The following is a 59,447-nucleotide window of genomic DNA, read 5'->3' as shown; positions in this document are numbered from 1 at the left end:
GGTCAGGTGTCCCACCCGGATGGAGTCCAGCGCCCCCTGGACCTGGCAGGGCAGTTGAGTAACGGGCAGATCTGGTTGACACGACGCTCATCCAAACTATGTTACTGACAATTTTAGCTCTCTCAACTAGTCTCATTGACGAAAAGTGAAACGTGATGAGCGCAGTCTTACTAGCTTTCAGTTTGCTATAAACGATGTTGAGGGCACAAGCCACAGAGGAAACGTTTATCTGCAGCACTACACTAAACAGGAGGATGCTGGCCACGAGGGCGTATTCCTTTCAAGGCGTGTGCGTTGCAAGATAGACACACACACACACACACACACACACGCACACCCTTAGTCTGCACACGCCCACCCTCAGTCTGCGCACACACACGCACACACACACGCACACCCTCCTTAGTCTGCACACACACGCACACACCCCTCCTTATTAGTAGGTGCTCCCCCCCGGGGCAGACCTCTGCATAAGAACACGTTTGGTGGGAGGACGCAGCAGCTGCATCTCCCCGCCCCAGAATTGGTGCGCGGAGCTGCTGCGGCTGCTCCGCCGTCCCTGCCGCGGCCTCAAACGAAAGCTCGTCAGCGGGAGGGGCGGCACCGCAGCCACCGAATTCCCTGCGCTGCGCGGCCGCGGATTGGTCGGGAGGCGGGGGGCGGCGGCAGCCGGGGGCTCGGCGCGCGGGCGCTGCGGGGGCGGCGTCGGGGCGCGCCGGGCGCCGCCGCTTGGGTCGCTCGGCCGAGCGGGCGCGGACATCATGGTGAGTGCTCTCGGCGCCCGGGCCGCGCGTCCCGCCGGCCGGTGGGGCCTGGCCGCCGAGGGGACCGGCCGAGCGCCGCGGACGCGCGGGGGCCCGGGGCAGCCTGGCGGCTCGCCGGCGTCCGGAGCCGGCAGACCGGAACGGCCGGGGTCGCGGCGGGGGCGACCGGTGCCCGGCTTCCCGGAGTCCACACCGCGCGCGGCCTTCCGAGCTCGGGCAGGGTGCGCGCGGCCTTCCGAGCTCGGGCAGGGGGCGCGCGGCCGAGGCGGGGGGCGCCCGTCTCAGGCGGCCGGCGGCCGGGGAGGGGGCGGGCTCGCGCCCCCTCCGGAGGCCCAGCACTTCTCGGCGGCCTGGGGGTGGGGAGCACGGTGACCGAAGGGCTCTGCGCGCGGCCGGCGCCGGGGCCGCCCTTCCCCCGCTCCCGCGCCCCCCGGCCGAGCATCGGCGGAGGAGGCAGAAGCTGGGGGCGGGGTAGCGGGCGCGGCGCCTTGCCCCGCAGCCGGTCCCTGACGCTCGGCTCTCCTTGGCCCCGCAGTACGGGTTCGTGAATCACGCTTTGGAGCTGCTGGTGATCCGCAACTACGGTCCGGAGGTGTGGGAGGACATCAAGTAAGTGCGTGCCCGCCGCCCCGCTTCCTGCCCGGGGCCGCCGCGCTCCCACGCTCGGAGCCGGCCGGGAGGGGCGGGCGGGAAGGAGCCCGGGGTCGCGCGGCCTCCGCCCCGGCGGGCGTGGGAACGCGCTGTCCGCGCCCCGGCGGCTCCCAAGTGGAGAGGCCCCGGGGATGGCGGGGCCTCGCAAGCGGACCGAGACCGGCTCGCGGGCCCTTTGCACACCTCGCAGGCACGCGCGGCAGGGACGCTTTTCCGGGCTGCGGACACTCCCTTCTGAGCAGCTGTGAGCCGAGCGCGTTTTTCCCCCTGAAACGAAGGGACACCTCTCCCGCCCCCCGCCTCTCCCGTACCCCCCCCCCCCGTCTTTTACGTCTGGTTTCTGCTGTGGTGAAGGCTGTCAGCGGTAGGAGGGCACCCTAGTTTCTGTCCAGAGCTGTGAGCCCAGTGCTCTGCACGTGCGCGGAAATACCGCAGCCACTGGGAGTTTAGACCTGCTGCAGCGACCGGGGCATCGTCCCTGTGGACCCCTGAGCGTTGCAGTCCAGCAGAGCTCTCTCCTTTTCTCCCTCTCACTCTGGTGAAATTTGCGTGTAACGTGTATGGATGACCGCAGCCAAGTCGCCACACCGACACCCAGTACTATCTGGATTTGCATCCTGAGACATCAGTGCGACTGCCACAGGCAACCAGAGGGAGAGAGGGTGTTTTCCTCTGTGGGCAGAGAACACCTTACTGTTATTCACTCTCATTGCCTGTGCTCGCGGATTTCTTTCTGTTACGTCAAGTAGGTGATGCTTTATGCTGTATGCTCCTAAATGTATTACAGCTAGTGGCAGTGAATGCCAGCAGGCTCTATCATGCAGTTCCGCGATAGTGATTTCTTCTACAGATCTGTTTCCGAGGAAATGCCCAGGATTAAATATTAAGTAGTAGAATGCAACTTTTCCTCCCCTCGGGTCTGTACCCTTGAGCATTGTTTCAGGTTCCATAAGCCACTTACGTTGCCCACGGAGCACATCTACTTATTATAAAGAGAAGTGGGGATTTGAGAGTTATGTGGTTCAATCAAATGAGAATCTAGGCACTAAAGCTTACTTTGGGATTTGAACTTTCTATCCACCTTATTAATACCATCATAATTTTTATGTTTCTTCGTAGACAGAGTTATAGAGAAAGCAGGCATCAAGAGAAGATGTTAAACAGATGTAATCTCAGTGTAGGATTGTTTTTAAGCCGCTTTCTCTGTGAAGGTATGAAAGCACCATATATATCTCCCACGTGGTAATGTCTCATCCGTAAGCTCGAAGTCCCCACATTTCCCGGTGGATGTGCGATGGCAATGAATATGTTTAGAATTTTGAGAGCACAGGATGGCTATTGTGGTGAAACAGTCGTATGTATGTTTATTGGATTTAGAACGTGTGTCTTACCCATTATCAGTTTCAATCACTGTCAAATACAGAAATGAAAAATAATACCTCATAGGGAAATGTGTCGGAAATTTAAAAATTAAAGTATCGAGTGATTTGTTTATGTTGGCTGTATTTTCCACAGAGAAGGTAAAAAAATATCTAAAAATTTACAAATCCCCTCGATGTGAGAGCTTAACTCTACCAAATCGCGCTAAGAATGTTGTTTCATTTTCCTTTAAAAAATGTATTAATTTTGAATTAAACATCAATATCGTCTAACTCATGAATTTATTTTTAAGTAGCATCAAGCAGTATCCTTCATCTGTTTAAGTGCTAATAATTTAAATCATACAAAACATCTTTTTTTTCTGGTAAAGTGAAGCAAATCATGGATCTTTTTCCTACAAAATGACCTCAAGGATCGTGTGCCCCTGCAAGAGAAATGCCATTGGTTATACTAGTGTTGGCAATCCAGGTGTTAAGTTGGGTTCTCTTTTGTCTCAGCATCCCTCTTGGGGGAGCCCATCTCGTCTTGGATATGCTGTAGTATCTGGACGAGAGAACCTTGCTGAGCTCCCTGCATGGAGGACCTCAGAACAGCTCACTGTCAGGACCCCTGAGGGATCACTGTGTGCTCCCTGGAGGAGTATTTAGAGATTCTCACTGCCGGAGGGCAGGACAGGAGAGGTTGGCAGGGTTTAAGTTTAAAATGCTCCCTGGAGATGCTGAGTCCTCCTCTGACCTCACCATCTGCTCCAGGGAGGGTTGCTGCAGTCACTGGTCCAAGATACTTTCAGGTTTACCTTTTTATGGAAACTGAATATATGAAAGAAAACGTTTTTGTCTCAGTAAATTCCAGTGTCCTCTAGCTTCCGTTTTGCTCTGTGAGAAACTGTCTAAATTGACGTTTATAAAATTTCATAGAATACTGTTTTGGTTTAGGAGGAAGTGGCCATCCATCCTTCTTCAGAAAGTATATGCCAAACATTTAAGGACAAGTAAAATCCTGAGTAACAGATTCCAGACAGAAAATCCTAAGTGGGTTAGAGCCAGAAATGCTTCATTGTAAACTCCCTACCCACTTACACTGTTACCAACAATATAACCATTTCACAACAGTTTTAAATTCCTCTTTGTAAGAAAATGAAAAATGGTCAAGACTGAGGATCAGCAAACTTTCCCTTAAAAGGGCAGAATAGTAAATGTTTTAGGTGCTTCAGGCCACGAGTCAATATTGATGATATTATGCGTACCTGTGTAACCATTGAAGGGTAACCACTTAAAAAATGGAAAAGCCACTCTTAGATCCCCAAAGAGCAGAAACCAGTGTTGGTTGAGATTTGACCCAGAGACTGTAGTTTGCACCTCTGATCTAGACCATAAATACATGTAAAAGAAGTCAAAGAGACCTCTGGACCTCAGATCTTGTTTTGTTGGCGTCCCTTCAGTTTAGACATGGCCCTTTCTGGGAGCCGTGGGTCCTAAGGGATGAGAAATACCAGTCACCATTTCAGGAAGAACATCAAGTCAGGATATACGTATTAGAAAAGCACCTAAATACTGGATTTGATGACCGTCTCTGTCACCCTGCCGTCGGCCCTGGCTGCGCTCGCTTTGCATCAAATTACTGGGTCCAGAATCTTGGTATGTGATTTGCAAGTGGAGTAATGACACTCTTAGTTGATAAATATTGGAGTGTGTTCCTTTAGAAGGCCGCCAGGAAGATGATTACTTCCCTGTGGAAAGAACGCAGACGTGTTTGGTATGTGTTGGGAGATTTATCTATAGCAGGGCAGCGGACTTTTTCATTCAGTGACTCAAACCTGCTTCCATTCTCTAGTTAAGCTTAGTTTTAAGGAGCACAGTCTAGTGTTCGGGCGGTGAGGATGGGAAAATGTTTGACATAATCCTTGCTTTCAGATCGAGTCTAGAGATATCAGGATATTTCTAATCTTATTATATCTTGATTTTTCTGCCTGTAACTCAAACATGGAAGCATTCGGCTGTTGGATAGCATGTTCTGATCTTCCAGTTTTGAAACGAATGCATCTACTTGAATTTGCTAATCACGAATTAATCATCATAGTTCATATAAGCAAATGCGTGGCTGTAAGCTGGTTATGCGACTTTCCCAGTTGCCTAAACTTTCCAAGACTCAACTCTATAAGGAAACAGATAATAACTACTATATAGGGCTGTCATATGTTGAATGATGCCTGTGAAGCGCTCAACACAGTTCTCGATAAGTAACTGTTTAATAAATGGTAGCTGTTAACGATTTTCACTCTAGATCCAGTTTTTCAGCTCGTCCCTTCCCCAGCTCCGCCTACATAAGAGTAATCCGTTGAATCCACATGCCACGTCCCTCTAAGTGTGCTGTTATTTGAAGATGCAGCATATGCTCTTTTAAAAAATCAGTAATTAGTTTGTTTCATTTTTTAGATCCCATATATAAGTGGTAACATACAGTATTTGTCTTTCATTTTCTGTAGTGCATTATTTCACTAAGCGTAATACCCGCCAGGTCCATCCATGTTGTTGCAAGTGGCATTATTCCGTCCTTTTTCGTGGCTGAGTAATATTCCATTGTGTATATCTACCGTATCTTCTTTATCCATTCCTCTGTTAATGGACACTTAGGTTGCTTCCATATGCTCTTAATCATTTTGTCAAAACAAATTAAAACCAAATAGTGGACCACATTTCGCCATGTTTTAATCAGATTTTCCTATTCCTGAGGCAATATAATTCAATTTCTATACCTTCCTATATTCTTGCTTGAGTAGGTCTTAAAATATTAACAGTACTTTTTATTATAAAAGCTGTTTAAAATTTCCAAAGTCCTTTCCTCTTTAATTTCACATGAGTGCCACAATACCCATTTGAAATAAGAAAGGCCTTTCTACCTCAATTTTTTTTCCAGCTTTATTGAGATGTAATTGGCCCATAACATTGTGTAAGGTGTATGATGTATGGATTAGATGTACTTGTAAATTGCAGAATGATTTGTTCCTCTATTGAAAGTCTTTGTGGTCAGTCTTCAGATCACCCAAACGTGGGACCTTTCAGTCCACACGACCCGCTTACTCTCAGCACCCTCATGGGCCGGGGGTCAGTTCCTCAGCCAGGCTGGCCTTTCCCGTCCAGGAGGGAGGACACCTGTGCTCAGTAGGGTCCCTCTCCGCATGCCTCACTCTGTCCTGCAAATGGAAATACTTCCCAGCTTTGAGATGGCAAGACAAATCTTACTTCTTAAGGGAAGACCTCTTTCACCTCCACAGCTGTACTTTTCCTTCATAGAACATGCACAAGTTTATAATTACTTATTTGTAGTATTATGTGATGAACAGCTGTCTTATCTCACTAAAGTCTAGCATCTATAACTAGCAGAAGCCTTCTTTCTCTCTGTATCTATCTATAATATATATATATGAATTATCTTTCATTTTTTAATTTACAGAGAATAGAGCACGTGTATATTCATCACACTCAATATTTTTTTTCTGTAACCAGGATTTATTATGTCAGAATGGTGACATCTTCAACTACTATTTAATAAAATATAAGCTCCGTTGAGATGGGCATTTCTGATATTAACAAAGGCAGAAGATGTAGCAGTAAATTATAACGTCTCTTTTTGGGAGGGTCAGCGTTCACACATGGATATAATAAAAGGATTAAGAACACTGCTGTTGGATTACCAATTTCATAAACCCCAAGACACTATTGGGTTGGATTCAGGGCAAGATTGAATCCTTTAGCAAGTGTCTCAAAGGTGCTGTTTAAAGTCAGTATCATAGACTGTAAGTAGACGTTTGTGATGCTGAAATTAAATTTAAAAACCAGATGAGAATGCTCACCAGGACCTTCAGTGTTGAATGTAACAGCTCATACATGTTGGACACTTACCATATGTTCTGCAGTAGTGGTCCTAAAAGCTTTGTACTTGTTAACTCACCTAATCCTCACATCCACCATAGAAGATAGATTTGTTCATTATTCTTATTTCATAAATAAGGGAACTGAGTCTTCAAGACTTTAAACGCCTGCCTCAAGCCACTCATTTGTCAATCATCAGAGCAGAGATTTGGACCCAGATAGGCTTGTAATGATCATATTATGTGCTTTTCCCCAAACAAGGACTTAAGGAGCTTCTCCTTTCCGATTTTCCAAAGACAGTTTAGCATGGAAACGGGCAACATATATGTGTGTTACTACTACCATCTTTGTTTTTGTTTTCACGTGCTTGCCAGGTGCTTGTGGCATGTTTTTACAGGCGGTGTTATTCAGGAACAGGACCTCTACTAAAGAAAATCAGAGCCTCAGAAATTCTGAGCAGTTTATGTAGTTTTGGAAGCGCTCTGGGCCGCTGTGCTCAGGGTCAAGGACACACAGGGCTGAGGGAGTCATTGGTGTGATGAAGCTGCTGCCGAGAGCTCCTTTGAGATGTTTGTGATTGTGTTTCCAGAGCTGGGGCAGTTTACTTAGGAGGCTGTCTCACGGCAAGCTGGACACAGCCAGAAAAAAAATACCATGATGTATCCAGAGTGGTACTTTGTCTAAATCCGTGTCACTTGTGAGAACGTGACTGTCACCGTTTATAGGGCTTGGATGAGTGAAGACACTGGCTTGAGAGGACTGACCTTCACCAACTGGAAGGGGGTCCAAGCAGGAGGCCTCTCTCCTCCAAACCCCCTAAACTAGTCTCTCCTTTGGGGATGCAGACTTTGGGAACTGGCGATTGTGCTGTTGAAAATGGAGAGGTAGTTAATGCTTCACAGCCGCTCCAAGTAAAGGGATGTAAAATTTTAATTTTCAGGTGTCATACATCGTAATTGCCTTGTTTTGTGGTGGGAGGTTTTAATTTTAATACCAGATGGACACAACCCAGCCTTGAACGTCCTTACCTCTCACTAAAATGGACCGTCCTAGGATTTATCGTCACGACGATATCTGCGTACTGTCTTTAATACAGCATGTGCTGGGATAATGGTTTTTACAGGATCTGCACCCCTGGGAGCTGTCGTTGGTCAGGTTGATCGTTTGACATGTGTTGATCTTTTCTGCCTGAGACCAGACCTTATTTTGAAACTCCCGCGTTCAGCCTGTCCCATCTAAGAATTCCCGTTTTCATACCTCGCTGGGAAGCTTCTTTACCTACTAGCCAGCAGTCTCTGTAGTATCCTAAACTTCCTTGAAAGGTGTATAATAATAGCAGGAGCTCAGTGTCAGAATATGAATTCAGTTTTGTACATTCACAGTTTGAAGATAAGGAATATCTCCGTAGGTATGGAGTTGTGAGAAATGCTGCCTGGATATTTCTGACAACTTTAAGTAAAAAAATTCCCAAGTTTGAAAACAAACTCTGAACTTCTGCCGGTAACGTGTGATTGTTTGATTTTTGGTAGGGAGTTTGGAAACACGTGGAGGGAAATGTATTTAATTCATTCATTCACTTCTTTTCAAACATGCACACATTCACAGAGTGCATGCTCTAATCCAGGTATCTGGGTTAGGCACCAGTGATTAAAAAAACAAAACCATAAAACCCCCACCATAATAAAAATAGCTGCGACCCTTTTGGGGAAAGGTAATTTGTGTAAATAAATGATCAGTTTAAATTCCAACGAATAGCCACCTCTAAAAGTAAGTAGGAAATGAACTGCTACTGGGAACATTTTTTTCACGTATACAGACTCAATTTTCAAATACTTCGTAGGGCTACACATATATAGAAGAGTTATTTCTGGTTTTGTTTCCAGGTGCAGGTTAGAGCTTTATTTTTAAAGCTCTTGGGAGAGGTGGCGCCAGTTTGGGTTTGGCTGTCTGAGGCAAGAAATCCTGTCCGCTAAGCGGCACACTCAGTGCAACTTTAGCTTAACTGCTCGGATGCTGAGTGGAAACCTCTCCCCGCGCTGTCCCCGCTTCTTCCACTCGCCGTTTCCTCGTCCTCCCGCCTTCGTCGTCTTCAGCTACTGACTACTGTCAGTTAGACGTTCGGAACATCGAATGTGGGAGGCCTTCTCCCTAGATTCGTCTGCCACCAGCACGGCCCCAGGTGGCGCGGTTCTGCCTGTGAGAGGCGAGCGCGCCCATCCTCGGGGCGGTGCGTGTGGGGTCCTTCCTCTACGGCGTGTGCAAGGCGAGACTGTGACCTGGGTTGAAAGCACTTGAGCTTCTTTCCATCTGGGTTTACTTGGTGGTCAAGGAAAGCGCCGTTTTACCTCACCCCACCTCACCTAGGCAAACTTAAAACTAAACCTTCTCTAAATATTTATTATTGTCTGCTGACCTCTTTCAGGGAGTGATGCGCCAAGTGGAAAGATCTAATGCTTAACCACCAAACACGGTTGTTAAGTGTACAGGGAAAGATAACACAGACTACGGTCAGTCACACTGTTTGGAAACAGTGGGAGACTGTAGTCGTCTGGGTTTATCCGGGGGGTCGTTACGGTCATAATGGGAAACAACAGAGTGTAATCACACACACAGCAAGATATTTGATGATAGTGTTTCATCGGTGGCCATTTGATAGATGAACAGTGTTGAATACATTTTAATCCAGTTTGCCTATGGCTTGATATGGTCTCTTTTGTCAGCTAAAAATTATTGGGGGGAAAAAAAAACATGTCCAAAGTGTTTCATTTTGGGGAAAATTTTCAATCATGTTTCTCAGAGAAGCCTGTGTTTTCCTCACATGTAAACCGCATGTAATTTAAATAACGGGGAATTATATAATTGTCTTGTGTAACGCAACATTCTAAACAAAATTGCTGCCCCAAAAATATACTCTGAATAATGAATGAGTCTGGAAAATTCGGTCAGTGTGCATGGCTGAATTTGGATAATTTAAGCACGAAAGGAACTCTACATATCAAGAAAATAAATCAAATATTGTTAGAAATGTTGTATGTGTATATTTGAGTCATCCTTTACTTTGCTTTTAAGGAGGAAAAAAAAACTTGAAAGTTATGGGATGACAAAATGAGGGATAGAGAAGTATAAGGGGATGTTACCTGAATTATGTACGGTGTTTATGTAATCCGAATAGTAGCTTACTTCCCAACCTTCCTTTCATTTGTTGGTCACCCTCTGTGATTTCAGGTAGCTGGTGAAAAAACATTTTCTTCCCTCAAAGAACAGGTACAACTGAGAGATTATTGTTATCACGACTGTGCTCTCTGGAGGCCGAAACATTTGACAACAAAGAGTCTGAACGAACCTAAGTTTACCTCCAAGTTAGAAGAAAAGCAGTGTTGGGAATTGAGAGACACTCACTCAGAATGTCTACTGGCTTCAATGGCCGTATTGCCAGAAATTAATTTTGGGGGTATGACTGCTTTGGCTCTGTAAATTCTCCTGTTCAGTGTAATGGAGCAGACCAGTCGTCGGTAAGTGTTTGCAGTATCTCCAGTTAGCTTTTACCCCGAAAAGGGAAGAGTCTGAAGAATGGGCTGCAGAACGACGTGCGTTGGGTCCAGAGAGACGAGGTCCCAGAGGTAAAAGTGTTGCCTCTGGACCCTTCGCTGAGAGGTAGCTTCAGGAAGCCTCTTGTGGTCACTGCTTAACCTTGCATACTGCCCCTCCTCCGCTGCCCTCCCCTCCCCCGTTTATCCTGATCTCCTTTCTTCTGTAGCATTTATCACCTCGTAATAAATTACAAAATGTGCATATATATCATGTAAACATAATATATAAATATGATAATACATGAATATAATGATGCATGCTCGTTGTTTGTTTCCATCTGCTGAAATGTAAAGCTCTTTGAAGGCAGGAATCTTCATCTGTCTCGTTCGTTCATCTATTAAAAGTGCTCAGAAAGGGCTTGGAGCATAATAGTGTTCAGTTATTTGTGGCAAGACTCGTCCCCCAGGGGGAGAAGGACCCAAAGGGCGACCCAGAGTTCCCAAAGATTTCTAAGACAAATGTAAATAAGGAATTCTAATCATTTTGAATAATTTATTGGAATTCAGTGTGAGATTTTTGAGAAGACGATTATTTCCTTTCATGTACTGCTGTTTAATTTATATCTCAGCCTCCCTCCCGGGAGCATGTTGGGCTGATTATTCCAGGAAGTGAAACTTAAAAGATACGGGCGCTTATTTTATTAAAGCAAGAGAAAGAAAAGAGGGAATGCATTGACTCATGGTTAGGGGATTTCTAGGGAAATGGCCATTTCTCTATTTTGTGCAAAAGAACTTTGTATTCTGTTTAACGGTTATGAATTGATGACTGTTTCTGAGAAACTGAGTTCATTACAGAAACTTATATCATTTGATTTATCTCAGTTGGAAGAAAAAGAATAGGGCATAGTGAGAGCATGAGTTAATTTGTCCTCTATTATATATTTAATTAAAATTTATTTATATTTTATTAGAAGGCCCTAAATCAGAGTCTTCAGAATTCCAATCTGTAGACCAATGCTGTTTCATAATAAAATGTTAGTGACAAAATGAGAAAAATTAGACTCTCCGTATCCTACAAATCAGTAATTTCTTTCCTAGGAATTTATTCTAGTATATATTAGAATTTAATTTAACTCTAAATCTAGAATTTTTACATAGAAATATAAATAATGCTACAAAGATATTCATCACAACATTTTGTTTGGACTTGTGAAAAAATAAAAGGAATTTAATATCTACTAAAACTTCAGTGTGCCTAACCAATGCAATTTTATGTAGTCAAGGTACAGAAAGGTATATTTATTGACATGAAAAGATGTCCGTCAAACACTTAAGTCACTAAAGGAGGTTTTAAAGCATTATGATCTGGTGTGTGTTATATACGCAATTATTTTCAAGCATAAGCAACCTGAATATACCAGCGGTGGTTGTCTCAGGATAGTGGAGGATTGTTTTAAGTTTTTCATTTCATATACTTTATATTTTTATACAGTTAGAAATTAGAATGTGTAAGTTACACAATAGCATTTATCAAAAGATAAGTAAGTGTTTTTACATTCTATTTTCATGATTTGGGAATATTTCACTGACTTTTGGTATTAAAAAGACTTGCAGTTTTGAAGATGTGTTCCTTTCACTTAACAGCAGCGTATGTTCGGCCAAGGGGAGAGTTTCACAGCTTGTGTGTAGCTCTTTGATTTTAGGCATGGCAAGCACTGCGGTCATCAGTTATACATATCAGTTATATACGTAAAATGCTTCAGCGGCTTAGAACACACTTTTGCCCTCTTCATCTCACTACAGCTGTGGAAGGTGGGGTACATTATTTCTCCCATTGTAGAAGAGAGGGTTTTAGAAAACAATTTTATTGAAGTATATATAGTTGATTTACAATGTGAATTTCTGCTGTACAGCAAAGAGATTCAGTTCTACACATATATACATTCTTTTTCCTACTCTTTTCCATTACGGTTTATCACAGGATACTGAATATAGTTCCCTGTGCTCTACAGCAGGACCTTGTTGTTTATTCATTCTGTATATAATAGTTTACATCTGCAACCCCAAACTCCCAATCCTTCTTTCCCCCGAGAGAGAGGGGTTTTAATGCTCACATGCTTTATGTGATTTGTCCAAGTTCATTCGACTAGGAAATCCTGGGCTCTGAAATTCACGTCTTCGTGCCCACCAAAATCATGCTCTTCCCCCCACGTGCACTGTTACGCGTAACCGCAGGCAAATAATTGGACTGCTCTGAAGAACACAGGGTGTTTGAAGAAATGTCCATCCTCCCTGGACCCAAGCTGTGCTGCCATTTGGAGCAGACACTGGTGTCACAGCCACGGGCGGCCACTGTGGCAGCCCCACTTCCGAGGGGCAGAAGGCAGGAGGCTGCCAGGCGGTGCGGAGGAGCACCCCCCCGCCCCACGATGTGGTGAAACATCACCCAGTTACGTTCTCCCCGAGCCGCCCGTTTTTGTGCATCTCATGTGGACGGGGTGTCTGGGACCTCGGCTGCGCTCTTCCAGGGCAGGCAGTGTTTTGAACGTGGATTTCTCCTCCCGTTTAGACACTAGTTTAAGAAAAGCTAAATCCCATCAAAATGAATATATAACCATGACCACTATTTAACTGACAACTGTGATTTCCTGTCACTAATCCTGCGTGTATTTTGAGTTACTGCACTTAACACGCTGAGGATGTGGTGGACGATGCTACCTGTCCACCGGGCACCTCAAACTTCACGTGTTTAATACAGAGCTCCGGGCCTTACCCCTTGGTCCACAGCCAGCCGTCTGTCCCAGTTCAGCCTCTGGTGGCAACATCCTTCTGGCTGCTCCGGCCAAAACCTCAGTGTCATCCTTGTGTCCTTCCCTTCTCTCACGTCCTGCGTCCGTTTCATCGGCGAGCCACGTGGAACCTTCTTGTACACCAGGATCTGGGCCACTTCCCTCCCTCCACTGCTTTCACCCCAACTCAGGTCACGGGCCTTTCTCGCCTGAATGTCCCGGTGGCCTCTAACCTGGTCTCCTTGCTGTGGCCTTGCTCTGTCCTTGCTATGACCTTTCTGTCTTTGCTCTGACCTTGCTGTGACCTTGCTGTGACATTGCTCTGTCCTTGCTGTGTCCTCTCTTTGTCCTTGCTGTGACCTTGCTCTGTCCTTGCTGTGGCATTGCTCTGACCTTGCTATGCCTTTGCTGTGTCCTCTCTTTGTCCTTGCTCTGATGTTGCTCTGTCCTTGCTGTGACCTTGCTGTGTCCTCTCTTTGTCCTTGCTCTGACCTTGCTGTCACCTTGCTGTGACCTTGCTCCGCCCTATATGCCTTCCATCCATGCTCAGTGCAGCCCTAGGATCCGTCCCCTCACTGAAGCTTCTGCTCCTCCTCCAAGGCCCTGGGCTGCCCCTGCCAGCGCTCTCACCTACTCTTCCCCCGTCCGGGGCTCCCAGGCTGCTCAGGGCTCCCTGCAGGCATGCTTCGCACTTGACTCCATTGCCAGCTTCTCAGTGATGCTTCCGGCTGTCGTACTTGAGTCCCTTACCCCCTTGCCCGGTTTTACTTTTCTCCAAACTACTTGCCATTAGTGTGTGTGTGTATGTATGTATATCTTAGTTCTATCTTAGTTTTATGCCCTTCTGTCTCCCCTCCTAGAATACATTTGTTCCAAGAGGTTGGTACTCTCTCCTACTAAAGGCTGTATCCCTAGTGCCTCTAACTGTGCCTGGCACATAGAGGGACTCAACACATATTTGCTGCCTATTAATTTCACCAAAAGTTATTTCGTGATCATATTTAATATCAGGCACGGTATTGGGCATTAGAGTACTATACAAATGTTAATCTTGTTAAAACATACTTAAATATATCATTTTTAATTTGGGGAGGGGGGATGTGAAGTAAGATCTTTGCAATCACTAGACTTTTAGGTACCTGTCACTGATTTAACCAAATTTGCCAAAAGTAAATTCTGTTCCAGATATGCAGCCATTTCTTGTATGATCATTGTAGCTGTTCTTTTATTTGTCTGTCTTCTTTTTGTTTTCTAGAAGAGAGGCACAGTTAGATGAAGAAGGGCAGTTTCTTGTCCGAATAATATACGAAGATTCTAAAACATATGATCTGGTTGCTGCCGCAAGCAAAGTCCTCAGTAAGTTAAATGTGACTCGCCACCGTAGACATCCAAAGGCATGCGTGGCCCAAGGTTGCGGTGTGAGCTGCGCAGGACGCGTGCTGCCCAGCCCCCCTGGGGCCCAGTCACGTGTAATGTTAGCCTCAGGCCACACTGAGTCCCACTACTCTTTTTACAGACTCTTTAGAGAAGAGAGGAGCTCTCTGCCCCTCCCCACAAAAAGCCATGTGTTGAGGAAGGAAAAAAAGTATTGATACTTAATGTAATAAGTTAATAACATGATAATAATTTAATGTTGCCATGTCAACAGCACAGTAATTTCAAAAGTGTAGAATAAAGAAAATATTATCTCCAAATCTCTGTTGTAATCACAGGTTTTGCTGGGTATTGGTAAAAGAAACAAGAAACTGAGGTCTGCATCAGGCAAAACTCATGCAAGGAAGGCAAAGTCCAAAAAAAAAAAAACTTCATGGACAGATTATTAAATGAGCTTTTATTTCCGAGAAAAAAAAAAAAAAAAAAAAACTTCATGGGAAAAATGTTGTTCTCAGAGTAGTATCTCGCATCCTCATGGCACTTAATTTACAGCTAGGCTACAGGTCGGATAGACTAGATGGATGGTTTTTGGCTTTGTCAAATACAGCTAGAAGAGCAAGTGCTACCTTTTGCAGGATACAAGAATTACCAAAAAAAAAGTATGGTAAATTGTTAATAATAAGAAGAAAAATATCTTGCCTTATTGGTAATCAGAATTGACACAAATGTGAAATAATTTTTATACAAATTTGGCAATTAAAAAAAATATCTAGTGTAGTCAAGGGTAGAGTTAAAGAGGAAATGGTGCACGTTTAAAATCTGTTGGTAAGATAAGAGTTTTTTCCGAGGATAATTTTGCGTCATCAGTCAAAATCTTTTAAAAAATGTTCAAATCCTTTAGAAATTTTTCTTAAAGAAATGATTAGATTTGTTAACATTAAGATTTATGGGTGTTTTCATTTCAGAGTTACTTACATTATCAAAAATTGGAAAAGCCTACATTTTGAACAAGCAGGCATTGGTGAAATAAATTGTTGCATATCTGTGTTGGATAAAATAGTGATTAAAATTGATATTAAGAAAAAATTTTAAATTTTAGGAAATATTAATAATTGAATATTAAGAAAAACACAGGGTCTTAGGGTACATACTGTATGCAACCAAGTTATTAAATATGGATATTTATATAAAGAAAAATAATTTTGCACCACAATATTATCATGTGCATTCTTGATGATTTTCAAGATCCTTCTGTATTTTTTTGGAAAAAGTAGGTTATACCTTAAGTATAAGTTTAAAAAAGCTCAAAATTTTGTCATGCAAGCTGAGAAACTGCTTTGCTGTAAGTACAGACTTACCCTGTTAACACGTCAATACGCTGTCTTCTCAGATTTCATTGTATTTTCCTGGCCAGATGTTTTTCCTGTGATCTGTTCACTCTGCACAGAAATTGAGGATATTTAACATTTTTTATTATGCACTTGTCTTCATTCCTCCCACTAACAATTTTCCATCTCTAATATATTTTCTTTCTGTTGCCTCTCAAATCTATAAACTAGATCTCAATGCTGGAGAAATCCTCCAAATGTTTGGGAAGATGTTTTTCGTCTTTTGTCAAGAATCTGGTTATGACACAATCCTGCGTGTGCTGGGATCTAATGTCAGAGAATTTCTGCAGGTGAGCAGTTTGAGGTCCTGGTGCTAAAAGTTCTGAGGTTTTGATTTTCCAGTGTAGTCTCTAGAATCCTTTTATTCAGCCAGCTGGATGAGTGTCTAACTGCTGAAATGGAATCATAGTGACATTTTTCCTAATTCACGTAAAATAATAATTATTGGATGGTCTTGAATACATTTTAGCATTTTTCCTTTAATTTTTGGTACTGATGCTGAATACTCAAGTTGTAAAGCAGTGGTCTCTGAAAGACTCAACATGTTGTGATCTTTGCAGCTGCCTTTTTAAAAATAGTTCTTTGTGCTAGTAGCTGTGGTTTTATGTATATAACGTGGGCTTACTTTCTACTTGCAAGTCACTCCGAGTTTGCGTAGCGTAATTAAAGAGTGTATCAGTATCTGTGATGTTCTACCTGAAGCTCGCTGTTTCGGAGAAAGTGCCTGCCACCAAAACAAGTTTGAGAATCATTGCTGCCGGTTACATATTAGTCAGTCTACTCTGGAGAGGAAAATAGGAAATCGTCCAAAGTCAGTCTCAGGTGCAGTCAAAGGTAAATAATGACGTCAAAGGCCTTTGTCTTCTTGTTAAAATTACCTTATTATTATTATTTTTGTATTATACTAGCAAATGACACATTAGGTGGGAGACTATTTTGGGATTGACTATCCTATTTTAAGCACAGGCACTTGTGAGACCCTCTTCTTGAAATGTGTTAACATTGAATGTTATGTAGTTGTTTGTAAAGGATGTTTCTAAACTGGCCGCTGAAAGCAGCCAGGTCTTGCTGGAAAATGATGTCAATGCAGTACTAGCTGAACCGGAGCCCAGTTTGGGGGGAATGTAAACTGCTTGCGATCCGGCTGCATTACTGATTTAACAGCCAAAATAAGGACTGTAGTGTTTAATCAAAATGGTGGTGGTTTACATAGTGACATTTTTCTTATAAACTAAAAACAGCCTTAAATCAAGATGGAAACTGGCTTGTGGTCCCTGCCATGGATTTACGAAACTACTGGTGTCCGAAAAAGCTGCCACTTTCAAACGAAGTAGCTGCCAGGAGATACTTAAATTAACCTTTAACAGGTCGTATCTAAATGGATTACTTCACATGGATTAAAGTTTGAGATGTACAAGTAGTTTGGGATTTGGGGGTTTTGAATACATTTCCATTTTTAATACTTCTGTTGACTGCTGTCACCTCAGCTAAGTTGCAGTTGCAGTTCCTCTCCCTTAATTTTAACATTGTCAGTGGCCACATCTGTGTCCACAAACGGTTTACTTTTTTTTTTTTTTTTTTTTTTTTTTACCCTTTACTCATTGTGACCGACTGCTAGGTGTGTAGTGGGACAGCAGAGGATGGGCAGCTCCGGAGGTTTCTCCTGTTCTAGAGCTGCCCTGCCCGGCAGGATGGTCTCCACGTGAACGCTCAGCCTGTGAAACGTGCTCTGGGTAAAACACACCAGGCTTCGAAAAGAATGCAAATAGCTCGTACCTAGTTTATGTTGATTACATGGTGAAATGGTAAAAGTTTGGAAATGCTGAGTTATATGAAAATGTATCATTGACGTTTATTTCACGCGGCTCTTTTTCCTTTTTTAAACATGGCCACTAGAAAATTTAACATGACCTGAAGACTAATATTTGTGACTTGCCTTAATGGCTGTTAATGCCTTTTATTTTCCCTGGGCAGCATTATTTTAAATAGTCCTGAGTCTGTTTTCCTCAAAGTCAATAGGCAGTTTTAGTTAATATACCTTTAAATTACACACTTTATTTTATTTTTTTCTTTCAGTGCCAGTGTGAACAGTGAGGAAACTGGAAAGTTAGAATACTGTAAAGTTTTCATCAGTATTGTCTATTTTTGATTGAATTTTTTTTTCCTGGTTTTGAAATTAATATCTTAATGGCAAATTGGCTACATTAACATACTGCTTTTCTTAAAAGTAGATATTTGTGTTATGAGTAGGCTAATTACAAACAAATTAAATGGACCGTTTTTCTGTAAAACTGACTATGAAATAAAGCAACTGATTTTCTTAAATTGTTTTAAGATCCTAGCTTGCATTTAAAAATTGACGTTCTTCATTACATAAAATAATAAAACATTCTTCACGGTAGACTTTAAAGAGTTAGATAAACTGGGCTTTATTCTAAGGATAGTTAAAAGATTATTTTTGTCCTTCACCACCTGACTTTACACAGTCACTAAATCCTTAGACTCTACGTCGTAAGTACTGAATTTTCAGAATCCTACCACTTTTCTTCATTTCCCTACCCTTCTGTGGGACAGTCTACCATTATATACAGTGACGGATCGATTTCCGCATCTCTCTGCATGTGACCCCTCCATCTCCTCTCCATTCTATAACTAGTGACTTTTCTGAAATGCACATAAATCTCCTCCCATCAGTTACTTGCTTAAACCCTTCAGTGATTCCCAATTGCTCATTGGAAATGTAAAAAGCAATTAAAATAATTGAAACTACTCACATCCCCGTCTATCTCTCCTCTTAAGCTCCCCCCAGCCCAGCCAAACAGGACTTCTTCCAGAACGGTTTTTTTTTTTTTTTAAACTTGCTCTCTCTGTCCTCTGAGCTTTTGCACCTGCTCTTCCCTTTGTCTGCAGCACTGTTCCTGGTCCTTTTCAGCTGGACCTGTCCTCGTCATCCTGCTGGTCAAATTACTTCTTCCAGGAAGGCTCCCCTCCTCTCTCCTGGCTCTACCCTGTTTGAATCAGGGAACTGACATTTCTCATGTTTTCACAGTACATCTATTTCCTCACCCATAGGAGGTCTCGCACCGTAGATCATTTCCTGTTTGGGGTTGGAATGTAAATGCCATGAGACCAGAGGTCGTGTATAGTCTCTTAATGATGGTATCATCACAGACTTTATCTGGGACTGAAAGAACATTTTTTAAAATGAATATTTGATGTTTATACAAAAATAGGAAGCGAATACCCCAATAACTCAAGATTAATTTTTTATTAAGAATAATAATAACCCATTTTGAGTGAGGCTATATAACTTTGTTTAGAGATTGATTGTAGATTGAAATATAGACGAATAGACACACTCTAGACCAATTTCTTCTTCATGCAGGCGTGGCATATTACTGTTTATTCATTAACATACAAGTGACATTACTTGTATCTGTTGAAACTTTTAAAATGTTTTCCTTTAAAATGTTGTTTTAAAAGAAATTTTAAAAGAAAATGTTTTAAAATTTCTTTTAAAATGTTGTTCTAATATTTCCATCTGAGGCTCTCAGGCAACAAGAAAATAGCTACTGAGACTGTACCACGGGAGACCACTGGCCATGCGTCAGGCTGGGTTCCTTCATCCACTCCCATCCTTCTGAGGAGGGCTTCCTTGGGGGGTGTCTCTCCTGGCCTCTCAGTGGGATACATTATTAACAGCGACTCCCTATTAAATATACATATTTTTGCTTTTCTTGAAATAATTTTTAAGTTTTCTGAGTACCAGGCACAGCATATAACAGGCAATCAATAAAGAGTCTTCAAATGGTAGCATTAGTTAATTCTGAGTTCTATGTGTATACTTTTTATTTGGCCCAGGCTGTATTGTCCAGATAATACCTCTGTTCCTTTATGCACATTTTATACTCAAGGAGACACTGTATAGATAGTATCTGTAGTTTAGTTCCGGAAAAATGTTTGTTTCTCTCATGGATTTTGTCATTTCCTTTGATTAGTGAACTTAAACAATTTAACAATTTACCAGCTTGAATAATGGACAGTTCTCCTTTGAAAGGCTTTGCTGCCAATAGCAAATTCCCGGCTCTGCTTACACACTCTCCCTTGCATTTTCAAAGTCATTTTAAGAATTTTTACATCATGCCTATTTTTAGTCTACCTCAAGACTTTCATGAAAAGAGCTACACATCTTAAATGGATAATGTAATAAAATACAGGTTTTAGAGGAAACTTTTTAGAAACATTATTCTTCCAAAGACATCACACAATTTGGAATTGATTTTTGTTAAATGTCCTATGAAACCATCAGTTTGTGGACTATTGATAAAAGTAGATAGTCCTTGCAATTAATTATTATCCTTTTGCTGATTTAGCAACCGAAAACATGATTTATCAAAAAGAGTTAAACAAGGGACTTCCCTGGCGGTCTAGTGGTTAAGACTCTGTGCTCCCAATGCCGGGGGTACAGGGGGTTCGATCCCTGGTCAGGGAACTAAGATCCCACATGTGGTGTGGCCAATAAAATAAAATAAAATAATAAGTAGAGAAGAAAAAAAAGAGATAAACAAGAATAGGAAGACATTTTGATTTAGATTTTTGGATTTTACACATTTTATCTGGATTTATTGTCTTAAAGGTAAGACTATATTTCAGCAAGAATTTTTTTCCCTATTCTGCCGCTTTCTTATTCTTAATTTAGGAATAAAGTGTGGTTTCATGCTGCTGCTGCAGTAAATTTCTATCTGAAGCTTCTAGTGTATTGATTAAAAGAATGCAGAGAACAGATGGGACTTGAAAGCCCCATAAAACATACAGCTGGTAAGGAATGTCCAGTCTGATGGTATTCCCGGCCTAAGTCACGCTCCCCTTTACTTTCGGATGCCCTGTTGCATTAGTGCAGATTGTCTTTTCCCCAGCTAGCCACACTGATGTCTCCCATCTCACACGCTCTGCTGCAGTGTGGCTGTGCCTCTCCCCCATGAAAGGGTGGAGTCCCCTTCCCCTGGATCTGGGTTGGCTTTAGTGATGATTTGGCCAGTAGAATATGGCAGAAGTAACATTCTGATACTTCCTAGGCTAGTTCATAAGAACTCTTAAAGTTCCCATCTGAGTATCTGGGAGCATTTGCTCTTGGGAGGTTCCCTGTAGGAACCCAGCCCGTGACACGAGATGCCCAAGCCACAGGAGGGGCCTGTGCAGGCCCTCGGACAGCGCTGCTGGCTGCGCTCTCAGCTGTTACGATGAGTCCGTCCCAGCCTGTCTCACTCCAACCCGAGTGGACTTCCCACCTGAGTCCAGACAGCCCACAAAACCATGAGAAATAATATTAGCGTGTTAAGCCAGTAAGTTTGGGGTGCTTTGATATGCAGCGGTGGATAATTGGGAAAGCACTCTGTGCTGTGTTGTTTTTCCTTTTATGTTTTGTGTCTGTGTTAGTGTATGTGTGTACATGTGTACCTGTATTTACGGATGGATGAGTAGAGCTTTGAGTTGTCCATGTTTGAAGAGATAAGATGGTATACGACCTCTGGGTCTGGAACCCAAGTCAGTCCACAGCAGGGCTACTGATTCATTTCCAGTGGTGTCTTGTTATTTATTATGTTATATATTTTTTACTTCCCCAATAATTTTACAGAGGTAAAATGAAACCTAAATGAGCGTGGAAAGCTGACTATTGAAAAATAAAGGAGCAATGGTGCAATCTTAGAGACCAGTCAGGATTTAAATTATGAACCTGCTTAAACATGCATAGGAATCTCAGTGGAATAAGCAAACAAATATTCTGTCATCGGTCACTGGAAACACTGGCTTCTTCCACTACTTTGGGTTTGGTGGCGTTTTCACTTACTTTCCCAGTTCACAGACCTCCGAGTCTTCTGCCAGGGCCTTTGTTCAGCCTGCAACGGGATCTTCTTCAATCTGTGTCGGCTCCAGGGTTTGGCTTCTAAAAGACTACACTGTAATTTGGCCAGCCCGCCAGGAGCAATCTGGGGTTGATGGCTGATCGGAAAGTCTTCAATGTTTGTGCAAAGTGTTATTTCGGGAAATGGGATTTTTCCTGAACAGCTGTGAAATTCTAATATTTCCCTAAATTATTTATAATGTTTCTTAGAAAAAAATGCACCATTCATTTTATTTTTAACTTTTGAATTTCAAGAAGAGCTTTTCTCAAAATCCCAAACACCAATTTCTATAACCTGTGTCTACCTGAAAAAAAAAAACGCACAATGTGAGAACCATGAGCTGATTCAGTGTCTTGCTGAGGACTGTAGCCAGGGACACAGCCTCTCGGGTGACTCTGAGAAACCGTGGCACAGATGGAAGGGGCAGGTCAGTGTGTATGTGGTGTTGGTGAAGGGGTATGTGCAGTCAGGCGCACGTCTCGGTACCAGGTGTCTGCTGGCCACCAGGAGCAGGGATCTTAGTTAATGGCTTTAGTGCTTTTCTGACTGGCGGAAGATGCAAGAATCCAGGCTCATCAGAATTTCCTAACTACCTGAGGGCCTGTGCTAACATTTTTTTCATCCCTGATCTTCACTCTGAATTCTTTCCTGGGTGTATTGAAGGTCAGCAACTGCAGGGGCTCAATGACTAAATTCTTGTAGAACCAGGTGAGGAGTGACATCCCTTAGTTGGCATCTGCAATTTTAAAGTCGACATGCTAGAACTCTTGAAGGAAGATAATATTTTAGAATTCTAAGAACTTTTTCTTTGAATAACTCGTATATATTTTCACAATTTTACAAGATATCGATTGTCAGAAGTTGTATATGAACGAGATTTTTTTAAACATGAATTTAAAGGCAGTATTATAATAAGTGAAATAGCTTACACAGGTAATTCTATGACTCTTTGCCTTTTTTTAAAAAAATTAAATTTTCTCTTGAGAGGATGGTAATGATAACTATAAGTAGTTTTAAAAATATCACCATTTAAATATTTTTAGTGACTCTGGTACAATTTCTTTTTAAATAAGGCCTTACATTATTTCTTTTAAAAAAGATTCCCTGTAGCTTTTCGGTTGGAAGGCTGTTTCTCAAGGAGCAGCTTTAAGTAGAAAAGGCACAAAAGTATCATTAAACGTTGCCCCTTACTTGCTGTGAGCTCGTGCTACTCACGCCCGGACCTGCTGCTTCCCGGTGTGTAGGGGTGACTTTTCCGCTTCATCTGCGTCTTGCTCGTTTCCGTTTTTCACATTCAGATTCTAACATAACATCTTGCTTCTGAAACTTAAAATGCTTTTCAAAGTGCACGACTCTCACAAGTAAGTATTGATGTTGGTCTTGCTTTTCAGAAGTGTGAGGAATAGAAAGAAAGGAAATGCTGTCCCTCATCCTCTTTCCTTAAAAACAGGGAGGTTTGCAGTGACTGAGTTTTAAGATTCTTTCCAGCTCTTGACTGCAGTAATGCTCTCAAGTAACAGAGACAGCTCCCTTCTCCCCATCCCCTAGAATAAGGGTTCTTTTTTTCTTTTAATTAGTTAATTGATTTTTTTGGCCATGCTACTCTGGCTCTGTGTTTGCGGGGTCTCAGCTCCCCGACCACGGACTGAACCCAGGCCACGGCAGTGAAAGCCCGGAATCCTAACCACCAGGCCGCCGGGGACCTCCCTAGAATAAGGGTTCTTGAATGCTGAAAAATCTCTCTCTCTCTCTCTCTCAACACTTTCAAGGCAGGGTCTTACTACACCCATTTATGTGCATCATTTAGGAATTTTTAATTAGATGCCCTGGAAACGGGAATGAGGTCGTTAATTCCCGGAAAACTTTGCCTCTGTAAGTATGTATAAGCTTATTTGTGCCATGCATAGTACAAAGAGAAATTTTGCATTTATTTTGAAGCATTCCAAGATCTTTAAAAATATGGAACTTCAAAGTAATATTTCTCAAAGGATTAATAAAGTCTCTTTTGGTCCTAAATCTGTGGGGTGTACTAAATCCCAGGACGCCAGCACTAGTTTTTTCTTCTGTAAATGATAAAGGCTGGAGGACTTATAAGTAGCAGAATTCCTGAGAAACAGTACATTCATCTTGCTTGTAGAAAAAGCAGTAAAGTGATACCAGGACATTCAGAGAAATGAAATGGAAACCTCAGACCAGCCTTTTGGCATCTTGAGGCAAAATAGATGAATGAACCTGCTCTCTGTTCCTTTCCTGTTTCCTAGTGTCATAAAGCTAAGGAGAATGACGTGAAAGCGTATTTGAGGTTTGCTTTGCTGTTTCCTGGGAATCTACTTGTGCAGAAATACATGCGTTTATATTTTTTTCTTTCTCTTATTTGTGTACTTCTTTGTAACTAGCCATCCAGCTCTTTTCTTTGTATAGCCACCTCCATGGGTATATTTAGAAATAAAACAAAACCAGTTTTAATTGAAACTCTTGTTTTCCAAAATATATTGCTACAACCATGTGGACGAATAATTACCTTTGTATAGATGGTGTTATAAAATGTAGACAGACAAGGTTTTTCTCTTGGCTATTTTGAGTATCTTTGTTGTGGCCTTTGAGGTTCCTGCAAACAATTATCTGTGAAGTCTGTGAAGAAAGTACATTTTTAGCAGTACAGATGTACTCAGTTGAAAATAATTTAATATATAATCATGAATTCCATTTCTCATAATAGGCAGTGGTAATCACTTCAATTTTGAGAGAGTAAGACCCAGTAAGGGAAGCTGTAACTAAAGAAATCCCAGGAGTACTTTTTATGGTTAGATACTACCTAAAGAAAATCAATATTACATTAAGTGGTGTTAAATCTTTTATGCTCCAGGAAAGCACTTTAGTTGTCTAATTAATAGCAAACTCAACAAAACAGTCAATCCCTGGAGAGTTGGTTACCACAGAGACTTATTAAAAGATTGACATGACCTCATGTGTCTTGATTTCCACTTGCTTTGAATTGATAAATTTAAGCAACATTTTATTATTAATACTTTAGTATTAACAATACCTTTAAGGCAGATATTAAATTAAAATGGCATTACTTGATTGAATTATTTAAATTAAAATGTCCCCACATTTAGGGAGCAGTGCATGTCCCTGTGTGACTCCTGGCCCATCTCTCGCTTTCTTTAGCATCAGTGATGCAGAGAAGGTGAATGGTACCATCGGGTACCGCCTCCTGCCATCTGCTTATCTGCGTACAGAAATGTGCTCATATAATATGACACAAGATGAAAACAGATGAGTGTGAAAGTAATCTAGGCATATTGACCTAAGATGTACTGTATGCGAACATTTTATAGAAAAGAAATTGAAAAAAAAAACCCTACATATTTCAAGTTACTGTTTGACTCATTTTTAAATTTTTTCATGAAAATGAGCCGCAACACAGTACCCGGGCCTGACTACATTAGGAAATTATTTTAGGAACAAGGACAGAAATTTAATTTAGCAGCAACAGGCTGAATTTTGACTTTGCGGGAAACACATACAGAACTCTCTTGATGATCTTTTTTCTCACCAGCTTTTCTATGACAGCGCTTTTGCAGCATCAGCAGACGTGTAAGGGGTCTGGCAGGGTTATGAGGTGCAGTCTTCATGTCTCCCTTCCCAGGAAAGGGTTCCCGTGGGAAGACCTCGTCATAGGAAAACCCTCCGTGTTACTTAGCAAGTGAGGTCGTCTTAGGCCTTCAGCTGCTCGAGGTTTCTGTAAACTGTCCGCCCTTAGCATCTGCCGTGTTGGGTTCCTCTTACCTGGCAACGGCAGCCTGTGGAGCAATCAGGACCACTTGGTATTTGAGTTAAGAACTGGCCTGACTTGATTATAACAGGTGGAACTGGGGGGCAGAAAACCAAATTTTAGCCCTAGGCCTGAAGGCATTTCAAAAAGAAGCCGCTTCACCAGTTGAGGGGACTTGAGCCATGTATCCCAATCAGAACGTCAGCCTTTGTGACCTCAGCTCTTACCTGCACTCTGCGTCTTTGGACCCCGTCCTTTAGTCTAACCCTAACCCTTGTAGGCACCCAAAGCCACTCTGCACATTGGTTTGTGAGCTAAACCATGAACCGCTTACAGTCCGGGTCCGTGTGGTGCAGATCTGGGCCGGCCCTGCCCCCTGCCCCTGGCTGCAGCGCACAACCTGCGTGACGCATGCGCAGTGCACATGCTTTTATACGCTGCACAGACAGCGCACGGATGAGTGTTTGGCGACGCAGGGCCGCACGTGCCCTCAGGGCGCCACCTCCTGCCATACTCGCGCCGCGTCCTAACTGACGTCTTACTGGATCCTTGTTTCCCTAAACTGGCCTCTCTGAGACGTCTGGAACGAGAACCGTCCTTCCGTTTTGGCCCCTTTCCACACCTCCTTTTCAGATGTGCTCCTCGAGGCTCAGGGCATCCTGAGATCGTTTTGCTTTTCCCATTCTCTTCAGTAATAATCACCAGTTATTGACAGGTTCCTATTTGGTGAATTAGCTGTTTTACTGCTACCATGACAAATGCCCACAACCATAAGTGCTTAAAACAACACACATTATTATCCTGCATTTGCGTAGGTTGGGAGGCCATAGGGGTCTCCCTGGACGATGGTCAGGGGGCCAGCAGGGCTGCGGACGGGGATGGGGGATGGGGAAGATTTCCTCGGTCGTTCGGGTGTAGGCAGAATTCAGCCCCCGGGGCCAGACGTAGGGCTGTGGACCAGTTTCCTTACCGGCCATAGGGGGGCGGTGGTGGTGGGGCTTGTAAGGCCCCAGGCTCTCGCCAGGCCCTGCGTGCGGTGTCCTGTTCCTCAGACCCTGTTTCCTCCTCAGTTCCCACGTCCCTCCCTGCAACCAGGAAAGGGTCTTGGCACCTAAGGACTCAGTCGCTCATGGGATTAGGCTGGGGCCCAACCGTAATCTTCCCAAGCAAGGTCCGTAAGCTTAGCGCCATTTGCAAAATCCCTCTTGCCGCGTGAGGTAGCATGTTCACAGGGCCGAGGTCTGGAATCTCGGGGACACCGTTATTTTGCCTGCTGCATCTGGGGTGGGCTCATGCTTTGTATACATCACCTCAGTTATTTCCATTTTATCAGAAGAAATCAAGCCTTAGAAAGGTCGGGTAGGTTGGCTACATTATCATGAAATGACAGTGTCATGATTTAAATCCAAGTTTGCTTGATTATTTTTAAGTTATTTTTTAAATAGTTGATTTTTTTTTCATTTTTCTTTTTTTTTTGGCCACACCATTCAGCTTGCGGGATCTTAGTTCCCCAACCAGGGATCTAACCTGGGCCCTCAGCAGTGAAAGCACAGAGTCCTAACCACTGGACCACCAGCAAATTCCCAAAGTCAGCTTGATTTTTTTTTATAATAAGTGATTAATTTTATATTTGGGTTTTTTTAAAAACATCTTTATTGGAGTATAACTGCTTTACAATGGTGTGTTAGTTTCTGCTGTATAACAAAGTGAATTAGCTATACGTATACATATATCCCCATATCTCCTCCCTCTTGCGTCTCCCTCCCTCCCACCCTCCCTATCCCACCCCTCTAGGTGGTCACAAAGCACCGAGCTGATCTCCCTGTGCTGTAAGGCTGCTTCCCACTAGCTATCTAGTTTACATTTGGTAGTGTATGTATGTCCACGACACTCTCTCACTTGGTCCAAGCTTCCCCATACCCGCCGTGTCTTCAAGTACGTTCTCTACGTCTCCGTCTTTATTCCTTCTAGCCACCTTGCTCTTAACTCCTGTACCATGCTATGCTATGTGTGTGCGCTACTATATTTGTGCAACACACACACACACAACACGCATTATGAATTAAGTGTTGGAAAGCCATGTTGCACCCAGTCAGTAGTATAGTTTGTACCATTTCTTCTGGTGATCTTTAAACAAAAATTTTTTTTTAATATTAGAGAGTAATACAAGAAAGTGGGGAATTTGGTACATTCTAAATTAATCAAAAAGAAATTAATCACAAGGCTATCAGAACAGAAAATATTTATTTGCAAATTTATTCGTTTTCCAAGACTTCAGTTCCAAAAGGTTCAGTTTCACAGGTTAGCTATGAGGCTGTACCTTGCTTGGAGACTATAAATGAACATGAAGAAATTATACTGATATAATTTCCAAAATAATTTTAATTACTAAAATATTATTTCACAAAGAGTATGCTTATATTTTCATATGCTTATAACTCTGATGTAGTTTTTGAATTAATAGTCAAGTTTTAGGATTGTAGTGGAAACAAAGTGTAATATGTGATCACTTTGGGCATTCCATGCTGGTTATCATAACATAAATATACAACTGCCCCAAACTCTTGTAAGTATGCATACCTTTGTCTTAGCTCATAACTGTGTTTCTTTTTTCTGCTTCAGGTATCCGTTTTACACCCCCTTGTTTGTTTACCTTCTTTAAAATATTTCCACTGTTAGCAGTCACAGATGTTTTTCTTTTTTTTTAATTTATGGAAATATAGTTGATTTACAGTGCCGTCTTAATTTCTGCTGTACAGCAAAGTGATTCAGTTATCTCATATATACACATTCTTTTTCATATTCTTTTTTTTAACGCAAAGGTTTATTATTTATTTATTTATTTAAATTTTATTTATTTTTGGCTGCGTTGGGTCTTCGTTGCTGCACGCGGGCTTTCTCTAGTTGCGGCGAGCGGGGGCTGCTCTTCGTTGCGGTGCACGGGCTTCTCATTGCGGTGGGTTCTCTTGTTGCAGAGCACGGGCTCTAGGCACGCAGGCTTCAGTAGTTGTGGCACACGGGCCTAGTTGCTCTGTGGCGTGTGGGATCTTCCTGGACCGGGGCTCCAACCCGTGTCCCCTGCAGTGGCAGGCGGATTCTTAACCACTGCGCCACCAGGGAAGTCCTCATATTCTTTTCCACTATGGTTTATCACAGGATATTGAACACAGTTCCCTGTGCTCTACAGTAGGACCTTGTTGTTTATCTGTCCTATACACAGTAGTTTCCATCTGCTGACCCCGAGCTCCCAGTGCATTCCCCCCTGCCCCGCCTTGGCAACCACAAGTCTGTTCTTTATGTCTGTAAGCCTGTTTCTCTTTCGTAGATATGTTCTTTTGTGTCATATTTTAAATTCCACATATAAGTGATGTCATATGGTATTTGTCTTTGATGTACTTCATTTTGTATGATCATCTCTAGGTCCATCCATGTTGCTGCAAATGGCCTTATTTCATGCTTTTTTATATCTGAGTAGTATTCCATTATGTGTGTGTGTGTGTGTGTGTGTGTGTGTACCACATCTTCTTTATCCATTCACACAGATGTTCTTCTTAATTTCATCACCTTAGTTTCAAGTTCTCTGTGGTTCCTGCCTTACCGACGTCTGGATGCAGCAGGGAAGGCTGTGCCCTGTGCATGTTCGCATGGCCCGTGGGCGCCTGAGCTCAGACCTGAGTCTGCTTCCTCAGCCTTCTCTCCCGAGGGCAGCTGCCACATGGGAGCAGGACTTACTCATCACTCTGTCCCCTTCCTTGCAGAACCTCGATGCCCTGCACGACCACCTTGCTACCATCTACCCGGGCATGCGAGCACCTTCCTTTAGGTGCACCGATGCAGAGAAGGGCAAAGGGCTCATCCTGCACTACTACTCAGAGAGAGAAGGCCTGCAGGACATTGTCATCGGGATCATTAAGACGGTAGCTCAGCAGATCCACGACACTGAAATAGACATGAAGGTAATGGTCAGTACCTGGGGCTCTTCTGGGCACAGGTGACATGCGGGGTGTTAGAAAGGTGCTCTGAACGTGCCCCTGGTCAGCGCTGCTACTGGCGCTCAGCAGAGGTAGTACCAGCCGTAACACTGGCAGTCTTCTATATTTGGCTTGGAATGCACACACAGGGTAGTTTTTCCTTGTGGGAACAGATTTTTCTTTCTAATTATATATATTGCTCAAGGCAACGGGAAATTTAATTTGCAGTTCCTGTGAGCTCACACTAGCTGGGAAGCAGGAGGACCTTTGTCTGGCTGAGCTGTGGCCTTCAGAATACAAAAAAAAACCCCTGTAACATGGACACATTCTAAAGTAATATGAGATGAAGTATTATTTTACTGGGTTTTTGTGTGTGTGTGTGTGTGGACTTTTTGGTCTGTCCCTGAAATGTGGTTTGAATATTTCATTTTTGTGGGCTAAAACCTTTGCTTTTTTTTTTTTTTTTTTTTTTTAAATTAGATCACTTGGTAAAAGAAGCTGGTCTCAGACTTTAAAAAATGTGTTGCTGTTGCTAATTCCCCCTGTCAGTTTTGAGTGATAATTTCAAGGTACTGATACAATAGCTGTGCGATAAAGGGAGCTATCATTTTTCCTTATTTCTAATCCAGAGAGTCGCTCCCAGGGAGCTGTGTTTTGTGTGCTCAGCCCCAAGAGACATTTTTCAGTGGCCCTAGGTTTGAGAAAAGTGGGCCGAGGGTACCCTATTTCGGTTTGCTTTCTTTATGGAAAATCTAATAGGCAGTGCTTTCTTAGATCTATAGTTACATTCTAACATGTGTGGGAAGCCCACACTTTAAGTACAGTATTACACAAATAGAAATTGTAACATTTAAATTGATTAATTTAGAAAAGTATGCCGTATATTTAATCTAGTAATGTCACATGAGATTTCACGGGTGTTTTTACTTTCAAGAGTTGGTGTCATTTTTTACGTGATCCCCAGGTGCATCCTTAGTTTCTCTACAACTAGAAAGTGGGAGTATGGATAATGTAGCATTATCAAATCCAGAGACATTTAAAAACTTGGGTCAAGGATTGAAATGCACCTGTGATTAGGAATCTCACTGGAATTCAATTAAAATTGTGTACGCCTTTCATTTCCAGCTCTGGATCCTGACACCGAACTAACACTTCACTTTTAGCACATGAGCCTGTATCATGGGGGTTGTAAACACTGGGTCTGCTCTTGGTTTGTTCGTTACGTAGCCAAGCTGAGCAAGAAGTAAGGGCATAGAAACCTCAGGAAAGCAGCATAAACTGGACACCCTTGGAAACTGCAGTTGCCACGGTTATTAGAGCCTTTGGTATGGGAGGTTGACAGCAGTAGCGCTCTGTATAATTATGGGGTTCACTTTATACATCCCACTTATACAATGTGGGTTGTCTTGTGACCTTCATTTATTCAAGTATTCCAATATAGATGTCTGAAATATTTGCATTTGGTAATTATATTTGGTGTATTTAATGTTTTTCAAAGGCACTGTTTTAATTTCCTGAGGTATTCTTATGTTGAATCCCTAAGTTTAATAGGTCCAGAGCTACCAGACAATTTAACTACTTCAGGAATATTAGACCATGTCATGAAGGTGATACACGAAGGAGAGGTTAAAAACATGATCAGAAAAGCTGTTCATTTCGCTGATTTAACCAAGGCAAAAGGGTATAATTGAGGAATTCATTAGTAAATTTAGGTTGCATATAATTCAGTTCTTCTAGCTGAAATGGAAACACAGCAGAACATCAAAATTTTAAGATTGTTTTGTTTTCTTTATGAGACTTTAGGGAAATTATCTTCATGGGGCAGAATTTTCCAATCATAAATAAGAATACTAATCTTTCAGCAGTGTAGTAGATTAGTGTGACAGTTTTAGTAGTAATATCCTGATTTCACCGTGAAACTACATTTGGGAAAACATATACAATAGCGTCCATATTAATTGAGATTTGTTCTTAAGTGTCAGAGTTGGCTGCAGTGAACTAAGGAAAAAAGTGAAAAAGAGCCATGTTTTGCCTTCATTTAGCTGCAGCTGAAGAAATATTCATTCAGCTATTTCCCAGTTTGATCTGGCCGCAATTTGAGATGTGGTTTTTTCCCTTTATAAGAGGATGTGTCGGTTGAAGTTTCTTAAACTCGAAAGGAAAAATCTTTTTTAAAGCTTAATCATTTATTTGCCTGTGAATAATATTTGGAAATGTAGTTATTCTTTAGAGAGCTTCGCTCATGATCATGATTACTCCCATAGAATAAAGTCCTAGATTTGGAATTAAATCAAAAAAGGTAATTTGGGGAGGGGGGATTTTTATGCATTTTGTCGATCTATTCTTCAGAAAGGTAAGTCAAAATACCCCCATTAGTGGCATGTGAAATGACTCTTCTTCTGTATCCTACCTCATGTGGCACTGTAATTTTTATATACTTGCCGATTGATGGATAAAAAAATGACATGGCATATTAAATACGTATTTCTGTCGTTTCATTTCCCTGTTTGTGCGTGTCATTTTTGATCATAGTAAACATACCACTCTGTATGATGTGTAGGGCGTCTCCTGTACGTGTGCCTGGCTGAGGGGTGCTGAGCCCACCAGGACAAGGGGGTGCTTCCCCCAAATTCTACCAAAGAGGCTGCATGGACCACTAGGGGACTCGTACCAGATTTGCTATCTTTCTGTGAATTTACTTAGTCAGTCTTCAGGTTTCATAAATCAATGTCCAGCAATAGTTTTCTATGTTAGGCGTGTATAGTGTTTGCATATATTGAATTTTTAAAATTAACCTGCTAAGGGAAGTTCTCATCACCAGTTTCTTAGGTATTTAGGTATTGTAACTAAATGCAGACAATTAACACCATTTCCCCTTTTGGCATCCAGGTTATTCAGCAAAGAAACGAAGAATGTGATCATACTCAATTTTTGATTGAAGAAAAAGAGTCAAAAGAAGAGGATTTTTATGAAGATCTTGACAGATTTGAAGAAAATGGTACCCAGGAATCACGCATCAGCCCATATACCTTCTGCAAAGCTTTTCCCTTTCACATCATTTTCAACCGGGATCTCGTGGTCACTCAGTGTGGCAATGCCATCTACAGAGTCCTTCCCCAGGTAAGAGTACATCACACTCCCTTGGGGCCTGAGACAGAAGGCCACAAAGACACTATCGTTACAGGTGACCATTCATACCTTTAACCCTTTGCTTATGTATCAGGTAACGTGGAGCACACGGTACGTCACAGAAGTTCCGTAACTGCACACTAAGTATGTTTCAGCATACTGCAGCTTTGCCTAGGACAGCTACTTATTTTTTTCTGTTTTAATCACAAGGGCAGTGGGAGAATTCTGTGGGAATAGTGTACTCGTTTTAATGAGGAAGTGAGTAACTTTCCAGTAACAATCAGTTTTCACTTAATTTATTCAACATGGAGCAAATAGTCACTGAATATCTACTGTCTGAAAATAACTTTCAAAATCAACCACTGACATTTGCAGGGAAAAGGAAGGAATTTAAAATACACCAAAGAGGAAAGCGATAGAGATTACCATGGGGTTTAGTAGAAAAAGCATCAAAGGACAGCAGTTGGGTGATGCCAGGAATGTACGTTTGACTTGTATTATTATTATTGTTATTATATTATCTTCTTATTCAGACCTGTTGTCAAGTCCTCTCTTCCTACTTTTTCTTTTCTCTCCGTTTCTGACTTTTGGAATAGCACATGACATGTGTCTAGGGATACTTTTTGCTTGTAATTAAGGACTCTTTCAGGATGAACTCCCATGGGATCTGGCATGAACCCGTAAATCTGGAGGCAGAACCATGTGTGGACTGGGCTGTTATGCTGCCTCTGCCTCTCCTCCATTGATGACCTTGACTGTGTCACGTCCCTCTTGGCCTGCTCTCCCCTTGTTATACTGTGAGGCTAGAGGGTGGATGAACATCACTTAGTGTAAGCAGTCACCCACTTTCCCTTTTATTGGTAATTAGCCGTCTCCCGATAAACTATGAGTGTTGTGGGTGGTTTTGCTATTTAAATTTCATTTTAGGCCATGGACATCTAACACCTCATGCTACAATTTAAAAGCTAAGTTCCATTCTTTTTTCTTCAAAAATTCTTCTCTTGTTTAGATTAGCTTATATTTGAATATTAGTCCCCTGATTCCATATTAGGTTTCATGTTCAGGCAACTACTGGATGTTCATTTAGTTGCCAAGCTGCTTAGATGATGCTGTGAGTCCACAGTTGAGGTCACTTTCCTACGAAATAATTACGATTTTCTGTGTTTAAGTGCTGTTGAGCTGGTCTGATCTAATAACTACTATCAGATCATAAGAATTGTTGACTAAGTATCCTTTTGTTTTCATCTGCATTTTAGCTCCAGCCTGGGACCTGCAGCCTCCTGTCTGTCTTCTCCCTGGTCCGTCCTCATATTGACATCAGTTTCCATGGGATCCTCTCACACATCAATACGGTCTTCGTACTGAGAAGCAAGGTAATTGAGATATTATTTCAGTAAGTGTGAGGAAGTAAGGTCTGTTACAGATTAGAAGTGTTCCACAGGGATAATTAGCTGCAAAAACATTCTGTGAGATGCAGAAGGTGTAGAGAGAGAAACACCAGAGCCCGAAGGGAGTCCTATTTCAAAGGCAACGGTGCTGATTTGGGGTTTGCCTGTAGGGAAGTGGGACCCTCTCCTCTGGTTAGAATAAACGCGTGAGAGTTTGGAGAAGGCCTCGCCCAGGCTGCCCGGGTGCACACGATGAAACCAACACCTTTTACTCAATATACAGCTACAGACTCCTATTTTAGAAATCTGGGGAACTAATAAAGATTTTTTAAACTTCACCCAGAGCCGCTGGTTTGTTGTTCCCTAAATTGTCTGTTATTCTTCAGGGCATTTTTGTGGGGAAATACACGTGATAACATTTTCATTCAGTTGATAGTTGGTGGTACCCAGATCTCGTAGTTTCTGTTCTTGGGGCTGATGTAGCCAGTGTTCCAGAGGACAAAGCTCACCCTCCCTTCCACCCTCCACCTACAAAGGTCTTCCCCGCACCTGCTTCCTGTATTTGGAACCAGCTGCTTCCAGCTGCTCTGTGCATGTAGGGGTGGGCATGGGGACACTGGGTCTGGCCTTGGCTAGAGCCTGGGATTACGTGCTGTGGCCATGGTGGAAAATCAGAAATAAGACTCACTGCAGCTTTCCATAAAGATGTGAAAGTAGCACAGCTGCTGTCTTTCTGGGTTCAAAGGAAGCGGTCAGTTGGCTTTTCTGCAGTGATGTAAGGCTGTCTGCTTGTTACCTGGCGGACTCTGGTGAAACGCCTCTCCTGTTCTACCTGGGCCGATGTTCTCCCTTACGGCTTGGTGGGAATGAGGGTCTCTGTGTCCTCCTCGGCTGAGTCGTTAGGTAGAGACAAAGGCATGAGTGGACGGTTGTGTCTTGCCTTTTCCAGGAAGGGTTGTTGGATGTAGAGAAATCAGAGTGTGAGGATGAACTGACGGGCACTGAGATCAGCTGCTTACGGCTCAAGGGCCAGATGATCTACTTACCTGAAGCAGACAGCATACTTTTCCTGTGCTCACCAAGGTAATCACTTCGAGGTGAATTATAATAGATAGAAGTACCCATCTGGCGCTAATGAAGGAGTCCAATATCTTTTTATTCAATTGTTTCTACAAAGTATGCTTAGACTTCACAACTCTTCTTATACGCCTCTCTATAACAAGGATAACTTCATTGAACATTTGCAATAAACTCGGAAGGAGTCATGTCTTCTGTTTTGTTTGCCATATCTTAGTCAAGTTGCTGAGTGTTTATGCCATTAGATCCGGGGATACCTAATCTGAAGGTAGCTAACTCTGTAGCTTTGTACCTTCCAAAGACACATCATATGTCCATAAGCAAACCTATAAAGCATGTAATGCGATGGCAGAAATACATGGTTATATTTGGCACCAAGAAGTTACTTTTCTAATGATTTCTGGATGTAAGCTATTTTATAGTAAAACTGTTTCACTACTTTAACTGAGATATACTATTCAAAATATAGTTTTAAGTTGACATTTATGTAAATAACGTTATTTATAATAAACATAGGGACTTCCCTGGTGGCGCAGTGGTTAAGAATCTGCCTGCCAATGCAGGGGACATGGGTTCGAGCCCTGGTCCGGGAAGATCCCACATGCCGCGGAGCAGCTAAGCGCGTGAGCCACTACTGCTGAGCCTGCGCGCCACAGCTACTGAGCCCACGTGCCACAACTACTGAAGCCCATGCGCCTAGAGCCCATGTTCCACAAGAAGAGAAGCCACCGCAATGAGAAGCCCGCGCACTGCAACGACGAGCAGCCCGTGCTCGCCACAACTAGAGAAAGCCGGTGCGCAGCAACAAAGACCCAACGCGGCCAAAAACAAATTAATTAATTAATTAATTAAAAAAATAGATATAATAAACATTAGAGGGAAGTAAAACTGTAGGTTGGTATTTTCCCAGCGTGACAAGCATTCTACTAAAGATGCGTGGGAATTTAGAATAAGAAACATATATCTAAATTTACTTGAGAGCAGTAGACACAGATAACTGTAGAACTTGTTGTTAGGTGATAGTTTGTGTATTTATAACTTTGTGCAGGCAAAATGTATGCACATTATCTAGTAACACTCAAGAAAGGATGTTTTGGTGGGCTGTTGATTAAAAATTTACTTTAAAGTCCAACTGATCACTTTTCATTTAAAGATATTGTCTTAAAATTTCTGAAAAATCAAATGAATTTTGTAACACCTTCCTTGGAAATTATTAATATGGTATTAAAGACTCCATAAGACTAATGATGGGTTTTTCCCCTGAGAATATATATTACGAAAATAAAAGAGACAAAATTAGGGAATATAAACTCTTTATATTTTTCATTAATAAACTCCATTGATCTCACTATATATCTTCAACTGCTATAAATAAGTGTTCCTCCTTCGGCCTCTTTCCAAGTTGAGCATCGGTAGAATGACAGCTTCTCAATAGGGACAGTTTCTACTCATGGAGAGAAAGGTTTCTTTGGAAATAGAAGCAGGAAGTTTAGAGTCTACTTGCTAATCACCATATGCAGAAATTGGCTACATAGTGACACACTCACCCGTTGTCATATGGGACCTGCTCATGTGTATAGAGAAACCAGTACTCACACGAAATGAGATCAACTGAAAGCAGTTTTACTTACAAAATAAATAACCCCAAGAGGAAAACAGTTACTGGCACAAAAACAGAAATATAGATCAGTGGAACAAGATAGAAAGCCCAGAGATAAACCCACGCACATATGGTCACCTTATCATTGATAAAGGAGGCAGGACTATACAGTGGAGAAAAAACAGCCTCTTCAATAAGTGGTGCTGGGAAACCTGGACAGCTACATGTAAAAGAATGGAATTAGAAGAATCCGGACCACCATACACAAAAGTAAACTCCAACTGGATTACAGACCTAAATGTAGGACCAGACAGTATAAAACTCTGAGAGGAAAACATACGCAGAACACTCTATGACATAAATCACAGCAAGATCCTTTTTGATCCTAGAGAAATGGAAATGGAGACAAAAATAAACAAATGGGACCTAATGAAACTTAAAAGCATTTGCACAGAAAAGGAAACCATAAACAAGACTAAAAGACAACCCTCAGAATGGGAGAAAATATTTGCAAACGAAGCAGCTGACAAGGGATTAACCTCTGCAATTTACAAGCAGCTCATGCAGCTCAATATAAAAAAAACAAACAACCCAATCCAGAAATGGGCAGAAGACCTAAATAGACATTTCTCCAAAGAAGATATACAGATTGCCAACAAACACATGAAAGGATGCTCAACGTCACTAATCATTAGAGAAATGCAAATCAAAACTACAATGAGGTATCACCTCACACCAGTCAGAATGGCCATCATCAAAAAATCTACAAACAAATGCTGGAGAGGGTGTGGAGAAAAGGGAACCCTCCTGTACTGTTAGTGGGAGTGTAAATTGATACAGCCGCTATGGAGAACAGTATTGAGGTTCCTTAAAAAACTAAAAATAGAACTACCATATGCCCCAGCAATCCCACTGCTGGGCATATACCCTGAGAAAACCATAATTCCAAGAGTCATGTACAACAATGTTCATTGCAGCTCTATTTACAATAGCCAGAACATGGAAGCAACTTAAATGTCCATCAGCAAACAAATGGATAAAGAAGATGTGGCACGTATATACAATGGAATATTACTCAGCCATAAAAAGAAATGAAATTGAGTTATTTGTAGTGAGGTGGATGGACCTAGAGTCTGTCATACAGAGTGAAGTAAGTCAGAAAGAGAAAAACAAAATACCGTATGAAAACACATATATGTGGAATCTAAAAAAACCAAAAAAAACCAAATGGTTCTGAAGAACCTAGGGGCAGGACAGGAATAAAGACGCAGACGTAGAGAATGGACTTGAGGACACAGGGAGGGGGAAGGTAAGCTGGAACGAAGTTAGAGAGTGGCATGGACATATATACACTACCAAACGTAAAATAGATAGCTAGTGGGAAGCAGCCACATAGCACAGGGAGATCAGCTCTGTGCTTTGTGACCACCTAGAGGGGTGGGATAGGGCGGGTGGGAGGGGGATGTAAGAGGGAGGGTATATGGGGATATAAGTATACATATAACTGATTCACTTTGTTATACAGCAGAAACTAACACACCATTGTAAAACAATTATATTCCCATAAAGATGTTAAGAAAAAAACAGGAAAAAAAATACTAGCTCATTAAAATAATAATAAATATGTTTTGAGAACGAGACATACTTTGATTAAGTTTTCTCACTCAGTATGAGCATTTTAACCCTTCGTTTTCATTTCACAGTTATAGTCATTTTTCCTCTGCTCACTGGCAGGTCTTGTAGACCATTTGCTGGATGAGCTGGCCTCTTTCCTGAAGGGTGTGTGTCAATAGTAAACTGACCATTTTATTTTTCTTTATTAGCATGCTAATTTTTGCTTTGATGTATGGACATTTCTGCTGAGAATATATTGCAGGGAAACATTTTATTAATCCCAATTTCTTTAGTAAAGTCACAACACAGTTATGTCATTTTAGAGAAATTATTATTATGCACAACTAGAAATAATTACTTTGCATTTAAAGAATTCAAACCAAGAATGTAACCTTCAGACATTTTAACCAAATACTAAATTTTTTTAAAAGTCAACTTTTTACTGGTAGATCTTCACCGAATCAATAAATATCACGTTGTTCTAAGAATGACTTAAGTTACGAAGATGCATCGAATTCAGCAAGAGCAAATACTGTTTCAAATAAATGAGAAAATTTGTCAAAGAAAATAAGAGTAGTAGAAGAAATTAGAGCCAGAAGTAAGAGCAGAATAGAAAGTGCATGTTAGAAAGTCATGAGTACAGAAAAGTCATGTTGAAGATGGGTCATAAATCAGGCTGTAAACCTTTCATCATTGTCTGTGAAAGAGAAGATGCCTAGTTACGTCATAGAACCCCTAAGGCAACAATGAACTAGCTTCTCAGAAGAAACACTGTTATCCTTGTTAAAGAGAGGAAAGATAACTTTTTCTTCATCTCTTCATAATGAGGGAAAACTGTGGCAATAATAAGGAACAGGCTTGTGTTAAAAACCCGAGCGGGTTTCGTAGGGCAGTTTTTCGCATTATCTTTTAATTTAGGCTGATGGCCTTAGTGCCATTTGGCAAAACTGTATGTCAGGTTCACTGCATGTCAGGTTCACTGCATGTCAGGTCACTGCATGTCAGGTTCACTGCTCTTTTGACAGATGTTTAAATATTGAGAAGAATGAAGCACATTCCTCTCGCTTTTCTCCAAATCTTCTTCCGCCTGACCTGCTGAATGGCAGGCGGCGGGATTAGACTCCTGGACAGGAGCTAGGGCAGTGTTACCGTGGGGACCCTGGGGACTGACAGTGCCTCCTTCTCCCTGTGACAGTGTCATGAACCTGGACGACCTGACCCGGCGAGGGCTGTACCTGAGCGACATCCCCCTGCACGATGCCACGCGGGACCTCGTGCTGCTGGGGGAGCAGTTCCGAGAGGAGTACAAGCTGACCCAGGAGCTGGAGATTCTCACGGACAGGCTGCAGCTCACACTGCGTGCCCTGGAAGATGAAAAGAAGAAGACAGACACGTAAGCACGTGCCCTGTGCTTAAAGAGGGCGGGCAGGGCTGGCGGGGCTGGCCTGCGTGGTAGCCGGTGGCCCTGCCGTAGTTAAGACTGACCGTCAGGCTGCTCGCTGCACAGCAGGCCCGTAAATCCAGACACAAGTTGCTGGGGCAAGGAACAGCGATCGTAGTCGGAAAGACGGCAGACCCAGAAGATGGCGGGCTCGTGTCCCAAACGACCATCTGGCCTGAGTTAGAATTCGGGCTCCTTTTGTACTAAAAGGGGCAGGACCAGCCGAAGGGGGTGGGACCAGCCAAAGGGGAGGGGCTAAAGCCAAAGGTGGGTGGGGCCCGCCAAAGGGGCAGGGCTAAAGCTAAGCACTTCCTGGTTCCGGGCAGCGTCTGGGGCTGGGAGGTGTGAATGTCTTCGTTCCTGCGGCCGCTCCCTGGTGAACCTGGTTAGGCTGTTTCCTAGGAGCTAAACAAAGGTATTTAGCTTAAGGCTCGTGACCTGGGGAGCAGGGTTCCCAGAGATGGGCCATCGTGTACAATTTAATCTGATAAGCAACACCCCGTTAGTGATTAGCTTGTAATAGAACACAGAGGTTCTTCCCTATAACAGGACTCCGAGGCGTGGGACCTGCCGTAGGTCTGGAGTCCTAGGTAAACTCTAACACATCACTTCAATAGAAGTTATGCACGCAGAAATCAGTCAGTCCTAATAGTGATTTTACAAGCCAAGCTGGAAGAATATACGCTAAAGCATGTCTCTGGAAATCATTAGAAGAATAATTCAAGTGCATATTTCAAGTCCAACTACCCGTTCATCCAGTTCTTCACACAAGAGGTGTACCTCTAGGTGCCAGGGCTGCCCAGGTGCTGGGGGACACAGAACACTGAACTTAGATTTGGCCATTATATTTTAAAAGCGTTCTGTTCTTGGACTCCAAATTATTTTTGGGTTCAGCAGGTGTGAGTCTGACAGACTGTAGTGTCATCTGTGATGACAGCAATTGCATCTGTAATTTGATACATGAACAAAGGTATCAAAACACAAAACTTATTTTTCTACGAATGGTGGATTAAATTATGAACTACTGGGCAAGTAACATTTAAGGTAATATTTCGTTTTCAAGTAATTCATTTAAACAGATACACATTGTGCATACTGCTTGGCCTTGCTTGAGTATTTTAATTAAAATCAGTTAAAAGCATGAAATCACTGACTTTCGTAAGAGAATTTTTCCGGTGGTCTTGCGTGTTCATTTTTAACGTTTGCATAATAGGAAGCTGTCTTGGAGAACTGACCTCATCTTCCTTCGTGTAGGAACTGTGTCACTCTACTTGACACCATAGGGTTGGTAACAGCACCACTTCCTGTCCTTTTCTTGCATTGATGTGTGTGTGTTGCCTGTGGCTGGATGCTGTGCCCACAGGTAAACACAGCAATTAACTGTTTATTGGCAGCTAGATGGATAGAGAATCCACGTAAATGTCTGTCTTCATCCCTAGCTTCTTCCTGCCCTTCTCCTACTTTGTATAATGTAGCTGAAAACTAGTTTCTTCGACACCACTTTACTTTCCTCACGGCCCTGAAGGGAACCCCTTAAGCGGTCCGGTATTTGGCAAATTTCCAAAAGTACGTGGGATGAGGTGGGCCAGTCAGATTCCTCCTACTGCTCGAGAAACCACTCAAAATGTATATTTATTAGTCTGTGGTACAGCTTCCCCCATGAAAAATAACACATTTTATGGAGCTTGTAAGATAGCACTTAGCACCAAGGCTCACAGTCACCTGGATTTGTAAGTCTGAGTTACTCGGACCCTGCTCGGCTGTTATATTAGAAAACCACCAAGGTTTCCATCTTCGTTGGTGTTTGGTTTTCAAGGTGATTTAATTATAAACAGTTACTATGAATTTTTGTTGAAATGAAGTAGTTGTACTGGTCACATTTAATATTCAAATACAGCTTTAAAATGTTGTATAAAATGTTCTCTGTTTGAAAGTGAAAAGTGAAACACTGAATAAATTCCACTAAAGGTAGCGAAAAACTGAGACCTCAGCACCGTTCTGCACCTTAACCTTGGCACCGGTGCCGTCTGGCTTAGGGGAGGAAGAGGCTCGGAGGTGGTGGCTACTCCTGTGCGCCGTCACGTCAAGAAACCGCAGGTCTGCCTGCTTCCGCTTCTCTGCTCAGCTCTCACCCCTCCTGTGTGCTCACCACTCTCCCTGCTCCCCAGGGCCCCTGGTCCCGTCAGCGTGGTCTCAGGATTGTCGACGGAAATAGGATCTTTTCTTGTCTAGACCAATTTCTACCTGCTTTATCCGTTTCTTCCATGAAGGAGTGAGGCAGGAATGAAACAGAAAAATCTGCCCTTTCTTCCTTCCTTCCTTTCTTTCTTTCTTTCATTGAAGTATAGTTGATTTATAATGTTGTGTTAGTTTCAGGTGCACAGCAAAGTGAATCAGTTATATATACATATATACATATTCATTTTCAGATTCTTTTCTGTTAAAGGTTTTTACAGGATATTGAGTAGAGTTCCCTGAGCTGTACAGTAGGTCCTTGTTGGGGAAATCTGCTTTTCACGTCAGATGACAAACGTTGAGGCAGATGGCTTATCCCTGAGAGGTGAACGCATCCCTGGTTTTGTGGGATCCAAACAGTGCTAAGTGCTTGAATGGCTTCTTTCATCCTGTGAACATCCCAGCAGGAGCGTCGACACACAAGACCACGCAAGACAACTTCGACTTCCCGGTGTCAGTCCTCTGTTTCGTTTGGCTTATTTTGCTTTGAACTGGTTTGGATTTGGGGATGTTCTGTGGGATTAAAACAAACCAATTATTTATATTTTCTCGACTTGACTTACAAAGATGGCTAATAGCGGGTGTCCTGTCAGAACCCAAGCCTGCACAGTGCACATGGCATTGAAGTCTACGAAGCGGGCCGGAGAGGCACTGAAGCTGCTCTCAGCATCTCTCACTGTGGCTTTGTCCTCACCCCTCTGGACAGGTTGCTGTACTCTGTCCTTCCTCCGTCCGTGGCCAACGAGCTGAGGCACAAGCGTCCGGTGCCCGCGAAGAGGTACGACAACGTGACCATCCTCTTCAGCGGCATCGTGGGCTTCAACGCCTTCTGCAGCAAGCATGCGTCTGGGGAAGGGGCCATGAAGATTGTCAACCTCCTCAACGACCTCTATACCAGATTCGACACTCTGACGGATTCCCGGAAAAATCCATTTGTTTATAAGGCAAGTCCAGGTCCTGTCCTAATGCAGTGCCATTCCCTGACTGTAGCCCTGCAGGCTTGGTACGGGCAGCTCTCATGCCTTCGTTATTTACCATTTTCATAAATAATACCTCTCGTTCTAAAACATTCTCTTCCTTGTAACCCAAATGAATGGAACAGACGATTCCCTAGTTAAAATAAAATGTTAAATCAGTGCAGGTGGTTTATCACACGTAATATAAACATGGCATTCGTGTCGTTGGTCTGTAAGCAGCATTTTTACGGAAAGGTAAAAGTGATTTGCACAGTAAAGAAGCCATGGAGCATAAGAAGGGGACTCAGACCTGCTTCTAGATAACATCAGCTTGAAGGGAAATGTTTATAAGGCATTTCTGCCCTTGGTTTCAGTTAGTAACAAATATAATATTGGAAAAATGCAGTCAGTGGAATATTGCTTCGTAAAGGCAAGAATGTGAACTAAACCACACCCAGGCTTCTGGAGTCATAGAAGTGTCACAGGGACTATTTATTTTATAGTCTTTTTCTGAGGAACAGTGTAACACTTGGTGAGCACATCATAAAAATCAGTGGTTAATGACCAGGATAAATCACTGAACTGGGGGCAGTGGAGCTTTGGCCCATCCAACCATCAGTGTTTTAAGGGGAAATAGGGTAGTAAATTGTTCTACTGGGTAGTAAGCATATCTGAGCTGAGAAACTGGGACTTAACTAGAGGAAAAATAATGCCTGTAATCAGACTCCAAGTGCCAGATGTGTACATTCAAATAATGACGTTTCTTCTTGTTGGAGTTGAAGGTATCAGAATTTTAAGAGATTCAGGGGAGGAAAGTTGAAAGTTATTGATAGCAATTGGAAGAACATGTTCTGTGTAAGGGTAGCAAGTGAAACAGTCATGTTTGTACTGACCAATCTGTGCCCTGCTAGGTGGAAACGGTCGGTGATAAGTACATGACGGTGAGTGGGTTACCAGAGCCCTGCATCCACCATGCACGTTCCATTTGCCACCTGGCTTTGGACATGATGGAAATTGCCGGCCAGGTGCAGGTAGATGGTGAATCTGTTCAGGTTAGTAGATAAAACAGATATTATAATGGTAGTAATAGACCTTTTGGACAACTGATTTATATTCTTGACCAGCTAATCATTAATTATGTACAAGGAATAACATCTTGACAACAAAGACTAAGATTTTTAATGTTTTTTTAATTGACGTATAATTTACAATGTTGTGTTTCTACTGTACAGAAAAGTGGTTCAGTTTCACATATATAACGTGTATTCTTTTTCATGTTCTTTTCCATTATGGTAATACAGGATATTGAATATAGTTCCCTGTGCTATACTATAGATCCTTGTTGGTTATTTATTTTATATAGAGTTGTGTGTGTATGTTAATCCCAAACTCCTCCTGATTTATCCTCCCTCTCCCTTTTCCCTTTGGTAACCATATATCTGTTCTCTATGTCTGTGAATCTGTTTGTGTTTCGTAGATATGTTCGTCTGTGTCATATTTTAGATTCCACATATAGGTGATATCACATGATATCTGTCTTTGTCTGACTTCCTTCACTGAGTATGATAATGTGTGGGTTCATCCATGTTGCTGCAGATAGCATTATTTCATTCTTTTTTATGGCTGAGTAATATTCCATTGTATATGCGCACCGTATCTTCTTTATCCATCCTTCAGTGGACACTTAGGTTGCTTCCATGTCTTGGCTATTGTGAATAGTGCTGCAGTGAACACTGGGGTGCGTGTGTCTTTTCAAATTATAGTTTTCTCCAGGTATATGCCCAGGAGTGGGATTGCTGGGTCATATGGCAGCTCTACGTTTAGTTTTTTTAAGGAACCTCCATACTGTTCTCCATGGTGGCTGCACCCGTTTACATTCCCACCACCAGTGTAGGAGGGTTCCCTTCTCTTCACACCCTCTCCGGCATTTGTTATTTGTAGACTTTTTAATGATGGCTGTTCTGACTGGTGTGAGGTGATACCTCGTTGCAATCTTGAGTTGCATTCCTCTAGTAATTAGCGATGTTGAGCATCTTTTCTTGTGCCTTTTGGCCATCTGTATAAACAAAGACTCATATTGTATTGAACCCATTGTATTACATTCTTCCATAGAAATGGGAAACCTGTCCACCTGTTTGAAATCTTCTTTATTGCATGTGCTGAAAGTCATGAGGATGAGATAAAAACCCCTGTCCCTTCTGGTTTATTTTTTAAAATCTCTTTCCTGTGTCTCATGTAAGTTGCCAGATTCACATCTTTGAAAGCTTCAAACTTGACAAAAAGAATGTTTCTCTTGAAAGATTTCTGTGAGGGTTTTTGTCTGTAATATGCTTGGAGTTCTAGAGAATTCTTATGATTTTTATATGATGACTCTGCATTATTCTTTAATATAGAGGAAGCAATAATTCATAGTATTGACTTTATTAAGGCAGAGCTTTGATTTCTGCAGATAACAATAGGGGTTCACACAGGGGAGGTAGTCACCGGTGTCATAGGACAGAGGATGCCTCGCTATTGTCTTTTTGGAAATACTGTCAACCTCACAAGCCGAACAGAAACCACTGGACAAAAAGGAAAAATAAATGTGTCTGAATATACATACAGGTAAGAGACGCATCTAGGTGTTTACTGATTTGAAAAATGTCTCTTTGCATGTGTTTTAATTCCCTGGGTGCTTTTATTGCCTTTAACATTTACCACCTCTGCTCTTAGGATTATTTATTATTTATTTGAGAAGATGGTGTCATTATTTCCAATTTAAGTGATGCTTCACCATCTTAGGAGTTTCTGCTATGATCATTGTTACTAAAACCTCAAGGTACCTTTAAATAGCTTTGATGTGTGTCACTTTCTCTGTGCAGCCATGCTCCACGTTTCTCTCCCTGTTCCCTGTCCCCTTTAGATGTCTCATGACACCAGAAAATTCAGACCCACAATTCCATTTGGAGCACAGAGGCCCAGTGTCCATGAAGGGCAAAAAAGAGCCAATGCAAGTTTGGTTTCTATCCAGAAAAATTACGGGAACAGAGGTATGACTCATCAGAGTGTAATTCCTTTTTTAAGACAGACTATAAACATGGGAGCTAAATCATAATCACTGAAAACACGTTTCATTTGCAAAGAATTCTTGCTTACGCGAACTCTTCAGTAGAGCAGCAGAAATACTGAACCATTAGTGAGCCGGTTAGAAGTATACAGACTTCTTAGCGGAGACTTTATGGTTGCTGGTTTTGTCCTCTCATGAGATTAAAACCAAAGCAGTAGACGGAGGAGACCTGGATTTGGTTGTTCCTCCTCAATCTGGCTCAGACCCAGCTGGAGAGTGGGCGGTGAGGGGCGCCCCCGGGCCCTCCCCAGCGCCCTCAGCTGTCGTGAGGGCGCCATCAGGGCCAAGACAGGGCCGCCTTCGCGGGAGGTTTCCTAACCATGACGCTCCAGCTCCTTGTAAGGGCCACGCTGTCACCTCGGGGGATGTTTGGACATTTTTGGACATCCTGGTCCCTCGTGTGTCTTTCCTGGAGAGAAGAGTGATCTATACTTTTCCGGAATCTAAATGATTCGCAGGGAGGCTATAGGTGCCTGCTCGTGCCCTGGGTGTACTCCAGCCTGAACCCAGGTGCTGGGGGGCCTCAGAACTCTGGGGTTCGCTCGGTGGTCCTGTGACCCAGGGTGGCTCGTGACACCGAGGTCCTGCCAGCTTTCCCCCCTCCCAGTGGGTTGCATCAGAAACAAGTCTGATGCTTTGTTCCCCGCTGATGCGCTGGTTCTTTAGAGGGGGGGAGACTCCTTGACTATATGTCTTTTCCTGGATGTACACATTCGTTATAAATACGTTTAGAGTAGAAGTCCTAAAAGGAATGGAATGCCAAGTTCTGAAATACTTATCTTCATCTTCTCTTCACTGTTTTCACCTCTGGTGCTAGCTTGCTTCCCGATGTTCTGATAAATTAGCTTCCCGCCAGCATTGCTCATTTGACTTGGGTGCTTCTGTCTCATCCAGCGTGATGCTGGGAATGACTTAGAAAAACTGTAGATGTGAATGCAGATCAAATTTTACTTAAAAAGAGAAAGAAGATCTTTTGGGAGTCCTACAAGCTTTATTATCACTGAAAATTAATACCCTATTTTTTCCACTTTGTAAAGGAAACAAAGCAGGATGACAACTGAATCTTGGACCTTGAGGTGAAGAGGACGGGGTGAGGTCCAGTCTTCCCCTAACTCCTGCCAAGCCTGGGAGCAGTCATTCCCTTGGTCCTTTTCCATTTCCCCAAGCCTTTCTCCTGGTTCTCTCTTTCCTTGTTCATTATTCAGCTTGAGCTCTGCTTGTGAGTATTTTCAAGGTTTAGTATATTATCTGAAGTTTGGCTTCGTGTGGGTGATGTGAGCGTCACGTGGCTTAAAATCTACTCCAAGCATCACCTAACATGGTGACTTGCAAGTAGTAGACACCCAATAAATATTTGTTGAATTTAATTAAATGAAACAGAACAGTATTTGGCCATGTCTCTCTGTCTCTCTGTCTCTCTCTCCCTCTCCCTCTCTCTCTCTCTCTCTCTCTCTCTCTCTCTATATATATATATATATATACACACACACACACACCCCCCATGGTTTTCCATATCTGTTCAGTGCTCTATATATATGCATATGTATATTTTAATGATTATAACATATAAAAAAGTTTTGTCATGTTGGTGTATATCATTATAGAAATCATTTTCTAAAGGAGTGAATTCAGAATTTTAGGGAAAAAATGCAATTTATTTTGAGACTCCCCAAATAAGAATTAATATATCATGCTAAGAAAATACTCACTAGTTTGAATTATGCTCACTTTCCTTCAGAAATAGAGAATGCACATTTCTGTTATTAAACTATTGGGTTGTTCACTCAGATCACGTGGCAATTACAATTCCTCTAAAATGCTGTCGTTTGCATTGTGCCCCTTGTGTAATTATAAGTCTCACTACTCCCGTGCAGCTATTAAAGCGGCACTGTTTCACAATGAGCTATTGCGTTAGTTTGGGGTAAACGTTAGGGGCTCTGACCACATCCAAGGAAAAAGCTGGAAGCATGGCTGGGGTGTTCCTGTTCGTCAGAGCCCCTGCTGGCCCTTTATTCCCAGAAATTAGCTCCTTTATCGTAGCTTACAAGAATGTGACTATATCCAGGGCATCGTGTTCAGAAAACTTACTTTAATTCCAACATAGAACGCATTCCTGTTGGACTCGTTAGCCTGTCGTCCTTCAATATCTCTGATAATTTATTAACATCTATCTTTATAAAATATAGTACAATTACTTTTGTGTAAAAATGTTTGTCTTTAAATTTAGCATTTCCTATCAGCACATTGATATTTGTGTAAAATGTTCTGTGTTCATGTGTAAGAGATCCTGCAATAAATTATTTTTTCCACTTGTCTCTAGACAGTTTTTAATTCAATGAAAATGAAATGAATAGTCTTGTCGGTCATTTGATTGATTAGTGCCGTTTTTGGAATACATCTTGTCACTTTGCCTGTTACAGGCTTTCATTCTGATTCCCTGCTGTTAGGATAAAGCTGAATGGTCCCTCTTCATCAGGCCTATTCCCAGATGGTATTTTTCTCCAATGACAGCGGCAAGACCAACCTTGGCAGCGGTGGGGAGGATATTTGCACAGATACGTGTGAAGTGACACTGACGAGCTCCCGGCATTTTAGGGGTGAAAGACACGTACAAATAGCCAAACCGTCTGATATTCATAGTGATGAAATATATTCAAGACACAGAAAGAATACTCAGAGCGTGAGAAACAAGAGGACGGAAGTGGGGTGGGAAGAAGGCGGCGGGAGACCAGCTGGGTTTTGTGATGGTTTTGTCTGAAGGTAAATTAATGCGTCCCTTGGAGAAGCCTACTCTCAGTGCCTCTGGGTCCCATCTGTTCAGCCCTTCTGGGTAGCACCAATAGAACCAAATGTTATGGAAAGGTAAGAGTTTCTCAGCTTGATTTGAGGGTAATACGTCCATGTTTTTAAACTTCTACAGAAGAATAGCAATTTATACCCACGCACAAATATATTTCAGAACCAGTTCGTTATCTCATTTTACTGAAATCTTGATTGAGTCACCAGATGACATGTTCTGTCTCTTCATCATGGAAGGTGTGACACTGTGGTTTGTGCTAAGAGGTGTATACGTTTGGTCTTAGCCCCCGTCCCCTTCTGGCTCGGAGCTCCTACAACTCCAGGAATTTCCTAAGTGATGAAAATGACAAAGGTGTCTTTCATCATGTTAGTGACGTGACTCGGGGCCTGCGCTGGGTTGGGGGGAGCTTGTTGCCAGGTGAACCGACCTGGAGTTCAGAGGGTGGGAACTTTTAGTCCCACCCTGCCCCGCGTCTCCTGGGAAGGGAGAGGGCCTGGAGGTTAAATGCTTGCCAGCAGCCAGTGATCTCGTCAAGCGGGCCTGTGTGATGACGCCTCCAGAAAAGCCCAGAGGTCGGAGAGCTTCCGGGTTGGTGGACACGGGGCGAGGCAGCGGCGGGCCTGCAGCTCTGCGTGTCTCCCATCTGGCTGTTCTGAGTCACAGCCTCTTGTAATTACAAGGCAGCTAGTAAGTAAAATGGGTCCCTCGGTTTGTGTTTCTCTCTAGCAGGGAACCTTGGGTCTGCAGCCGGTTGGTCGCAAGCGCGGGTGACAACCTGGCCTTGCTTTGGTCTCCAAGTGGGTGCGTATTATAGGGCTGAGCCCTGAACTTGAGGAATCGGAGGCGATCTTGGCGTAGATGGTGTCAGGACTGAGCTGCATTGTAGGACACCCGGCCGGAGTCCTGAGAGTTGCTCTGTGGTGGGGAAAACACCCCACACTGTAAATGGGTGCAGATTCTTACAGGGGAAGAAAAGAGTCACGTCTCTGCTCACCATTAAGTAGGTTTCTCTTTGCAGCCTCGCTGCCGGCTCTTAGGACCGCTAGGGGGCAGCAGAGGGGGCCGTGCAGAATCGAAGTGGGGGCGGGCGGAGGGGGGAGGGGAAGGACACGGGGCTCTCGTAGGAAGCGCCGCTGGCGTGTCTCGGCTCCGGACCAAAGGCCGCTCCCTGCGCGCAATCTGGAATTCATCCCTCCCACTGTCCGCTACGGTCAAAGGAACGTCATGAAAGTAATTATTTTTACGCCATTATGACCGTTTGTGTAGCAGGAAATCTACTCCTATGCATCATGTTCAGAAATTTCACCCACATTTTTCCTGCTGATTCTGTAGAAAGGTGTGTAAAAGTGTCAAACAGGCCATTTGTACTAGAAGCTATAATTTCGTCCAGAATCATTATAGGCAAGCTAAGTTGCATGTAACTCATGTTAAAATCTATCAAATACAAATATTGTTTATTGACAAGGAGAAAATTGGAAAACCCCTTATTTTGCATTAAAAAATGCATTTAAATGATTCTCTCTTGCTTCTACCATATTGGAGAGAGGAAATAGTATAGGGTAGATGTAAAAAACCAAACAAAAGCAAAAACCGCTGTCCGGAGAGTCAAGAACCTGAGTCCAGTTCTGGCAAGGCCAACCCTGTGGTCTTGGCATCTTAGATTCCTAATCTGTGAAAGGAGCTGGACAAGATGATGTCTACAGTTAATTCTTGCTCCAAAATTCCAACATTTCTGTGGTGAAAATTTCAGGGCAGGGATGCTGTGACTTTGGCCTGGCCCTCTGGGGAATTCTTAGAAAGACAATCCAGTCTTAACTCTTTTTAAGTCAAGTACCAATGAGCAGATCAACTGGGTGATTTTAAAGCTAATTTCTAAGAAATAAACAACTCTCTGGCAAACACCTGCTGAAGACTTTTGACTCCAAGCTAAAATCAGAATGACTAGGTCATATTAGTGTATACAAGTATTAAAGCATTAAAAACTGGCCCTATAATATTTCCCTAATTATGTTAAGTCCAAATTCTTTAGTAAAGAGCTGGGCTTTTGATTCTCTAAAAATAAGGGGAGAAAATGTACCTCTATTTCAAGCAGTAATCTTTCTGAGTAGAAGATAACCTCTTAAAAATTAAGGACAGGAAGTGTCAGTGAGTGGTACATATAGTTTTTTTAAAAAAAATTATTACCAATAAAATGTATTGCCCGTTTTGTATTAACTTGCAAAATATTTCCTGTTGAAAAAAGAAAGCCCAGAGATGGAAACCACTTAAATATCCATGAGTGGGACATGGATAAAGAAAATGCGGTCCGTATATACAGTAGAATATTGTCCAGTTTTTAAAGAGAAGGAAATCCTGCCGTTTGCAGCAACATGGACGAACCTTGAGGACATTATGTTAAGTGAGATCAAGCCAGACACAGAAAGAGAAATACTGCATCATCTCGCTTATGTGTGGAATCTAAGAAGGGCGAACTCATAGAAGCAGACATGTGCTCAGATGCATGTGCTCAGATCTTCTATGAAAAGCAAATAGTCCCTTTAGATACTTGATCGTTTGCTCCTTGTCAGTACACTGAGTCATACCTTGTTATTTATAAAAACAAAACAAGAAGAGTAGATGAATAGTTGAAAGTGGTCATTAAGTAAAGAAAAAAGTATATGCATGCTCATACTTTTTCATTTATAATATGCAGTTTTGAATAGAGCATTTCTTTTGAACGTAAACACTATGTACTATGACACAGTAGAAACGGTGATAAGAACTGTAATAAAGAAAAATGAGTTCTGAGAGATTTTTAGAAAAATATTTAAGGAAAAAGAAATTGGACCTTTTTATAAGTTGCTGACATTTAGCAACTTAGCGTTTTCAGATGATAAAGGACCTTCCATTTTCACGTGATGATTCTTTTGCAATGTTTTTGCATAAGAAGCAATTATGAAACACTATTATCTTTTGACAAAGCTAAGACTCTTTATAAAGATTTAGTTCATCACTCAGGTACCACCCACACTCCATTCTCCCGTTCATTTGTATTCCTGTTAAAGATTGTTCTTTCCCTGTCGACCCAACCTGCTATTTTTGCATTTGACAGGAATATTACCCAGGTATTAACTAAAAATTAATTATGCAAAAGGCAGCTGCTAGAAGTTTTGCACATGTATATACATGAACAGTTTTTACTTTGCTTGTGCTCAACAAAATGTCCCAAAACTTTAGGGACTCTTCAGACTTTAGTGGGAGCAAATGTCCCTACCACACTGACCACAAGCTCTTCTATGTGATCTTACCAAAAAGTTGCTCCTGATATATGTATTTTTGCGATTCATAACTCTTTAAATACAGCTCTTTGTATTCCTTAACAGGTAAATCCCTTTTAAAAAGAGTTCTTGTAAAAATAGTGTTAACGCTATAATAAAAGTTACACACTCCTTTTAAAAATGTGCATTTCTTTAAGTGTTTTCTGTATTGAAACTACTAATTGAACTTCGAAGACAAGAACAAGCTAAGGGGTGATCAGATCCCCTGCTGTCCCTACATCACCAGGTGGCAATCAGGGGGCAATACTACAGTCACTACAGAATGCCCTTGTCCCCAACATTGTTTGGAACATTTTGTGTGTGTTGAATCCTTGTAGCAAGCCATTGAGTAAATATCCTTATTGTCACCTCCATTTTACTTAGAAGGAAACTGGGGCACATAAAGTTTGGGTTCCTCACCTAAGGTCAGACAAGAGTGAGTGAAGAACCAGTAATTATACACGGTAACCAGGTACAGAGCCCGTGCTTCCAACCAGTGTTCTCTGAGGTCTCTCAGGGTACAGGTGAGCAGAGCAGCGGCAAGTGATGAACTTCCAGTGTGTGTCCAAACGTTAGAAGATTGTCGGTCAGGTAATAAAGTTCTAGTTGGACAGGTGGACAAAGAGCGTGAAGGAGGTATGACAGGTGGTTTTGGTCCCGCATCTGATGACTAACACTAAGAACAGGATTTGGAGGCCTGAGGCACAGGCAAGGGACCAATGCAGGTCTAGAGAGGGACACAAGGCAGCAATCACAGGATACAACAAGAGAACCCATATGGTGTGCACCAGGAGAGATGTCCTGTTAGTAACTGGCCCCACTGTGCCTGAAGACCAGATTGGCCTTAGAGTTTTCAGGCTGTGAGACCGACTAATTCAAGAGGGGGCTCTGCTGGGCTGGAGGGGGAGTAGGAAGAGAGCATCATTGGCCGAGTCCTTCCACGAAGGGACTTGCTCAGAGTGCAGACTGCTGGCTCCCTGGATGTAGAGGAAGTCCTCCAGAGGGTGGCGACCTCACCGTCCTGCACCTGCCCCCATCACTAGCATTTTCTATTTATCTATGAGGGCTGCTGACCAAGGGAACGTTTTTGACTTTCCTTTCTAAGGCTTCAAACAAGGTCTCTCAGAAATATACAAGACATTTCCTTTATTTCCCATCTTCTGTTGTACCTGGATGTAATCCATTTCCATTCTTCTATTTGTTCTAATGTTGATGACTAAAAACAGATATCTCTGTGACAGTGAAATATAAAATCTTTATTCATTCTTCTGGTGTTATATCAGTTTCCAAGAAAAGGAGGGACCTGACTTCTTCAATGTTTCTTATCATCAATCTTATTTGAGCAATAAAATAAATAATGATAATATTGGATTGTAACCAAAGTATTTAAAAAAAACCTTTCTGAATCCATGCTGATTTAAATCAGTGACTGAAAAAAAATAAATAAAAGAGGGAGATAGGACAACTCTTCCTTATGGAGTAATTCCAATAGAAATAATTACGAATGAATCAGCTACTTGGGGATAAAAGAGAAAAATCTGGAGAGTCTGAATAATAGATCTAAAATGAAATCAAACTAATTAATAGGTACCTGGAGCTAACTTATTCCATATTTTTGGCTAGGAGTTTCGCTTCACTGTAAAAAGTAGCTGGAGTACTTAAAAATAACTCGCTGTGTTACAGTCTACTTAGCATAATAGAAAATTTCATTTTTCTCAAAATATGTTCAGGGAACAACACTATAAATGTATTTATAGTATGTTCCCCTTTCATATTTATATATTTTGTTGTATTAAAGATTACATGACGCTGTGTCTAGCACACCGTATATTCGTTCGGGAGTCTTCTTACATTCCCAGATGTCAAGTCCCTGTTTTCTGTCCTCCATATTCTGTATGCTTTGACAGGTACTCAAGTTTGCCTCCTCATTAAGCCTTTGTGTAATACAATTTCCTATATTCTTTCACAAAATTTGAATATTGTATACACCGTTTAAGTCTTTCAGAATTTTCCCGTGTCATTAAAAAAAAGTCATTAATTCAATTTAACAAAATTTTAATATTGTTTATTTCCACTTTTTAACCATTACAAATAATGCTGCAATGAGTCTCATAAATTTTTGTGCTTTTTTCTTATTATTTTCAGAGGATACACTCAAGAAGAGCAATTTTTTGATAATAATTAATGCTTCTTAATGTATTTCTAAATTACCCTTCAGACAGACAGTAAGTGCTTTAGGATGGTGTTCATTTTCCTGTCAACACGACAGAGTACTGTTAGTATTTTTATATTCATTAAATCTTTCAAGCCCTGATTTCTATCTCATTATTTTCTTGTATTTCTGTAATTATTTAGTGAGTTTTAGTATATGCATTATTTCCTGGCCATTCTCATCTCTCTCTTCCTGTGTGTATGGCATATTTGCATTCTTTGACCTCTTTATGGGTGGGATGTTTGTTTTTATGGACGCTTTGGAACACACTATGTAATAGAGATATTAGTGTTCTGTTAACATGCACAGTATTTCCCCCCTAATTTTCATTTCCTTTTGTAATGTTAGTTTTGGTTGAGCATAATATCCTGGTGGATTTCTCTTCCTTGTCTTGTAGACATTATGACAATCTCTGACCGTGTAGAGAGTCGTATATCTGTGTAGCAGAAGTATTTTATGTGGAGTTTTTTTGTCTCCGGAATGCCCAGATCAGAGACTGAATTCTTTTACAGTTACCTGCATCATGCTCATAAGACCATGCATCCCTCAGTGCAGCAAAACTGTGTGTCCTTTGCTTCCCTAAATCATGTTTAAAAACGAGTGCTGTAGGGCTTCCCTGGTGGCGCAGTGGTTGAGAGTCTGCCTGCCGATGCAGGGGACATGGGTTCGTGTCCCGGTCCTGGAAGATCCCACATGCCGCGGAGTGGCTGGGCCCGTGAGCCATGGCCGCTGAGCCTGTGCGTCCGGAGCCTGTGCTCCGCAACGGGAGAGGCCACAACAGTGAGAGGCCCGTGTACCGCAAAAAAAAAAAAAAAAAAAAAAAAAAAAGAGTGCTGTAGACATCTTTAAAAGAATCATGCATGAGATGAGACTCATGCACTTCCCATGTCGTAGGGGTAGGTACCTCCTTTCCTTTCCTTCCTTCCCCTCATTCTCTCTCACTCTCTCTCTCTGGCTCTCACTCTCACTCATTGTCTCGCTCTCTCTCTCCCCCTCTCTCCCTCCTGCTCAAAACAAAAATAATATAGGGCTGTTTATTGTAAGAAAGCTCCTTTTTGGCCTCAAGAGGATATGGGAACAGCTCCAAGGAGATTTTGATTTGCTCTTAATAGAGATAGAAATTTGCCAGCGCTTTAGAAAGATGCACTAATTTATTCAGAACATCCGAATGGTCACTGACAGGAGTCACACTTAATTGGTGACATACTGTGGTTGTTACCATATGAAAAGTTGAATGTCATTGAAAATTGATATTTGAGTCATCTGAGCTACTCCTTCCTCTTTCCACAGGTATTTACTTATTGCAGATGTTAAGAACGTGGAATAATGGATTTGCATAAAAGCTGCCACATATTATTGTGTGGATGATAACTGACCAACATGTAGAAATTGTTGAGCAGCTTTTGCAGTAATTCATCTTCTTTCTTATTTTCTCAGAACCCCTAACTCTGGAAAAATCTGTGTCAGTTGATTTTAAATTGGATTTGTAGATCTAAATCCCTTTTCGTATGACTTGTATTCCTGCCACTCCCCATTCTTCATTCTGATTTTGGATATAGGCATTCCAATGAGATCATTTTTATTCCTGCTAAGCCCTAGAAGAAAATTTTCTATCACCTTAAATCTAAAAGTAATTACTCACATGCCAACATTCATTTTGCCTTCAGATGAAGAGTGATGCTCCAATAGGCTTTCAGAAGTTTAGTAATGAGATGATTTAACAAAATAAGTAACAGAGTCCCTACATTAGATACATTTTTTCCAAAGTCAGCCATTCATTTCTTGCTGAACAAATGGACTTATTTGTTTTCTGAATGATTTAAAATAACTGTTCTTACCCGCAAGGACCTACCGTGTAGCACAGGGAACTATACTCAATATCTTGTAATAATGGAAGTGAATATAAAAAAAGAAAAAAAAATATTTATATGTATAACTGAATCATTTTGCCATACACCTGAAACTAACAACATGGTAAATCAACTATATTTCAATGAAAATTTTTAAAAAAATAAAGAAAAGAAAAAATATTCACCATAAAAATGCTCATTAAAAAATAAAAATAAAATAAAATGTATTATGGAGCTTAAAATAAATAAATGAAATAAAGTAACTGTTCCTTTTTCTAAACATCGTTTCTCATTTTTTTTCTTCATGACAAGGAAAATTGCAATAAATCTCGGGTGATGACTACTCGCAAAGGAATTATCAGAACAGAATACACTGACCGGCAACTTTCGGGGATAAATTCTCAGTCAGAAGAGTTTTTCTTCCAGTAACTACCACACTCACCCGGATCACTCGCCTTACAACTCGCCAAAACAACCCGACAATTTGGCCGATGCCTGTACTGATGTTAGCCTAAGAGCCGTGCAATACTTACTCCCTCGTGTTAAAGGGGACAGAGTTTAGGTAGGACCCTCTGCCCGTCCCACTGACCCTCTGGGCATCACAGTCTCCCTAGCAGGTTACCATCCTCTGAATCCAATCAGAGCTACACAGATCCTGGTCATGGTTCTGCTGCAGTAGCTCCTTACTTTTCGGTAATTTCTTGTTCTCTAGAGAATCTCAACTTCCATCCTGCCTCTTAATGTCTACTGAATATTTACAGCAAAGATAAGATGCATACGCATCAGATTGGACAAAAAAGACACTTCAAAGGCTCACATTATAATCTGATGGGAAACACAGTCTGTGTGAACTAAGACAGCAAAGTCAGAGACTGACATGGCAGTAGACAGTCAAGGTGGAAAAGCACGTTCCAGAAACTCCCAGCAATTTCGCTTCTAATAACATAACCAAAAGGAAATGTACTGTTCCATTGCAAGATCTTTGCTGTAGTAAAATACTGAAATTATGTAAATAGGAATTAGTTGGGGAAAAGTCAGTAAATAAATCATGGTATATGTATTGATGTAATTTTGTGCAACAAATAAACTAGATCTTCATGTGTTAACATGAATACACAGTAAACATGTAAAATAAAAAGACTAGGTTTTAGACTGACATATATAGCACTGACTCAATCCATGTAAAATCTGAGGGAGATAGGGCAAACTATAATGTTAAATATGAATGGTAGGCTTGTGGCTGTTTATTTTATTATTTTCTTAAATTTTTCATTATATTTAACAATCATAAAAGTGTCAATTGCATATATCTCATTTTCTATGTTAATTTCTATATAAAGTGTTCAATTGTCTTATTTAACTACCGATTTATTATAACCTTTAAGTAATTTTAAAATGAGTGCTGATTAAATGTCATACAGTATTTAGACAAAAAGGAACTAAGTAGAGATTGAAGAATCTGGGAGAACGTAAACAGAGAAGGCAGAACCTTGAAGAGTGCGGAAGATTTCAGAACTTCCATGAAAAGGAAGGATATTGCTGAAAAAGAGGAGAAGATGAGGAGATTTACCGAGGAACAAATCATCCTGGTGACTTTGTGGGACAGAGAAAGAGCTGCCCTGGATTAGTGTGACCAGAAGGAAGTCAAAAATGATGCTGACTACGTAAGATGGACAGCTTGCAAGGGGCGATGGGAAATTGGAAACTCTAAAATCATTTGGGATGAGAGAATGCCACGAAAAGAGAAACATAATACCTAAGACACGTTCTCATGTACTACATTGTTGAGAGGAGGTGTTGAATTCTGGGAGACTATTTATTGTCCAGTTTCAGGAATGAAAGCCTGTCTTAAGGCAGTGGCCATGGAGCATGAGAGAAAATGAGAAAGGAGAGAACATGTCCAAGGAGAAAGGACAGGATTTTGTGATTAGAGGTGGAACACACGCTCTGCAGGAACCGAGCATTGTCAACAATCCAGAAACAGCAAAATTAAAACCACCAGCTCAATAAACAGTACTTAGTAAGAGTTTAGTGGGCACAAAACAGCTCGAGAACCGGGAGCTTCTCAGTGGCTTCAGTGGTTTTGTCTGCTCTGGGAATCCTCAAGCTTGGTTTCCATTTTGTATTGATTTTTTTTAAAACATCTTTATTGGAGTATAATTGCTTTACAATGGCGTGTTAGTTTCTGCTTTATAACAAAGTGAATCAGCTATAGATATACATATATCCCCATATCTCCTCATATACGCACCACTAAATGTAAAACAGCTAGTGGGAAGCAGCCGCATAGCGCAGGGAGATCAGCTCGGTGCTTTGTGACCTCCTGGAGGGGTGGGATAGGGAGGGTGGGAGGGAGGCTCAAGATGTATTGAATTTTTTTTTTTTTTAAACTTAGAGGTTTCTTTCTTTCTTTCTCTTTGGCTGTGTTGGGTCTTCGTTTCTGTGCGCGGGCTTTCTCTAGTTGCGGCGAGCAGGGGCCACTCTTCATCGCGGTGCGCAGGCTTCTCACTGTTGTGGCCTCTGCCGTTGCGGAGCACAGGCTCCGGACGCGCAGGCTCAGTGGCCATGGCTCACGGGCCCAGCCACTCCGCAGCATGTGGGATCTTCCCGGACCGGGGCACGAACCCGTGTCCCCTGCATCGGCAGGCGGACTCTCAACCACTGCACCACCAGGGAAGCCCTGGTGTATTGAATTTTAACCGAGTTCATGCTCACAGCATTGAAGAGGTCTCGTGACTGCAGGAAGAGTTTGCAGTGTGCCCCAGACACTGTGCACTCGGGACGTGCACCATCGTGCAAGCCGGCGCTACGCCCTCAGCCCTGCGGCTCCTCCAGCTTCTACTCATCACCGGTCGTGAGGGGTTCTCAGGGTGTGTGGCAGCGCTTGGGTCCCACGCAGCTCAATGAACAACCCCAAATGCAGCCGCAGGTGCTTCCCAGGACCCACAGTCCTTGGCCGAATGCTCAGTTATCTTGGATCTGAGCCAAGTTTACTCCCATAAACTCCCTGAGTTTCAAGGTAATTCCTCTTTGCCGTTGGAGGAGAGGCCACAGAAGCAAGAGTTCATCCTCAGCCCCGTCTCCCCAGCTACCGCCTGTAATTCTCACTGCAGCAATTTCTACAATATTTGACCCATAGAGACAGACCCACTGAAACACCGACGGCAATCAGGACTTGTAGCTTCCAGTGAAGGGAGGGAATTTCCTCACCGAAACATGCCGGCGATGACAAGTCTCACAGGTTTTCTGATAGTCCTTAAACACTGGGATGACTCAATTCCCTCCTTAATCCATTCTTTTTTGCACCTTTTAGTAGAGTTTGATGGAGGAATTCAACTCCATA

At 42.1% G+C, this 59,447-nt stretch overlaps 1 protein-coding gene across 2 annotated transcripts; it reads left to right on the top strand.

Annotated features, from left to right (window-relative positions):
• The first annotated feature begins 689 nt into the window (after positions 1–689).
• GUCY1B1 (guanylate cyclase 1 soluble subunit beta 1) lies at positions 690–48,265 on the top strand. Of its 2 annotated transcripts, none has more exons than XM_030865770.2 (14): positions 690–764; positions 1,300–1,373; positions 14,242–14,342; positions 15,920–16,038; positions 29,188–29,385; positions 32,290–32,520; positions 33,786–33,902; positions 34,867–35,000; positions 39,404–39,601; positions 42,591–42,828; positions 43,752–43,892; positions 45,290–45,444; positions 45,743–45,869; positions 46,984–48,265. In XM_030865770.2, exons 1-14 carry the CDS (start codon positions 762–764, stop codon positions 47,005–47,007), a joined length of 1,860 nt encoding a protein of 619 aa, XP_030721630.1. In that variant the 5' UTR covers positions 690–761; the 3' UTR covers positions 47,008–48,265. The 2 variants fall into 2 exon arrangements, with proteins under 2 accessions (XP_030721630.1, XP_069901726.1); XM_070045625.1 differs by lacking the exon at positions 690–764 and adding an exon at positions 966–985.
• The last annotated feature ends 11,182 nt before the right edge of the window (positions 48,266–59,447 follow it).

This window comes from Globicephala melas, chromosome 5 (assembly GCF_963455315.2).
Source record: "Globicephala melas chromosome 5, mGloMel1.2, whole genome shotgun sequence".
NCBI lineage: Eukaryota > Metazoa > Chordata > Mammalia > Artiodactyla > Delphinidae > Globicephala > Globicephala melas.
This window is presented reverse-complemented; position numbering and strand designations above follow the sequence as displayed.

Excerpts from the sequence above, each read along its gene's own strand:
- GUCY1B1 (XM_030865770.2), top strand. Across the intron at positions 14,343-15,919 it reads TGCCGCAAGCAAAGTCCTCA|ATCTCAATGCTGGAGAAATC; the intron begins GTAAGTTAAATG and ends TCTATAAACTAG. Across the intron at positions 33,903-34,866 it reads TCTTCGTACTGAGAAGCAAG|GAAGGGTTGTTGGATGTAGA; the intron begins GTAATTGAGATA and ends TGCCTTTTCCAG.